The following is a 72089-nucleotide window of genomic DNA, read 5'->3' as shown; positions in this document are numbered from 1 at the left end:
CCAGCACTTAGCCAAATTTTCAGCGGCTAGTGTGTGGCACTATATGGAGAGCAGAGAGAGAGAGAGAGAGAGAGAGAGAGAGAGAGAGAGAGAGCTGGAGATTGAAAGAGATAGAGGTAGGAAGATAGATATATGGATAGTTAGATAGATAAATAGATAGATAGATAAATAGATAGATAGATAGAGAGATAAAGAGAGATAAAGAGAGATAAAGAGAGAGGGAGGGAGAGAGAGAGAGAGAGAGAGTAGGAAAATCCCTGATAAGCTGGACGCAATGGAAATCAATGTAGGTAGGTATAGGAGTCTCGAGCGGCCAACCAGCAATCCCTAGACGTTATATATTCATGTTGCGCACACGTACGCAGCAGTCGGGGCGCATTCGCTTATATCGCGGACATGTCATATCCGAGAGCCGAATGCCCGTACGATACCAACCCCGCACCATCAGCTCGAATTCGATGGTACGTGTGATAGTTGCCCCTCCATTAATTAGAATTCCGTACTCTTCCAAGTTGAGCGCCGCGCTTTCGCCACCGTGGATCTCCGCCCGACCTCACCCTCTGGGTCAGCCGTCTGCTCGTTAACCTCTCCGACGGCACACGTATAAGCCGGCTACAAAGCCCTGCAACGCCGCTCCGAGCCTTCGTTACGTTATTTAGTAGTAGGCGTAAAAGTCCTTGGGTTTAAGCAGGCATTGGTGGTACTAAAGAGCAAGCAGGATGCACTGGCGCCAATTGTACACTTTCACTCCTCGTTTCATTCGCGTGCAGTCTTAACATTTTTCGAGCAATCGTATTTAGTTAGATAGATAGGCTTCTTCTAAGTCTTGGTGGCAGATTTTATAAGAAATAATATCATACGAAAAAACTAAGTCGCATAACTACGTCCGATTACGACTCTTGCAAGAAAGTGACATTTCCCATTCTCTCTCAAAGTGATCTCTCTCTCTTCATCTCTCTCTCTCTCTTCATCTCTCTCTCTCTCTCTCTTCATCTCTCTCTCTCTTCATCTCTCCATCTCTCTTGCCTATCTATTTCTTTATCTCTCAGCACTTCGTCTTTTACCTTGTTATGCTCCAAGGATTTACTTTTTCTGATGGCTCTGAACTCTATACAGATTATCATCAGTTTCAACGATGTGAATAAAGTACGGAACACCGTGTTTTCCGTACTTGCAGAACATTACGTTAAAATAAGTTTCTTCGATGCTTATATTTGCATTTTCAGAGTCACGTTAATACATAAATTTCTCATAAGTATATATATTTTTAGAAAATTAATTTATTGCTTCGATAGTTTGGTATGATTGTTGTATTATAAACTATGAGTTCGAATACTGAATGTCGCATGAAAACTAAAACTAAACTCTGAATAAATATTATTTACATATTAGTATTGATTATAATATTGTCTTTCCACTATCAGAAATCTCATTCTACAGTGTATTAATGAATAATTAAAGGCATAACTCTATACTATTGATATTTTTATATTTTTTATTTATACTGTCCTTTCATCCATAACGGTATATCATTTTTACAAGAGAATAATATTGAAATAATAAGGAAAATAATATAGAAATTAAAAGTTTTGGAAAATTTAAATAAATATATTTTAAATACAACGATGAATATAAAACTAAATCAAAATTAATTTTAGTCTGTAATAAAAGAACATAGATAAAATAAAATAAGATAAAGTGATGTATAAATATTATGAGACTATTGAGATGAGAGTACGTGGTAAATTTATAAGTGAAAGGTCGTAATCAATCAGGATGACTATAAAAGACAGAATGTACTAATAATGAGGTAATAGTAATGTGATAACAAGTTTATTTGAATTATACATCCGTAATAGTATTATATATATATATATATATATACGTATGCTGTAAACTTGAAAAAATTAATGTCTTTTACCAAACAATCATTGCACATAAAAGATCCTCGAATAATACACGATAAGCCCTACCGTTTCAAATACTACAGTTCACAACATAGAAATAAAATAATATAAAAGCATTAATTTCTGATTTGATATGTAACTTTCGACATTAAGTCATTCGTTAATATTTTATAAAAATAGTAATTCCCAACGATACGTTGTCTAAATTTGTCAAAGTTTAAATGTTTATAATTGAAGGTAAATGTCATTCTTGCAACACGAAATTTTGTATGTAAATAACAAAAAAGAGCTTTAAAATATAGAATTTTAAAATTTCGGTAATGACGAAACCTTTTTTATTATTTGATACATATTAATACGAATTTTCACAAAACAAAGTAATTTCATATCGAAATATCATTTCATTATTATAGTACAAATTAAAAAATTTTATTTAATATAATAGATTGTATAAAATTTTTTTTATCCGAAATAGGATTGATAATTCATTAATAATAATGATGAACCTATGAAAAAGTAGTTTTATATATGCAATTTACATATTTGCTTGCTAATTAGATTTTATTGAAAATTTTCAATCCGAAACAAGATTGATAATTCATTAATAATAATATTGAATTTATAAAAAAAAAAGATTTTCTATGCGCTATTTATAAATTCTTTTTATTCGATATAAGCAAAACATAGTATAATAAATATAATAAAAAAAATTTGGGATTTCGTTGATCACACGAAATGGAGAAATACAGTTTTATTCTCAATAAAGTTTATTATAGTCCGATTAAATATTGCTTAATATTAAAAACCGTTAAAATCAAGGCATGGATATTTAGTTTGTTCTAAATTATCCATATTTTGAGGAAAACAAGAACGTAGAGTTTCATCTATGTCAATGCATTTAATCAATTGAAGTGCTAATTATTTCGGTATATGAATGTCCAATAGGAATTCATATCAATTAATTTAAATTAAAAAGTAAAATATATTGAAAATACATGAATAAATAAATGTGAGATAGAATTTGGCTGGCCTGATCTGGAAAAATAAGATATACATGAATTGAAAATGTCGTATATTATTTTGTCTATATAAATTCTCAACATGATACAAAATTACAAACATAATTCAAATCAAAAGAGAAATAAATACATACAAATGCACCCGTATGCGTCATATATATATATATATATATATATATATATATGTACATATGTATGTATGCACATATGTATGTATGTATGTACATATGTATGTATGTATGTACATATGTATGCATGTATGTATGTATGTATATAATTGGCGTGTGTGACTATGTGTGCGCGCGCGCGTTTGCGTGTGTGCGTGGGTATGGACAAATTTATATAAACGCGAGAAAGGCAATTAATATTGGGGTACTGTTAATTCAAACGGATAGCTTTAGTCTGTACAGCTAAAAGTGATACATAGTTCCCTCGTATCATCTATGCGAATAAATGTAATAACGTCAGTTTATTAGATTATATACCGTTTAAATTAGCAATAATTTGACCATATATATTAAATCTTTTATAATTAAATTAGTTTATTCTAAAACACATTTTAACGTGCGTATAATTATGTTTAATGTTTTATGTTTAATAGCTTTTTCACCCGAATGAATAAATAAACAATAAAAATCATCATTAATCATAGGAAGATATTTGTATTGAATGAAATGTATGCCAAAGATAATTTATAAAATGAAAAATTATTAATAGAAAGACTGAGTTTCTGACGATGATTATGATCAAAATAATTTAAAATAATTTAAGTATTGACAGTTTGCTTAGGATTATTTTTTAAATATGCCATTATTAATTTAATTTGTGAAAATAAATTTTTTACAAAAAAATTATAAAATCATTCGTACATCTTTTCAATAATTAACATCCCCATTTACGACACCCATACAGTTCCAGTTCGTCAAACATCATATTTTTTCCCTTCACATTATTTTCATAATTAATGTGTTAATTACCGTTTCACGTCATTTGAAGGAGCGACATTAATTTTCATCTAACGTGCAAAAATCTTTGTATACATTTTAATTAATTACATTTTATCTTTGTATTAATACCAGTACTAATAAATAATTCATTAAATATATCGAATTTTACAAAAAAATAGTCAAATTTTTATAAATAATAATTTATAGCTTTCCATAGGATAAAATTGATCTAATGCAAAAAAAAATATGTAGTTTCTTATATTATAAGAGCGACCAATTAAATAAAATATTGAAGTACGGCAGCTAAAGGTAATATAAATAGTGTCTTTTCCATCTTATTTATCCTAATAACTATAATTATTATATTGTAAAAATAATAGGAATAATTGACAATTATTTTTATAAACTGATCGGTTGCGCATGTTATTTAACAGTAAAACCATAGTTTGGATGATATGTATTTTAGGTTTTATGGTAATCATATGCCACTAATCCTTCTATTTTCCATTTGGAATGAAATATTTTGTAACGTCAAGTTAAATGATTGTCCACATAATTATAAATACAAGTGTAAATGAAATATTGAATGGAAGCCGAAAATCGGAATAATGTAAAATTTTATTGCATAAGTGCGTTAAGGATCCAGTATGCAGTAGGATGAAAGCTCGAGGCAACGGAATTATCTTACGGCACTCGAGAGAATCGTGAAATAATCGAGTATTGATTTGTCCGCTTCCGTGTGTCGATATGTATGTCCATCTTCTCTAGTCTCGGCGTTGGTCAGGTATCAGGTTCCCCAATACCAGTGCACGTGGTGGCTCGTCTCTGTTTTCGGTTTGAATACGCCTTCGGCATCTTCCCGACTCATCGCATTTTTCTTCCCCGGTCAAAAGTTTTCGCAGAGTTGGCGAAAAGCCCACTTCGACGTTCTCCCCCGGCACCAGCTGAGCTTGACCTTGTGTGTCCAACTCCATACGAGGCAAACCCCACGAAGTTCGTTTCTCTCGAATCTTCAGCTGCTGACGCTGCTTCATTGGTAATCTCGCGTTACGTGGAAATTCGAATTCAAACTCGGATCTCGTGGCAGTTTGGTGGAAACGAGGTCGCATGCGAATCGCGCGAGTCCGCATTTTGTGCTGTCACGCATTTTGTATTCCCTGTGACATATTACGTATAATGAAACGGCTATTTTATACGTGACAACATGATAACGGCATTATACGGTTTTATTAAGTCATTCGGTAAGTATTCTGGCACTTTGTGTATAACGCAAAGAGTAGCGAGATTTCCTTAATCGGAGGCATTAATTAATAATAACATTTTCGTATGGACTCTAGATAGAGTTTTAATTTAAAAATTATTAGTGAATAAAGTCACCGTATATTGAAATTTGTAGAATTTTATATCGCAGTTGTTAATAGTAATTAAGCAACTGATTTACTAATGACTCGCTACTAATGAGAAATTGACTTTTAAAATCAATTCTAGGACAATTAAAATATAATTTCGTCTTTCATCTTAAAATCTTAGAAAGTTCTCGGTTTTTAAATTAGGAAGCCCGGAATGTGAAAATTCGCGAGAACTTACTTTATTTGCAGATTCTTTGATTAAACAGATAAAGGAAAGAGATACATCTCCAAGATTTATATTCTGATTTTACATCTTTCTTTTCGTTAAGATTATTTTAAATGCCAGCTCGAGATATTACAATTCAAAAGATTATCGTGATAAGGAGTCCTAGTTTTCTTATCTATATACGTAAAGAAATCTATTCTCCAACCTCGTACAGTCTAATTGACATTCTACGAAGGATATCATTGGCGTAGTCTATTTTCATTAAGTCAGGGCAAATTTATGATCAACTATCATAAAATATGGGTAATTTTAAGAATTAAAAGATATTGAAATTATATAGTAAAAAAATATTTTAAAGACATAGACATAGGACAATATTTTACAGATTTTTTTTTTAATCGTACGTGTTGTTTATAAATTTCAAATAAAATGAAATTGAATGTTATTTTTATATCGGAAGAAGATGCAGTTTCCGAGATAAGCCTTTCCAACTTTTGAAATATGTCATCGATGAGATATGTATGTCAGATATTTACTTGGACTATTGTTCAAGAAGATGTTATAAAATTTCTATGAATAAATTATATGCCAACAGTACTCTCTCTAATATTGTTTTCGGAATATCAATATTAAGTAGATTAATGTATTTTTGTTAAATATCGATTTATGGAAATTTGATAATTCTATATGAGCTAATTAAATGCTATGTCCTGCTTTTAAGGCTCGCAATAAATTTGTAAAATATACAATTTTAATATAATATGAATATTTTTTATATAAAAATCTAAAATATATATTCTCTATTTTTCTGCAATTGATAGCCACACTTTTCCGAATAAAAGTGAATATTTGAATTGAATAGTCTACGTTGCGACAATTTACAAATTTCCGTTGTATAGAAATTTAGTGAAATATTTATTACATTATGTTGAATAAATAGAAGCAGCGCCATAAAAACATGGAAAACTATTTGCCTGTCTAAAACATATAAAAGAAAATAATAATATAATTCTTATTAAAGTAATAAATATGAATGTTAAAACAGCTCATTAGTTGAGAACGGAAGATTTAAGGGATCAAAGTATGAGCATTTTATTTCATCTTGATATATCAAAATACATTTCCCATAGTCTCATCAAAATTTGTAACTGGATGCCTCCAACTCATCCTTGTTTGCATGGAATTGAATTAACTCTAAATTATATCGAACAAGCTTCATCCAAGAAACTGCTAGTATGACTCATTTATGGTAATACAATAAGCTAAAAATTCCAATAGAATTACTATTTAAATTTAAATTAATAAATATGTAAATTTAAATAGTAATTTTCATTTAAATCAAATCATGTAATTATAGGGAATTAATTTATATACTTATTATTAATCATTTACCGTATACTTTCGATACAAATTAATTTATTCTAATATTGAGTACTGTAAGAATTTTATAATTTTTTGTACGATATTTTCAAACAATTTTTTTTTTTCACTTTAATTTAACGATACCGCAACGAATATAAATGAATATAATAGTTCATAATAGACTTGTGTTGAAATATATATAAGAGAATGTATAAAAAATTCTTATTAATATATACAAGATCAATCACAAATAACAAATATGAAATATTTTAATGTTAAAAATAAAATACATAATGTCACAATAATACTGATTTAATCTATTTATTTAAGATAATGACGAAATGTTAAAGTAAAAATAGTTCAAATGAAAATAGTTGTGCTAAAATTATTAAATGTTATAAAAGAAAAATATTATTTAACATAAATATTATAATATAAAAAAAACAATAATAATCTTTTGGAAATATTGAATTAAATTAATATTTTTAAGCATTAATTAAAATTGTAGTCAATATATCTTTTTTTTTTTTTCATAATTTTTTTTTTTTTAATTTTATTAATCATATTTTAAATCTTATTGAATGTCGAGTTTATTAATCTTATATCGATGTTTATGTCGACTAATGAGCCGCGCATCATTAGGAAATTCATTCGTTTTAACATTACATTATTTGTTGCTCATACTTGTCCCATAAGGCATGTTTTGCGTACTCTTAGAATAACTTGAAAGCTATATCCAGCTTCGAAGAATTTTAACTACATACGGGGGTATCTTTGTATGCCAATATTTTTTCTCGTAATAATACCTTAGACAATGTATTATATGGCATATTATATTTATTGACAAAATGTACTCATATTCAACGATTTCACGATCCAATGGTCCATTACGAATTCTCGATTGTAATACGCGAAAGGCATTTACATTCGCCCTGAATAAATTGAATTCGATTTATTCTAGTTTAGAAAAGAATGCTTTCTCATTTCCTGAAAAATCTTGCGAATTTGGCATTGCGCATTGCTCATGCCTGCTCCTCTCGCTCCTACTCCTAATTCGCAAATTGCAGTCTGCCACTTTTGAAATAACGATAAGCCCTATGAAATTGCGATCATCTTGCGGAGCATTATTCGCGCGATTGTGATTATCGACGAGGTCCGCGTGGTAATAAAGCAAGAAGGGAAAAATGAAGGAAATCAGGAACCAGCCATAAACTACTCGCTTTTCACGTATTCCCCTTTGAAAGCGGCGCTCCCCGGTGATTCCTTACTCCCGCTGCGTCGTGTGCGCCCGCAGCCATAATACAAGTTTTTACCGGTCGTGCATGAAGCCGGCAATACCATGGCGCTTGAGGGCAACGAAAAAATCCTCTCCACGACCCTCCGTATGAAAACGTGGCATATTTTCCATTCTCGCTCGACGTTTTGCAAAACATCCAGCTCCTTTCCTCTCTCCATTCCCCTCCCTCCTCACACACGCACACACACGCACACGCACGCCCACTCACACACACGCGCGCGCGCGCGGGCACACACACACACACACACGCGCGCACACACACACGCGCACACACACTAACTCAATCCAACTCCTCAACGCATAGTCACGCATAGACGATCCAAGGGCAGAATCGAGCTAGCTCTGCTTTTTGTGCCGTTCGCGGACAACTTTCTTGCTGGGAATCTGAAAAATCCGGTAAAAATGCTGGCTTCCTTAACCAGGGCACGTCGGTAGGAAGTCGGAGCATCAGCGGTCGCCTAGAGCCCGCCTCCTTCCGTCCTTCCTACACTTCGGACGGCTTCCTATGATTCACCACGGAGTCTCCATATCTCGATTCTCCCGTCGCTTCTCTATATATTTACGTGTAAGTATCGGTGAGTGTACTCCCTAGCACGCGCATACAACCAAATGGATAAGCTTCAGGACTCACATGTAAGTCGAGCGTGCAACTTTTTTCTATAGACGTATTTAACCTTTTCTCTCTCTCTCTCTCTCTCTCTCTCTCTCGACACATCAATCCTTCATATTTGATTATTGTTGTCATCTCGTAGTCACGTTTCTCGGCCTCTCTAGGATATCCAATGCGAAAAACTTGATTCGGATATCCTTAAATGCACGTCGCTCTTAGTTATTTCAGCGATTTGCAAGGTAATGGAAATATCAGGTGAAATATTATTCACTCTTAAGAAAAAATTGCATTAAATAGAGTTTAAAGATTCTCATAAATTTATGGAAAATATGGAACTTGGCTTTATCTATTTACAAAATAATCGATATTTATTACTAAATGATAAATGATTATATGAAAAACATTAAGAATTTTTTATCAGTCGAAGGAAAGAATTTAATATTTATTGCATTGCCCTTTTCTACATTATTTTTCCTCTCGCACAAGCGGATAGTATTCGTTTATTATTCCATCGGTATACTACTTTATTCAATCCAATAGCGAAGTGCAAACTAAACAAAATTTGTTATATATTTTATAATATGACATTGTTATGTATATGAAAAATATAATATAACATTAACTTTTATAATATATTAATTACAGATTTTTCAATAGAGTGCTAAATCTTTTATTGATTATTAATTATCACATATGAATTAATTTATCCTAATTACTATTGATAATACCAAATTATATGGTATCCAATAATAAGACAAACTAATTATCATAAGGAATATATATATATATATAATTTACATTTATTCATATACTGAATATAATAAATAAATGATGGGATAAATTATCATATTTTTCAGTAAATACTTTTAATATGATATCGAATATATTTCAAACGAAAGTGAACTGAAAGCATCATTATTAATTTTCCAGAGTATTTAAGAAAATGCCTTTGGAAATTAAATTAAAAAGCCTAATTATTAATTTATTCCATAAGTAAATGTAAATGATAAAATTCGAATTAAAAGTAAATGATTAACGCGAGTGTATACATTAATAAAGAAGTCAAAATTTTATCACATCCAATGAAAAAAATATATGTAATTATTTACATTTGCATACAAACACGCACACACGCGCGAACGCACACGCACAGAGAGAGAGAGAGAGAGAGTGAGAGAGTGAGAGAGAGAGAGGGAGGGGGGAGACAGAGAGCTATATATAGTAGATGGTATTATGTAAAAGCGTATTGGTTGGAACACGATCATTTATTTACAGCTTAATGGCAACATCCATTTAATATCGATCAAGAAAGTTAAGCAAATATGATTGTGGTTATAAGTTGGATGGGTATTTGCGTTCTACTCTTCGTCCATGAACTCATTATCTCAAAGAAAGATTGACGATCCCAATGCTACAAGATTTAACATGCAATAAAATTGAGTTATAATTGTTGTTTGGTATACATTGCATTTACATTTTATCATTCCTCCCTAAGTAATATGAAAAATATTGCCAAGATTTTATAGAAATGATATATAACTTGTACTCTGTTAAAGAAAATCAATCCCCTATAGGTTATTAACTATCATAATATTATCGAATGATAAAGAACGATAAATCTTAATTGAAGCTGAATCGACCAATTAAATAAGAACGTAATTGTCTTGGGGCACTTATGTTTAAAGAATTATAAATACGCATTTTAGGGTAATGAACTTGTTAAATTTTGGCGGATGATAGTTTTGAGTAATAGTATTATTGATTTTAATTGTTGATTTAGAGTGTTGCACCACCAAAAAAAAAAAAAAAAAAAAGAAATCGCAATTCGCCCTCCAGCCAATTACAATATCCGAAATAAATCGAAATGAGAGAATGAGGCTGAATGGACCCGACTTTGAATTTTTAAGAGTCTCGGTAGAAAAAAGTATTGCCACGATTCTACGAGAATCGAAAGCCTCGCAATGTTTTGAAGAGGAGAAAAAATTGCCGTAAGTTAGCTTGGGCGCGTATTACTATTCTCGGCGTCATTTCGCTCGAAACTTTGTTCGCCGAGCCTCGCCCACGAAGGCGAAAAAGCTTCTTCGTGAAGAAACTCTTTCTCTCGACTAAGTGAAATAGGTTTCTACAAAAATCGCACTTGCCGCCTCGCGACTCCGAGCGTAAGGCGAATGTTGCTGGGAGATATCCTCGATCGAGTTGGGACTTCCTCCGCGATACTCTCGAGTCCTGAAAATCTCGCGAGTCAAAATGGTAAGCAAGTACCGCTGAAAGACAGATGGAATATTTATAGTCATTATTAGTATGTCACCATCGTTGCTTTGCACTTTTGGCTTTTCGGCAGGTCGCACTTTTTTGGTTTTTCAACTGCTGTCTACCATTCGACGTCTTTTCTTTCATCCGATACGATTCGTTGGACAAAGAAATTTGAGAATCAACGAGGCGAAAACCATCACCAATTCCCAGATGATTCTCATTCTCTCTATTTCCCCGTCTCCGTATGTTCTCCCTTTGCTTTACCTTCTCCCTGATACCCTTTTTCATACTTCTTCTATCCTTTGTTATCTATGTGGTGGCGTTTTTCGATCTTTCTTCATTTTATCGATAACGCATGGAACGGTTCTATGCTACTACGGACTTATTCCTACGCTCACCCATACTACCATCTATTTTACATTTTATTTCAAATAAGGCATTTCCCTACTTTCATATATAATTTAATATTTAATATAATTATGTTTCGTACTACGAAATAATGTTAATATTTTGAATAGTTTAAAAGAATGTTTACAGCAGAGATTATCGAACTTTCGCATGTTGAGAATAAATTCTTTAATCATTTATTCGTCAATGTATATGAAATACATAATTAGAACTTAAGTATAACTATTAAAAAATGGTAATGTAGAGGAATCTATTGTAAATATATTCAATATATTTTTTTAATATTGTGAAAAATAGAATAAATCAACTAAATCCTATTTTATCTTTTGTAGAATTATATAATAAAAAATTAATATGAAGTAATATGTAGGATCTTTTTAATGAAGTCTTGAAGACTTATTCTGCAAATTGTAGCTTCGGAATTAATAATAATTTTTGTAGCTTACCATATTTCGATTTATTTTTATATTTTTATACCATTTTTATATCACAAAAGTGAAGTTTTCAAATACATTTTTCAAATTAACTGATACAAAATTGGTATAAGAATGTATTATTACATATATTCATACATTCATTATTTTTGATTATCGTTTAGTATTTCAAAGGAAATTTTGAAAATATTTCACAGAAATAGTAAACTAAAATTATTATATACTTATTCTACTTGAATTGTCAACAATTAATGTATCTAATCTCTAAAGTATACTATGCTATTATAAAAAGCCGAACATTTTAGAATATCATATATTATCGAATTTCAAGTATATATTAATTTTAATCACTTTTAATCACGAAAACTTCAGGTTCTATAATAAAATGTAATAATTCTAATATAAAAAAATATTTAAATAACTATGAATTAATAATTAATGCAAAGATGAATTAATTTTCCAAAGTATAGTTTTATCCCTTTAAAGTACTAATATATTATAACAATCGATTAAAATTTAATAACCTTCATTAGCCTTTAACATACCAACTACCATGTTTCTATACATTATAGATAATGTATATTACGATTATCGTCACTGTAGTTCGTATACAACCTCTTATATAACATATAACTAATCCGACAAGTAAAATAAGTTATTTGGCATTCAAACTTATTAACAATATACAGATTTAATGAGCATGTTAATAAAGTAAAATAACAATCTATGGTTATGTTCAATTTAAATGGCTATTGATTTGTTTTCTAAAAAAAATGTCACTAAAACATTAATTAATAAATAAAAATCTGAATATTTAAATTGAAAGGTATTTTAATCGAAAGAAGGCGATAAAATAAATTTAATACCATTTGAGTTATTATAAATACATTTTAAAACTATTTATGAATTTTTTCATCTGTGCCCATTACTCCATGCATATATAATTCTACATATAAATTTATATATATATATAATTAATTTAAAATTTTTAATCAATTATTTTCAATATTGAATATTTTTTTAATCTATTTTCTTGGTCACTTTTCCTGAATAGAAGCAAAAATTTTGTATTCGATCGTTTACAAAATAGTTCTTAAAATTTCATTAGTAAATGCTTTGATTGGATCAAATAAAAATTACTAAATTATATAATTCAATAAGCTAGTTGATAACATTATTCGTTAATGCTTAAAAGCCATTATATGAATTATTTTTATATATATGCACGATATACTTATATATTATGTAACTCATCTATACGTACATTCTTTACTAAATCTATTTTGTGTTTAGTTGACGATTGTATTAAATAAGGTATAAATGTTATTACAAATTGAATGATATCTTACACTCATTCAAATTGACCGATTAATATAATATTTTAATGGAAAATTAAAATACTGTAAGACAGTTTAAAAAATATAGTTTTTAACAAAAATATGAATTAATGTATTGGTAATGAGAAACATGTTCGGGTCTTTATAATGCGAAGTACGTCCAATGGATCCTTATTGAATTCGATCAAAGTTTCGGTAAAACAATCACTATATGGGGATACTCGCCCATAGGGTATTTGAAGTAATTCGGATATAAAAACCGTAATAATAAATAATGTAAATTCTTACGTTTATATAGTTATTGATATGTATATATATATATATATATATATATATATTCGTAAACACTTATAAGCAATTATCACTTACTTATTTTTATTCTTTCTTTTTCATCACGAAATTTTATATAGAATGAAAGTATTTTAAATTCTTTACAAAAATTGTTGGAAAAAAAATGCAAGGTAGGCCATATGTTCATACTGTGTTGGGTGTAGTCTGATCTATCCTTATGCTGCGCATAAAATCGTATATAAAGTGTTAACTATCGACATGTTGGAAAAATCGTAGGGCGACAAAATGGTTTATGCTGATGCGCTTAAGTCGTAGAAAACTGAAAAAAGGGTCGAAAAGAAGATAAGCGCAGCTTTCCCAATTTGTCAAGTGAAAGAGATTTGCAAGTCTTGTTAGATACTTTATCTAATCATATGAAAAAATGAGGTAGAATATTTTTGTAAATGTTTTATAAGAGAGAAACCATAGAAAATAGTTTATAATACTATAGCAAATATAAATATTTTATTTATATTTATATTAAGTTATGTGTATATTATAATTATAAGTATTAAGAGAAGTTAAATACTAAAATATCTTATTAATATTGGAGTGAAAGAATTATATTATATAAATATAATACAATTTATATTTAAAATAAAAAGGAAATCATATGTAAGAACATCTAAATTACGTTTAATCGAACATTTAAATAATACGCAGCGGAGTCTTATAAACGTCCAGAATGGAAAAAACGATTTAGAGATTTATGCAGACTGCATAAGCAATAATATAAAAAAAAACCAAAAGAAAATTAAAAAAAAAAATTAAACTATAAAATCAATTAAATAAGTAGTATTTTAAGAAAATTAACAGTTTCTAAAATGATGATGATTTATTATATGAATAATTTGCAATGCATGATATAAAACCCAAGACAAAATATAAAAATAATAGTCTTAAAGTATAAGTGATAAGAAATCCTTTAAAATTAAAAACTCAATATAATTAAACGTAAAATTCTCATGTATCTTAATTAAGAATTGACTTCCCATTAGAAAATTAATATAAAATTATACTTGATAAATAAAAATTATAAAATATAAACAAAATTAATCAATAGAATAGTTAATTGATGTAACGAAGTTATATGTTAATTTATCTGTAAATTTTGTGTAAATTTGCCGATTTTTAAGGTAAAGAATTTGCTTTTAAAGCTATTGAATAAAAGCATCTTATAGATTATGAAAATTTACAAGATAATAATATTCTAATAATATATTGATATCTCAAGTATACTGGTAAAAAATATTTTTCAATGAAATAGCACATAAAAATTATATATATATATATATTATAGAAATTATATAAAATTTTTGTTCAGTTAAAAAATATTTATGGAGATGACTATTAGCTAACTAACAAATAATAATAGTATATAAAATGTACATAAGACTTCAGCTTCTATAGGCAACTAAATAATGAAAGTAAACAGTACTACAACAAAAGTAACAACTAAATAATAAAATATAGAATGAATTTTCCATTATAATTATTAATAATGGCAAAATAATGTATTCAAATAAAATTTAAGATTGAAAACGTTTTTTTAATAAAATTGATCTATTCATATACTATGGTATTATTCTAATATAACAGTAAATGAGAAATATAAAAGTATCATTAGCTCAATAAAATAAATAAAATTTTATCATTTAAATTATACAACAGACAAATATATTAATAAAGTATAAAATAATATGATGATTTTATTATACAAATTTATCTTAAAATTTTGGAAATAGGCAATAATAATTACGTATGAAATATAAAAATGAAATTTTGAGAATTAATTTGGGATAAAGAAAAATAAAATATTTCATAAATAAAAAAGAAAATTTGTAAATAAATGCATTCCAAAATTCAAATTTAAATAGGACAATATAAATATACAATAGAATCAAAATACTAATGAAAATATTCTAATGAAGGAATGAAGAAAACTTAAGTCAACAAAAGTCCGAAAATAAAAGAAATAGTAATTAAAGGAGAAAAACTAAATGAAAATAAAGAGTTTTCTTAAGAATTGTAAGTTATTTTTCAAAGAATAATGAGCAGAACGTCAGAAAAAATATATACAAATATTAAATTACATTTTTAAGTGCTATGCGATCAAAATTAATCTTATATAAATTAATATGAAATTTGACAAAGAAGTTCTTAAAGTAAAAATCTAAAAGTAAATTGATAGTATAATATAATAAAGCTTTCGAAAAGAACAATATTACATCTTTCAAATCAACTTATTTTGAAAGATTAAATATTAAATTAGTTCAGGTTCTAAATAAAAATACTTGATTGACATATAATAAATCTGCATAATATCAAATGGGATTTAAAACTGGATAATACTAGAGATAACTTGAAAACAACAATTTTCTTTTATTATTAAAATTTTGAAGTAATAAAATTAATTATGTCTCCTCTAGTTTTCGATATCACGATACTTTTAACAACAAGTAATAATAATACGAAATATTAAATAAATTTGGGAAATTATAAATATAAATATTTTATTTATATATTACGAAGAATCTATTAGTTTATTATTGCATTATAATTATATAAAAAAATAACTTATATATCATACACAAGTGAATGTACTATCCAATTCAAAAATGACAAAGTGATTAATTAAATATTTTTGTGATGTTATATTCTATCAGTAATATTTACTTTAAACTTTATTAAATTTTTATATAACATTTTTGTCTTTGATAAGTAATAAAGTTTGCTAATAATCTTAATCCCTTGACTGTTTTATGATAATGCAAACTTTTAAAAACAGTCGATAATAACAATAAAAACATCCTTACACTAATTATTAATCATACTCATGTTGTATAAATAATTACAAATATATTTACTGAAAATAAAATTGTACTTGTGATATAAGAAGAGAGGAACAAATACAGTAAATTACAGAAAAACTTAAGAGATATAATTAATCATTAATTAATCATAATATTCTTTATATAATGCGTTCAAAAGTTTGTTGAACCTTTAGATTTTTAATACTTTATTGAAATTAAAATAATTGTAACATTTATACGAGGGATATAAATAATTTGTGATATAAATAATTTAGAAATTCACTTAAAAAAATATTTATATCAAATTCATAGATTAATGAATCGTTTAGAAGTGATTAAGATTTCTTGATGAACAAGTATTTAAAATATTTATAAAATTTATATGATCTTCACAGATATGAAAACATATTACATTCTAATAGTTTTTTATTGGATTTAGAAAATAAAAAGCTTGTAAATGATATTGATCCTATAACATTAACAATATTTTATTTTCATTAGGATTATTTTAATTGATAGTTATTCGAGCGTCAAATTCGGCAATTTCATCAGTTTTATTTACAGACATTTATTAAGTTGTTGAACGCATGATATACTACGCAAGCTCGACTTACTTACCACTTACAGTGCGACATGTGTTATTACATAACATGTGCGACATAACCTCAGAGCATCTAGATTTGTACGGACCATAGTCGAAAATTAATAGTGAAACTTCCAAGTAAAGTTTCAAGATTTACAATACTTGTATCCAAGAAGTTATAAAATGCGATTAAGTATATATATATATATGTAGGTTTATGTTGAGAATACTGAAACATAAATAAAATTAACATTAAATTAATTAATTCATATTCATATATACGGCATATGTAAGCACTTCTCTAAAATTAAATATATGATTTAATAAATGTGATTCGGTTAAAATTAATACTAATTTCAACTTTATAATTATAATTTCACTAGTTTTATAAATAATAAAGAATTGTCATTAAATTATCTTTTTAACACAACTTAATTTTGTATATATTTCTCGGGTTCACATTTTATTATTCTTTTAATTGCCAAATGAATAATACATCGAAGAATTTAAATTAAATGTTTGTATTACATACAAGAATTGTGTATAATAAATTATGTAATTATAATTCTAATATTAATAAATACATAAAAATATTGAAAGACAATAATTTCTTTCTAATTACGCAGCTTATTTTATACATATCTCACATGAAAATGAAGTATTTTACTGTTTTTGTTTATAGATCATTATTAAAAAAATTTTTAACAATAAAATAGGTTTTTGAAATAAATAACGCTATTACTCAACTGTTATTAAAAATTTCGTGATTCCAATTCTTTTTGATTGAATTTATATAATATGTCTTGATACGAAAAACATGGTTTATTTCATTTATAAGTACTCTAAAAAATTAATGTAATAAAAGTGATTCTTTCATTGAATTAACTTATATTTTGTCGAAGATTAGTTATTCTATGAGAGGTTTCATAATCCAGTAGTAAAATATTGAATTAGTCAGGCGAAGTAAGCATATATTACTTTCACCAACAAATATATACTTACCAATATATGCAAGAAAATATATAATGTATACATATATCTTATATTTCAAATTCTAAGATATAATTTGTTATAATGTAATTTTTAAGAAAAAGATACGAAATATTTAAAACATAGATTATTGTGTTTGATAACTGTTAAAGAATTGTCAAGTACGATTCTTAATATGACACAATAAATAATCTAAAACTGAAAAATTTTATTGTAATAATTAATTAGATATGACAAAATTAATCAAAATAAAGTCATGGTAATGAACAAATTTCGACACTTTACAATTGAAATAAATTTAATATTCTTTACGAATATCTTGTTAAGCGATTTGCTTTTTATTTGTCATGCTTTGCCTATAAAAATTATTTCAGTTGAAAATGAATTTTATTCTAATGAATGATATATTAATTGGCTATCCAAATCTGAAATTATATTAATAAGTTAAGAATGGTTCAAGTGAATTTACTAATATATATATATATATATATATATATATATATATATATATATATATATATATATGAATAGCAATAATTAAATATGCATGCTTTAGATAAAACAATTGTAGGTTTATATTTTGTAAAATTATATGTAGATTAAATAAACAAGTATTAAACAAGATTAGAAAGGAAAAGCTTTTCTACAATAAAACTTTTTGCAATCTAGTAAATATTATGTATGTTATATAATAAGAAATATTTTTCTGTGTAAGTATATATGCGCGAATTACTAGATTATAGAAACAGAGATCAAAGAAAAATTCGTTTAAAATTTAAGGCATTAAAAATTTGACTGACTATCTTATTATTTCAATTTAAAAGTTTTTTATTACTTTTTAAAAATTTTATTTATTTTTACAAACTATTTTTTAATAGAATTAAATAAGTATGTAACTTTAAATGTTTATGATACGGGGTATACAAAACTATGCATGAATCATAACATAAAATTAACATTTTTAAAAAATAACAATTTTCATTTTCATTTTATGAGAGCAAAGTTAATTGTACCTATTCATGTAACAATATACAGGGTTAATTAGTTTAAAATCTACTTTTGTAGAATTTCAATAATAAATAACTTGTCTTGATTTGTAATTATTAAGTTTCTTTTAACTACTATCATTCAATGTTCTAAATTTATTAATATTTTTATTTGAAATGGAATAGCTATATGATATTATTTTAGTAGAATAGATAATTAAAATGGAATAGTGCGTTATAAAGTAGATAAAAATGCAAAATGCATAGTTGAGAATATGAAAACCTTTAATATTCCTTTAAATTTAGTCATGTATAAGAGTTATTAGTTTAATATTTTATTCTCAAGGCAAACGTAAATTGTTAATCAGAATAAAAATATGAATTTATGTACACACGCATGTATATATATTTATGTATATGTATATATATATATATATATATATATATATATATAAAGTGTCTTATGTGAATGTACACACGTGCATTGTGTATAGGATATTTCATAATATTTTTGACGGTTTGATAATTTTGGCATATTGCTAATTTTCATAATAAGACAAATGCTTCAAATTATATTTCAAGATAATTAAACGGGATACGTATTTGTTTTAATTTTATTTCTCCATTAAATATTTTGATGCTTTGCATTTATCAAGGGATTGTACTAACGTTTAATCGAATAATAAACAATTTAGAATGTCGCTGGAATGCAGATTTTCAGATTAAAAAATATGTCTGTTCGAGGGAAGATTTTTACAACCGATGTTAAATTTTACAAAATTCTTTTTCATAGTGATTTTTTCTATAAGAGTACATGTTGTTTATGATGCCAAGCGTCACCTCATCTCGCATTAATAATTTTCATTGTAAGATAAATTATACATACGAGGAACTTTTCAAACAAATTCGCAAATCGAATTTGGACTATCATTTAGCTTCTGGAATGAAATTGTTGACGTTATGATCTCCTTACATTTCACTCTCGTAATTTACTCATTTTATTTATGAATTCGAACGCGATACTCGATCAAAGCGATGAGCGCTCATCAGAAATGATCGATACCATCCATAACTTTCAATCAATTTACCGCGTAACGTTCTTGCTCATTACTCATAAATTGTATGCACACCGAAAACATAATTTAAATCTTTGAACTACGTGGCATTTATAATCAGCCTGGAAAATATATTGTAATAGATCCACAGGGAAAGCTACGACTACGATTGATATAGTATAGTTGGTACAACGTGTAAATAAAACTTAATAGAAATGTATTTTTTTCGTATGAAAGTAAAATAATGTCGGGACAGAAGTTTTACATCCAGACATTTCTTCAACGACGATAAACGGGATTCCGCATCCCATCAAAGATCAATGCTCAAGCGGAGGATTCGTCAAGGCACTATAGAGTCACGCTACCACACCTAATTCCGTCGATTGGAAAGGAAAAATAGTGAAGTTAAAAGGATCGAGATCATGGGCTACTACTCTACGGATGCTGCGATTGTTCCTCCTGTACAACAGCTTTTAATTCAAATACTCATCTCACGAGTTTCCTCTACTCATCCATTCCCACCTACTCGTTGCCACACCACCCAATAATTAATTTATAGATCAATTCTTTTAATGAATGACAAACTAAAGTTTTTTTTTTCTTAAATCTTACTACCCCCGCGTCTATCTCAACCGACAATTGCCTGGTCATTCGAGCTTATATTAATTCGAAAAAAATTGCATTCGGCAATTGGCGTTTCATCGGCTTATCAAACAAATTCAATTTCGCAATCACACGAGCCTTCGAGTGCATGGGACGAAGGGTGGGAAGAAAGGAGTCACCCTTCCGTGTTTATTTCTTCTTCTTTTAGGGCAACTAAATAAGGACGACGGTGAAGGGACAGGAGAGCGGGAGCACCTCGACAAGTGCAACCCCACTGCCGCACTAACAAAAATTAAGCGCAAAGGCGACGGGCCGAAGCGAAGCGCCCACGGTGCTGGGATTGGTGTCCCCGCGCCTCCAAGTGCAATGCGTCGAGCGTCTCGATCCCGGGGGAACCACCTTCATGATCCTGGTAAGTCCCCTGCGCCGGGTTAGTATAAGCCTTATCGTGGCTGGCCTCGGCCTTTATTCTGCCGCCTTGGTCGCTTCGCTTGCGGGTTACGCGGGCCGCGCTACCCAGGGAACGTCCAAAACTCTGGGCGGAGCTGTGGTCGTTGGCGGAGAATAATAGAAAAGCGTCGACGTTACTCCCATCTCTCATCAATCAACCCAACGAACTTTTCCTACCCTCCCGCCCTTCTCACACTCTCTCTCTCTCTCTCTCTCTCTCTGTCACTCTGTCACTCGACTCTCACTCTCACTCTCCCTATCACTCTCCCTCTTTTTCTTGCTTTTTCACTTTTTACTTTTTATATAATCAAGCTTCGGCGGAACGAGGACTCGCGCGAGTCGGATGGAAGTTCGCCATCGAACCGGGAATCCCCAGGCGGAGCCAGCTAGCTGGAATTCTTTTTTGGCGACTGGGAGGAAAGGTAAGGAAAGAGCTGCTATGGGAGTCCCTATCGCCGAAGAATTGACGTCCAAAGAATTCTCACCAATCTCTATTTGCACTCTATCGAGTTTGATTAACGAAGCCACAGATCGATCCTGGCCCAGATGACGACTAATTGCCCAGACCAAGGCCATTATTTTTGGATTAGACCAAAGGGCATTTCAACTCCATTCCTCCTCTGCTTATGGACGTGCACACTGTGCGCGCACACGTACATGTAACCGAGCGTACGTATGTGTATGTATACCTTATGTGCGCGGGAGTGTGTGTGTCTATTATCTGGCATAGTCGATGAGGGCTAATTACGAAAAATCAGCGGTTACAAATTAAACGGATTACTCACACATTATTGGATAATTTTATCTTCGATATATAGATGGACAGCGGGAAAGCTTATTTGCTTTTCCGTTTTTATTTATTTGATTTCTTGCTTGTGCGTGGTTTCCATTCCTCCTCCTCCTCCTCCTCCTCCTCCTCCTCCTCCTCCTCACTCGCCAATCTCTATCACGTTTGGATCTTTCCTCTTATATTTTTTTTCTTTTTTTTTTCATTTGTTTCAATTTCTTCCTCAGTTTCATTTTATTTGCCATCCGGCCGCATTGACCACTGCAGCGTTAATTTAATTTACAACTGCAGCGACGGGGGCCGATTGCAGTCGCGTTGGTTTTACTTCAAATTGAAAAACAGATACATAGTTTGTGCGCAACTCGTTTTCGGCTACTCGTTAATCCACTAAACTTTGAAAACCACTAATACATCTGAATCTATACGATTAATGTATATAGAATTCATAGGAATCAGCGGCTACACAGTTTTAGAAATATAGGAAATGTCCTAACAACTTCTTGAGAATTAGGCAGTTTTAGACGAAATATATTATGTTATCGTTTATTAGGAACAATGAAAAAAAAAATCCTTAAGTCTCCGTGTTTTTCAAGAATGTATTGAGATAAATTTAGTTATTAATGTAAGAATTTATGCTATTTATACTTGCTCCTTAATTGTATTATTACAATTAATTGAGTTGAAAAAGTGTTTGTTGCATCAAATCTTTCCATCATTGTCCTCTCGATATGGAATTTGAAAAGTCGTTGTTCATAAAACTGCTGAATAATAAGAATGTATAATATAACTCAAATGATTTATTTATAAATTGTTTAAAGTAATGAAGTCATTATTAGTTTGTTCGCTAATTTTTAATGTATTTTTAATTAAACTGCACAAGCGATTGATAATCAATATTTTAATTAATAAATAATGGAGGAAGTTATATTATTTTATGGAATCACCTCGCTTAAATTGCGTACGAAATTTATTATTGCCGTATATAAACAAACTGAAGCAGTTCACGTACTTCATTACGCATACTGCGTTTCGTACTCAGATTATACAGTATCATACATTGGATCTGAATAATTGTCGATGATTTCATGTGTACATAAATAGGAGCATTTAGATGGATAAAAATTTCACTTATGCAAAATTAAATGCTTTTTGTTAAGGAAACAATTTTTCATTTAGTACACTCAACATTCAATAGGAAAATATTTTCATTGTTAAATGACATTCGAAAGAAGTTTTGTCTGTGAATTTATATTTTTTAATAAAATTTGTAATCTTAAAATAATGAAACGTAAATTGCTATTTTTTTTTTCAAATACATCGTATAGAAAATAGAATTTTCACATTTTGCTTCCTATTAAAACGACTGTAATCTACTATTATAATTCCATTAGGATATAAGAAATGTGCATTCAATTAATTGTATAAATAAAATGGCTTAGGTAAACTTGAATGGCAAAAGTACATCTACGAGCTCGTATATTGTGTGAAAAAATCGCGATTACAACAAAAAAACAATAGAAGAGAATTTACAAAAAAAATCGCGTGCACGAAGATCAATGAGACAGATGTAATACAAGTGAAACAAAGTCTCTAGAGATATAGCGAGTGAGCGGGGAGGGAATAGAGAGTGAGAGAGTGAGAGACAGTGAGTGAGTGAGTGTGTGTGTGAGAGAGAGAGAGAGAGAAAGAGAGAGAGAGAGAGAGAGAGAGAGAGATAGAGAGAAATGAAGAACAGGCAAGAGGAAGCGAAATAAATTCCAATTGGATTGTATTCTCAAACTTTAGATCGTGGCGAAAAAGAGAAATAAAAACGAATAGATGAAGAAAATACATAGTGAGAGAGATAGAGAGAGAGAGAGAGAGAGAGAGAGAGAGAGAGAGAGAGAGAGAGAGAGAGAAAGAGGGTGGGAAGTAGGTAGGGAGGGAGGGAGGTGGGCGAGAAAAGGGAAATGCGGACGTCCAACGAAGTTTCAATCATGTTAATTTAACGGATAATGTCGTATAGTAGCCTCAGACTCCTGTCCCTCTATAGCCTTGTCAATTTGCTTGCGAGATCGCCGACTTTTTCCTTCAGTCAATTAACTACAAGTAAGTCGATAATATTCCATATCAATTAAAATTATCCCTCAGTTATTAGATTTATTTTTGAGAATATATGGAAAAAGACAGTGGTTATTTGAAAGTCATTGTCTTTTGGAACGCGAACAATTCAGTCGCATTCATAATGCCATAGGGGAAGAATGTAAGGAGAAACACGTTTATCGTAATGTTGTATATCTCCATTTGTAGGCGAAGAAAGCCATAGCCTAAAGCATAAAGAGAGTGGGCGGATGCCGAGACTTTCTCCGAGTCAGGACCCGAATTGTTGAGAAAATGTCTGTGTGTGAGACGGCATGACTCGTGCATCGCAAAACTCCCGCGGCGATCGGCCAGTCGCTAATCGAGCGCGTCAGAACCAAATCTGCCTGCTCCTCGGATCCTCGGATCAATTAAAATTCCGAATGATCCTCCAGAGTCCCGTTTCTTAGCGAGCCTTGGACTCAAGGAGCCTAGGTGTCAGCGTGGGTGCGGCACGGGAGAAGAAAAAAAGGAAAAACATCCGAGATTCCTACCATTTGCGCGAAAACGCACAAGCGTAAAACTACGTTTCGGCGAGGCTCTCTATCTTTCTCTCTGTCTTTCTGTCTCTTCGAATCCGCTTAGTTTTATCCTAAAAGCATTTTCGTTCTGAAGCTAGTTGCACTCCAAAAAGGAGCTTGAGCTCTATCCTCGGATTTCTTTTTTTTCTCTTAGTCAATCTCCTTGTCATACGCTCTCACTCCACTCTGGCTCTCTCTCTCTCTCTCTCTCTCTCTCTCTCTCTCTCTTTCTCTCTCTTTCTCTCGTTCGCCATTTCTCCCACTTGTTAACTCTTTCTGCGTCCCTTTTTTTATAGCTCACATTCGTTTCGCTTTGCCTTTTCGTTCGATAATAGGTCTCGTATGCACTGTCGTACATACACGCGCGCGCACGCAAATACACGTTAAGCGCGGTCGTCATGACAACGATAAACAGACGCATGCCAGGAATCTCTACTTTTACTTCTACTCTACTCTCTATTCCTCATCTCTCTCTCTCTCTCTCTCTCTCTGTCTATCTCTCTCCTATCTCTCTTCGTCTCCTTTTAGTTGAAAGAGGTAGTTTCGTCGAGTGCTCGCGCGTGTATACACTTATATACTCTTTCCTTCCTCGATCTATTCATCTATCGCTCTCTCCAATCCCTTTGTTTTTCATCTTTTCGCTTTCCTTCCGAACACACAACGACGCCGTTGCTGTCGCCGTCGCCATTCTCGACTTCATCTTCGTCATCGTCCTCGTCGCGGCAGAAGAATTAGGTGCATCAGCTCGTGCCTAAGATTTGCTTCGACCAATAAAAGGTTATACTCCTGATATGGCGCCTCCAACTTTCTATGTACAATCTCTCTCTCTCTCTCTCTCTCTCTCTCTCTCTCTCACTCTCTCTCTCTCTCACACACACACTCTCTCGGCCTCCCATCCTAACACCTCCCCCCTCCCACCCCCACACTCATTCTGTCTCCTTTATTTGCACTTTTTTGCATTTTTTCGTTTTTTTTTCTACGCGTATAGATTACTTTTTACATTATCTGCATGGCTCCCCGTGTTATTTCGTTATTTCCATTTTGCTTGCATTATTATATTTTTGCTCGATTTTCAAATAATAATACTGAGATTCTCTGTTGATTTTTTACCCGCGAGTCATCATATTCAAGGGTTATAACAGAAAACGTAACACCTTCTAAATGAAGAAGTCTGTAAATGAGAGAGAGAGAGGGCTAGACAGAGTTGCAGGGCGCACCAGTCTGGTTTCTAAAGCGCCATCTCAGGTCTCCAGATTATTCAAGGTTATGCACTCTTGTTTATTTAATAATATTTATTTTACACGTAAATTTAATATTTTACAAAATTATTTAGCTTTCGCCAGTGCAATGTAATTATAAAAGAAATTAATGGCAACAATACACGTCGATAAGTCAATAAACATTTAAATATTCCTGCAGGTAATTAATTATTCATAATAAATACTTGTAAAATTTTATTATCCGTTTTAATAACCTTATGTAGATTATTGCAATTTATGAAAAATATGCATTATAATTGGATAATTCGATATCTATAATGTAATTTATTCAAGCAATAAAGATAAAAGAGTTTGATATCTTACGTAACTAATTGAGAGCTGAATTGTTCGGAAATGGAAATTATTTAAATTTGTACAAAGTGCCTAGGAAATATATCTTAAATTTATTGATAAATTTTAAAAGTTTATTTAACATTTGCGGCACACAGATTCATGAATTTATAATGCCATTATCACAAGTTGCTAGATTCTATCTCTGTGCAATGTATCGATTAATCAACTCAATTATAAAATAAATCATTATTAAATTTATAAAGAACAATAGGAACAGCATAAAATATAAAAACTAACGATAATAAAAAATAATTGTGTGTATCATAAAAATGCAATTACATTAATCACTAAAGAAATTTTAATTAGAAGAAACAGTGAGCATTAACATAAGAAACATTTTCCTTCGTAGGTTATTAGAGTATAAAGTTTTAGCAATATAATTAATTATACGGAGCGAAAGTTTTTGTAATTAATTTTTAATGCCATTAAATATCGAAAAAATATCGTCTAAACGTTTTCATTTTAAATTGTCGTCGTTTTTATTAGATAATACTGCTCTGCGGATTAAGAAAATAGATGCTGCGATCACAACTAGAAGCGCTCCTTCTAACAATGCCTTGACGAAGACTTTTATTTGAAAATGCAGCTTTGTAAAAATGACTTCTTCAACATACTTGTTACCGGCTTCTCAACATAATAGTTTCATTTTAGAATCCAGCGAGCGCGGCTTTTCCAGATTCTCATCTTCCGATGCGAATCAAATTTCCGAGAAGTCTGGCGTCTCGAATTTCGTCTACAAATTACTGCATTCGCTTATGATCTCACGCTTGCCGAGTTTCGCGGCACACGTGGCCTCTTCGCCTTCCTACGCTCAAATCACGCAAAACTTTCTTCTCTATTTGATGACAAAACCTTTGAGAAACGAGGTCGATCGCCCGTCCGAATCTCTTGTCCTGGCCGAATCCTGACCGGTTTTTATTTTTTATTATTTGTGCTCAGGATGTTATATTGTATGGGTTCTATTCAGGCCGTCGTCCACGCGCCGATTTGCCTGTATATAATTTGAGATTTTTTTTTTCTTTATCGTCTTGATCCATCCCGCACCTTTCTCGTCGCCTTTTTTGTTGTGATATGCCCTTTTCATAATATTTTTATCTCCCTCGATTTTTTTTTATCGCTCCAAAAACGTACATTCTTGATGTATGACTAGGTCTCTCTCCATCTACAAATATACGCATCATTTCCTCCTTTTATTCCTTTTATCGTCGATTTATGCATTTATATACACATGCATATATATATATACATATATTCTTAATTCGAATAGAATGACGCAACATTGCGCTCCATGTTTTTGCCAGTACGATATCTTTTTCTTTTTGCCAATAATACAATTAATTTTCCAGCGCTTGATATTCCTTTTCTTTTGCGTTAATTTTCGCTTTTTGTTATTCTTTGGCTTGAAGAATAAAAAGAGCTATACGGAGGGGGGGGGTGGCTTGAACGTATTTAGAATGAATCTCACTAACTCATAGAATGCCTCATTAGAACTTAATTGTCTAAATTTATACAAAAATCCAGCTGGTTTCTGCTCATTTACTTTTTTTAATTTATTCGAGAAAAAAGTTTGAAGAATTTTAATGAAGAATTATCTCTTACTTTATATAAATGATAAGAATATAACATCCGCGTTTCGTATTACAAATACCAATTTTGAGCTTAAATCAATAGGCAGTCAAATAAAAATGATTGTGATATTAGAAATATTCAATTCGTACACTATTCATAATAATTATACAACAAACTAAATACAAATTGTTAATATAAATTATTAATAATTATATTATATAAGATAAGTTATATTATAATATTACAAATTTATTGTATCTAATAATAAGATTTTTTTTTATTTTCAACATTACACTCATAGAGCACATCCAACATAATAAATGGATATTAAAATATAACTCTAAGTGAAAATATTATTTGAAAATATTATCAATTATACAATAGTTATACTAATGAATAAGAATAAAAATTATAATAAATAATAAAATAATAATAATAATATATATGGCAAAAAAAAAATTATAAAAGCAAAAATCCATTTCTATTTAGAACAATTAATTCTAAATATTGAATTTTTTTCGAAAAATGATATAGTACATTGTTAGATTATTGAAATATAAAAATTTTATAATAACATGTTTAATTATTTTTATTTCCCGAGCGATGCGTATTAAATGTTTATATAATACTTTAATCATAATTCATTAAAAAGTATTGGATGTTTATCTTTAGATTTATGCTTTTTCAAAGTTTTGCAAATGAAACAAATTATTAATATTACGAATAAATCAATTGGATGAACATTCAATTTCATATATTAGAACAGAATACCTCACCTACACACTTTTTTCTGTTCTGTCGAAATGGACATCAACATATATAATACGTTTAACACATAAATTGCACCATCCCTGTTTCGTGACACACGACGATTCATTGTTTGAAAATTCTCATTTAAAACGGTACATAGTATATCGTTCTCTAGTGGCCAAAGGTTATGTCAGGTGAAAACAAATGAACAGGCAGAGATTATTTCGTGCGCGCAAAACTATTGGATACATTTGAAATTAGCAAACTTTGCTGTACGAAATACTATATAAATCAAATAATATTCCGATAAAAGAAAATTATATCTGAATTTTTTTTTTTTTTTTTTTTTTTTTTTTCAATACTAAATGAAGCAACAATCAGCTTTTGGTGAATTGAATCGTGCAACAATTAACGGTAGCAGCGTTTATACTTGAAAAATTTAGGAATTAATTTCCATTTTGATAGGTTTATGCGAAAATTTATGGAAAGTACTTCAAATAAATAGTTTATTTGTTTTCTAATTATCAGGATATTGTCAAGAAAATAGAGAATGAAAATAATTACTTTGAATACAGCTAAAGGATACTTATATTGCAATTATAATCTATATATACAATACGTATGACTATGTAATGTTTAATAATTAAATAAGTTTTCTTGGAATTTACATCTGAGCCATTAATTTAGTAGAATGGGAAAATATGAAAATCGATTTTATCCCTATGAAGAGATAGATCAAGGAAGATATAAGATGCATAACCGCATCCCTATATTGATTAATATAATTCACAGGTGCTCGAAATATTGCTATTCCTTAATATTCCTTACTTTAGTATATTATAATGGATGCTCAGCAATACACTATAATCATATAATCACCACGTAATATACAATGTAATGGTAATGCGCGTGTGCAAGTGCTTCATAAATTTATGTAAAACGCGAAGGCAGTGCAATTTGCAATAAGAAACTTGCAAAGTTATATAAGTCTTGTAAAATATCGCGTGTATCGCGATACGCTAAGCAGTAGCAAATGATTAATATTTGCTGGGCGATGCGGAACGGCGAAAATCCGAACATTACAAGGTTTTGTATAAGCCTTCTTATAACAAAGAGAACTTCCTGGGAATAAGAATATATAGAATTTCAAAAATTTAGCTATAATAGAGAATATAGTAAGTCTCTAATTATTGTAAACGTTTTTAATTTCAATTTTATAAAGTATCGATAATCGGTGGAACGTCTTATTAAAAGACCTATAAATTATAAAATTTAATTATTCACAAAAATTAATTTGAAATATAAACTAACGTATTATCAAATTAAGACGCATGAATATTCATACATACGCATCACATCTTCAATTATATGTGTATCATAAAATACACGCATATATTTTCCAAACAGTTATTTTAAAGCAAGATAGAGCAGTGCAGTATCAACAAATAAACACGTACTATGTAATACCTGCATCATGTAAAAATTGACACTAAAAGTACAACATCCAGTACGTAAATAACTATCCTTACAATGTTTTCATAACAGACACACCATTGTCTGCCTTATATTATATCAGTATTACGAGAAAAGGAACTCGCAGTGTCGGTCGGCTGGGAGCATTTTACTTCAACTTACCCTGCGTTTCTTTATAAATAAAACAAAAGTGAAGGAACCATTGGCTCTATTTGACAATTCAAGCTCTGAATTTAGAGCCGAGCCTGCGTCGTTTTCTCGAACATTCTTACGGCATCTTTAGTAAATGGCAAGTTAACTCTTGCTGCTATTCTTCTACGAAAACAAATTCTAATAAATAAAGGAAGAAAATGCTAGAGAGAGAGAGAGAGAGAGAGAGAGAGAGAGAGAATGAAAGGAAGGAAAAATCGAGAATAGGCGGTAGCAGCGCTCTTTGGAAAATCCAACGCGCTTTCGCGTAAATAATAAAGGAACTCGTGAAAATAGCTTTATACAGCAAGGAATGAGCGGAGGTCCTATTACGCGTCATCCCTCTTCGTCGTTCCTCTTATTGCAGCGTATCTATTTAAATTAGGCCAACCAACAACGTGGCGGGATCAGAAACTCTCCTCTTAAGCTTTTAAGTATACCGACTTCCGGATGGTTATAAGGAGGGAAGAGGCCTAAGGGGTACATGTACCCGATACCTTTCATCCTGGATTAGTGTGAGGGAGAAGATTAATTTCATCGGTCATTTCTATCCCCCTTCCTCCTATTCTCGCTCCCTTTTATCATCATACTCACTGTCGCTTTATTTCTTTTTATCTCTCTCGCGCTATTCTAATTATTTAATAAAGCCGAAATATTTGTTTATTAAGCATCCGCATTCCTAAATCACTATAATTTATAGAGAATTATTATTAATGCATTTTATTTTCTTGAGCTAATAATTTACTAGTCATTCGGAAGTATCACCTTAAACACGATACATTTATTCGTATGAAAAAAATCATTCCCATTAGCCATAACTTTTGTTTATTCATCACTCGTTAGCTTAACTTCATTCTTTACGATTATTGATGAAACTTTATGGCTTACTTCATTAATTTCCTTTCTTCGCAAATCAATCCAGACGAACAATCTTCGAAACTTAAAATACCTAAAACGAATTTTTTTTAATTAACTGAAAATTACGTTATTCGCCTGTTAGCTCGCAGAATCATAATTTACACTTCAGTCTAATATTAGCTGTATAAAATTCTTGGAAAAAAGAAAGCCAAAACTTATTAAGATATTCTAATAATGAAAATTTAAGTAATGGGCACAAATATAATTTAATTAATAATATTTCAAGCATAAGGATTTATACATTATAACAAGTTTATTAGTTCAATTTTTATAATTAAATCTAGCTCATTCACTTTTCAGGAGAACTTGGAGATGATTCTTTTTTTTTTTTTTTTTTTTTTTTTTTTGTGACGACATATTTTTTTAAGCTATTATGAACTATTTGCAGACCATATAGATTGTCGTCTAATTTATTTAGCACAATCATTTCGGCAAACATCATTATTTATCGAAATCGACGAAAACAATAATGTATGGATCAACATTTTTAATCACAATTTTTTAAAATGATCTGCATCATTAATTTAATAACGGACATTTACTAATGTCGATCGTTATATTTAACAGCTAAATTCAATATCGACCTTCACTTTACTCTATTTCATGTAAAAGTAAAAAAAAAAAAAATGCTAATTCTTTCGAATAAATAGTAATTATTTATCAGCAATATTCACTTTGTCTTTGCTTCTTGAAAGAATTCTCTTCAATTTAAAAGAAAGAAGTGTTTTAGATGCTGGAATAAAACATTTGATCCTAAAAGATTTAATGCGCGTTAACTAACGTACACTTTAAATTTTTTTGTTTTTATTTTTGTTTTTATTCTTGTATCTCTACATCTGCTTCTCTTTTTTTTTCGCTCGCACATTGTGATACTGCATTTCTTATATCATCAAAGCTCGTTGTCATCCCCACTCCCTACAACCGTCTAATGGAGTTTATATAACTTCCAAACGATTTCACTATTATAATACAACGATGGAATACCAATAAACTACATTGATTCATCGATTCGTTTCTTTATCCACTTAAGGCTAATATCGTTCCTTGAAATCTTATAAAAACACTTTAAGTAGTGACAAATGTGTATTTAAATTTATGTAATTTAATGTCTCGAAAAGTGGCCGAGTGTAGGAAAGGGAGGCATTCGCCGTCCGTGTATCCACCGACGAGGTAAATAAATTATTCACCTTTTAACAGGATCTCGCAATTTGTTCCCTTTACGTTTTATTTTTATAGGGCACTGCCGCGAGTAATATAGGGCCCCATCTCCACCTCCACCCTGCGCCCCACAAAACCCTAATTCGGCCCCTTAACCACCCCGTTATCTGCTCCACCGCTACTCACTCATGTCCCTATCAATTTTCCCATATACAGGAAGTTCGTAAAGCCGGATCGATGCGCGGAATGGACGGCGACGTCGCGACGGCCAGGACTCGGGCGGCTGTCTCCTCGCCGAGACTCGTGAACGTCAGCGGCACCGCCAACGCACCATTGGCTTACAGACTGCGCAATGTCGCCCGACGCAGCAAGAAGAAGCCGAAGATGCCTCCGGATAATCGGTACGAGGCAATCGTCGAGGCGATCGAGGACGACAAAAGATTTGCCCTGCTAACGCAGGACGAGCGCCGTCATAAGAGGAAGTTAATCAGTATCAATGTACAGAAGATAGTCGATCAAGGTAATTACTTAGGCTTATTCCATTTGTCATCCATGAAACAGCCTTTTTCATTTAAGGGAAATCAACCTGAAAAGTAATGCAAGGAAATTCTTCCTCGATTTATAAATCAGGCTGTTCATCTCGAATTAAATAGGCCAGCCATTCATGGTTACATTTGAGGATGAGAGTCACACAGAGAGAGAGAGAGAGAGAGAGAGAGAGAGAGAGAGAGAGAGAGAAAATTTGATATTCAAAGTATTTCTACTGTTCGAGACTTTGCTCGAATTTAAGGTATTATTTCTTTATCGAGGGATTTTTCGTGTACGCAGGAAAGTAATACCAGTTCTTTTAAGAAGGATTAAATTAACGAAGAGATCAAGAAAGAACTCCTTTCAAATTAGAAGTATTTCTCTTAGTAGAGAAAACAATTTTCAACTAAAATGATTACATTTTCATGCGAACTTATTTGTGTATGATAATTTTCTTATTAAGGGAATATTATTTTAATTCAACGGGATCATACCCTTTATATACAAATTTTTGTTTGAAATGAAATTTCCTTTTAAAATCTTCGTTTCCATTAGGGATATATAATTATCAAGTTAGAAGTAGTTTATAATATATTTTTATATATATAGAATAATATAATAGAATTTGGGACAAAAATGTGATAATATACTTGGCAAAAAAATTATAGATTCCACAAAATGTAAACTAATTTTAGAATTGATTACTTTTTAAACAATATATTTCCATTCTTCAATTAATTTATTCATATAAAATGGAATTTTTATTACGTGTATAGTAGAACATGATATACTATGAAACAGAATATTTTTGCTCCGATAAGAATATATTAATTATTGATTGTTACTCATACTTTCAAACTGATGGTTTCAGCTTGCTTTTAATTTTTTTGCTACATTCATCTTAACAATTTAAATATAAATTTAAAATAATCAGTACAATACATGTAAATATATATATGGTAAAATTTTTATATTATTATTATTATATACAAGTGTTCCATTTTATTCATATTTTTAAATTTGCTTTAAATTGATTATTGGTTATTATTAATTATAAATATTAATATTAACATCGGTATATTATAAGGGTTTATAAACTTTTATCATTATCATAAAATTACACAAGAAGAGCTAATTATTTTTATAAAATTCATAGCATTTATGCAAACAATAATCTTCCTAATTCTTAACCTTAACAATTGTGTTTTCTGTTTTACTTAATATATGTTTGAACTAATAATACTGAAAATTATAGTTTAAGTATTTTTTAGAAATAAAATTTACGCGCTCATTGTACTTTCGGACGAAGTAGTGAAAAAATTGCTTTTTCTTCTGTATTACATGTACTTTTTAAACTGCATTTTGAAAATTTAAATATTGATATTATTTATTTATTTATGAGATATTTTATATTTATCTTACCAAATTGAATTTTTTATCTTCCTTCTTTATGCTTATTCTTGGAATATATGAATGCGTATTCCATTTGTATAATGTGCGAAAAATGGATACTCTTACTATTATCGTTATCATTGTGATAACGAGTAAGCACGAAAACCTTCTTGTTATGTATTCTTACTTCTTATTATTGGAGTATATTGAGAAAGCAGAAAGCTTCATATTGTGCCGTTTATTTGATTTACCTCCTGTGTCTCCTCCCCCCCCCCCCCCCCCCCCCCCCCCCCCCCCCCCGTCCCTCCCCGACATATATATATATATCTTGGGAACGATTATGTAATCCGATAAACAGACAAATATTCTTATTCAAGTTAGGTTATAATATTTTTTCCATTTGTCCATTATTATAATGAATATACTGAATATAATTAATAACAATATTAGTAGAAAATAAGATTAATTTTTAAAATATATAATGAAATATTTATTTTAACATTATTTTATAATATAAACCAAACATTTTGAATATTCGCGTTTAATTTACGGAATTTTCTCTCCACTATTGCTCAACTGCTTAAATTTAATTCTTACCAATTGAAATTATATTTCAAATAATTTTATTATCGTTTCAGTAGATCTAAAAAAAAATATATTTATTACTCGTTAGTTCAAATTTGACTTCATTTTTTGTTATACGTATGAACTCCACCTGCTGTATTACGAATTTTGTTCCTTATGATTGCGTTACCTCTGATAGTAGGTATCTCAAGTATTGCAGATAGAATTTATGAAATTGTGAGCTGCAACTGAAATAGATTATATAAATTCAGTATATAATTAGTAGTTTACGTGCTAAACGAATGCTAAACGAGAAGGAATGTGGCAAAAATGTTACTCACGAAGCCGGTGTATTGTGCGTAACCGGTTGTGGCGCATTTTGCGAATTCAATGGCTTGGATCTCACTTGGGTACTGATACTAGTGTCGATACCTGTGGACTCGCCTCTCACGTGTGTCTGGTTACAGGTGAATTTGCTTCCGCATCTTTCTCTTATATTCCTTATAGATTAGTGATTTACCTGAAGTTACATTCCGATGTTCTTTTCGCATTAGTCGTCGTTGAGGCTCCCGTTGGGTAATCGATCCACGCATATTCAACTATCGACTTCGGGTACTCGTAATTCTCTTTCATTATCTGTTCATGCATCATAATTTAGAAATCAAATGCATTATTGCTCTAACCGAATGGTGTATATTTATTCCATAATATCTATATCCATAATTCATATCTGACACTGTACTGTTAATCAATAGAATAATATTTTTAATTTGTCCAGATGCGCTTTATAATATGCGGATATTAAATATAAAGATATCTATCTTTTATACAAGAATTTCCCTTGTAATACAATTATCACATGTGTATAAAATAGATCGTAATAATTTAAATAAATAAGCTATTCTAATAATTCTAGTAATTGTTGAAAATAATTACCTCGGGCGTTTAATTTAGAAAATAAATAAAAGTATATTATTAAATTAATGTTAACTGTAACGTATGCCTTGTGCAGTATCTAAAAAACAGGCGCGCGCGCGCGCGCACACACGCACACACACACACACACACACACACAAATGTATTCAGTCATGTAATAAATTACGATATTTGGAATGTTATAGTTTTTTCATAAAGCTTCTAGCTTTATCACATTTTAAGTTTTTGTGAGAAAAGCCGAAGATGCTTTAAAATCCTATTATAACGTAAGAAATAGGAATTAAGACGGAAGATTTATACTTAAAATAAAAGATTAATTTTATTACTTTATACATAATGTATGGATAAATTAATGATACTATTATTAAATGTTTCAGAGTTTTATCTTTATTAATATTATAAAAATGTTATGGAATATGTACGTATGTTGTGAAACTTACATTTTTATAATATTTATGCATATTTCTATATATTTAATATAGTTTTACTCTAAGGAAAAACGAATTTTAATTTGTTTTTATGAGGCTGCATTAAACGTTACAAAATAATTCACAACTATATTGTTCTTTTAAATATTAATTATTTTAAATGCAACTCTTTAAGAAAAATTCTTTTAAATTTATAATACTTCATGACAAAGACATTGTTTTATCAAAATCGTAAGTTTTTATAATAAAAGCCGTTTATATTAAACCTTATTACGACTTTAAAAAGATACAAATTAACAAGCAAGATTGTTGATACGACATAATACGAGATTGACGTAATTTCAATAAAATAAAGTAATAATTTCATTTGAAAGTTAATATTAACAGTTGTAGTACTAAAATTACTGTAAGAAACATCTATCATTCATACTTTAATTCGTTATAATATTATTGAATTTGAGGCTTTATTTATTCATCTCAATTATTTGTTTTTATTAAAAAATTGTGCCCTCTAAAATATAGTAAAAAATATTGTATGGTTAAATAATTAATAATATGAATATGTGTTGCGATAAATGGTAATGAAAACTATGAAAGATTTACGGGAAAATCTAGTGATAGTGATAGTATTAATTATTAATTAAATAATAGATTATTTGACAATTTTGATCGCTCGTTTAATACGTATTTCTAAACTTATAACCACTTAGCACATGTTCTATAATTCATTTTATATGGAAGGTCCTTCAATTTTAATGGTCCTTTAAAGCATTGCTCTTTTAAAAAATCATAACTTATCACAAGCTTTCTCCCTAACTTACTTTTTCTCCCTGGCTATTATAATTTATGAAGCCTCGGTATATCCAAGGTGGTGAAATCGTTATTTCAATGAAATAATGTCAAATTGTCCGCAATCTGAACGGAAACAACATTTAATAGAGCTATATAAAGTTGAGGGCTCTCGCGTATCTGAATGCGCGAATTGCGTGCGAATTACTGTTGGACCGCAGTGGTAGCGGCTCAACTTTGGCCAACAATCGGATAACTGCCGTTGCCGATTTTCCGACAATAAACGGGCATCGCTAACTTAAGTGATTGTTGCTACGAACTATTGCCTTTCATTGTTGGGGCAGGAGGAGGAGGAGGAGGAGGAGGAGGAGGAGGGGGTGGCTGAAATATCGTAAACAAATGAAACTCTTGTTATGAAAAACTTATATTAATTTATGATTATCAACATTGGCAAGTTACATGGTGATTTTTTAAGGTAAAAAAATGTAATAAAAACGATTATAAAAAAAGATAACGATTTCCGCAAGTATTTCCGGCGTGAATAATGTATGTTATGTAGAATGATAAATTTAACGATTTAGTTTAATTATGAAATTTGTAATTTGATTTACATCAATCGTTTTAAGAATTCAATAAGAAAAGAATTATAGATTGTACGTAATTATGAGTATTATTGGCTGACTGTGGACAAACAAAAAATTTAATGATTAATTCCTAAAACTTTCATGTTCGAATGATGAAAATGCTTCTTCATCTTCTTCATATATTAATCTTACAGCCTAATTACTTTGTATTAGCAATTTTGTCAAATTAAGAAATTATTCCCATTCACTCTATTGAATGTGCTCTGAAATTTACTTTATTTCATCGTTTTATGAAACGAATTTACGTAAAAAGTTGGATAAAGCGGTCTTTCTTGAATTTACTTAATCACTGAAGTAACATTCGTGCAAATGATTTTTATTTACAAAAATGGATTGGGGCCAATAATTAATTGCCGAATAAAATTCTGTATTTATAGATAATGGTATTCAACTTTTGGCACACCGTTACTTTATCATATAAAAAATGCATTGTTTTAGTTTTTTTGGTTGAAATTCATTTTTCACGCACGACAGCGTTTCATTGTAATTATTTTTACATTTATCTAATTTTTCTTTCCTAATACTTACAACTTACAAGTAAATATTATTCGGCAAGGAAGTAATAAAAAACTAGGAGAATTTTCATGTTTGCTGTAGTTGAAACGTTAAAAGATTTTTGGCACTGTTTATATATACTATTATTATACTATATCGAAATTACTTTCAAATTGTTTTCGATAAACAATAAATGTTTAAAAATAAGAAAATGTGCTAATTATGTAGACATATATATATATATATACACCTGTGAGCATGAACACGCGCACATTATAAATGTATATTATTAGTCGACGTCGACGTTATTATATCTCCACGATATTATCACACATGCATGCACAAACATATACACATGCATTAATAAGCGTGAATACACACATGCATGCATGCACGCCTATATATCCTCAAAAATAGGTACGTAAAATTATGCATACGCACATTTTCAAACTTACATAGATGCTAAAGTAGAAATACGTGCATAATAGTAAAACATTCCTTTAAAAATATTTTCATCGACATAATATACAATAACCTAGATTTATCCATAGTATTATTAATTTTTCAATCATTCTTTTCACAGTCTTTCTGACAAATCCGTGAACACGTCCGCACACACGCACATATTGAAGCGTGCACGCTCTCTTACCCACCAACCCATCAGCGCGCACGCGTAAATACGCATATGCACACATGCATTAAAGCCTTAAGATATTCTAAAAGTTGTGGGGAAGGGTATAATGTTCGTGCATGAACAGTAGTTATAAATATATGCACAATCAATCACATCCACTCAATGAGAATCGTGGGATAGAACTGATAAGTATACACTAATAATCTTGCATATATTTAGAAATTCAGAATTAGTTTGACCATGTATTTCTCTAGGGTAAAATATCCATTCATTTTGATCCCTCAGAAGGAACGTCTCGGTAGAAATCATGGACGAGTAAAAACAACGATCTCAACGTAACTGCTTGGAATATTTGTAGTCTCTTTAGAATACATGCGCTTAGAGACTTTATAAATTGCCGAGATAAAAATAATTTTGTTGCATTAGCAATTCAAGAAACGTACTTTTCTTCTTATAATGGTCTTCTTAATATATCAGATTTGGTTGGATCAGTACATTAGTATAGATATATTAAATTATAGATTTTACGGATTATTTATGTTATGAAATTTTAAATTAAACGACAATTAAAACGCAAAAGTTTTTCAGACTTGTAATAATATTGTAAATGTTGAAATGAAATTGGTAACGATTATGATGTCTGTAAGGATCGCAATATATAGGAAATTAATTATGAACTATTCATATTATAATTATAATATGCGTAAATAAAATATGATTATATATCAATTTATAATAACTTTTATAACTATAATAATAATAAAATATATTATATCTTATATTTATGTTTGGAGAATATAATTTTTCTAATTTCTTGCAACATGGAATCTCGTAATTTCAAATCATTTATATCGTATACATTTGAAATACGTAAACTGATCATCAATGCTCTAAAAATTTAATAGAAACTACATTGTTAATGTTTACTAATATTTTTATTGACAAAATTTCTGATTTTTATTATGTTTGTTCTTTTTTTTTCTTCTTCTTCTTCTTTAGTAATACATAGTTTTATACATCTTATAAGCTTATGATTATTCAGTTCTCACGATTATAGAAAAGTATAAAAAAAAAAAAAAAAAAAAATTAATCGATTATCGAACCAAAAAATGCTACAGTAATAGACCTAAATAAATCATGTTTAATTTAATTAAGAGTATCAAATATTAAATTAAATCAATATAGCTATATTTTAAAGTCAATTATAACAGAGTAGGAGTAGAAAATAATTTATCACAACTGCTCGAGATCTGTAATAACTTGAACCAGAGAGACACTCTATCACTTTTCTCATCTAATTAGTTCTAAAATATGTTATCAGATTCCTACAAGAGAAGAAAGAAAGCTCTTTGAGTTTATTGATTGAAGAAAAATTAATTATACAATTACTGGTTAAGTTTTCGAAATGAAATTCAGTTAATGGTTAGCCTATGCGTGTAGGAAAAACTTTTTATACATTTGGAGGGATGAAAAATAAAAGTTTTAGCAAATCGTTGGAGCAGCAAAAGGCAGGAAAGAAGACATCAAAATTGAAAATAATCTAATCATCGGATAAAAGAATCTCTGAACATTGATTTATCGTACTAGGATAATTAAATTGCAATGATTATTCAGTCCTTTAAACAGATGAAAATGAAAATGTATGAGAATAATGCTGAATTAGTTGTAAGAAATTTGAGCAATTTTATAACTTAAAATATTTTCGTGATATTCATTAATGAAAAATATTCCAACTTACATTTATAATTTTTATCACGTAGAAGCTGTTTAGCAATTAATTTAATGGTAAAAGTGCATAAAACTTTGAAAGAATTTTGTTATTTACCAATTATAACTTAATGTATGTAATGACAAATTACTTATATAAATATCTAAAGATCTTTCTAATTATGTTTTTTGTATATAATGTAAAATTTAATATTAATGTACAATTTAATAGTATTTTATAGAATGTTTTTCATTATCCTGAATTTTATGCAGCTAATATATGGTGTTAAATAAAAACGCATCTTTTATAATGAGCTAAATAAAAATTTCAATTAACTAATTTATCGTCTCTTAAAGGTTCCATAAAAACTATCAACCTATTTAACATTTAATTAAAATTAATAAATTCTTGGTTAATAATTTTTAACTGTCAATTTATTGCTATTATGGTTATTTTTCAGAAATAAATTTATTGTAACTTTATATTAATCATATTATTAATATTCAAATTTGTAACTAGTAGATTAATCACTATATTAATATAAATTATTTAGTTACAATATACATTAAAACATATAGCAGTCAAATATAAAATTGACATCGTGTAACAGCATAAAAAATCTTTAGGATATTGAAATTTAAAAAACTTTATTACTTAAAAGAAGAAAAAAAAAGAAATAAAAGTAAAATTAAATAAGGATATTTACTACGGATTCATTATTTTCATAAAGTTTGCGTATGTAAATGAACTCGATTCAATTGCTTGAGTTACTTATGAAATCAAGATTTCGATAAATGAATAAAGATAATGTAAAATAGTTTTCGCATCAAGCACAACCAATTTCATTATAATAACAATCAATTTCAATGTGTATTGAAATTTTAAATAGCCCTGCCCGTATCATGTTATCCGATGCTGGAAACTTGCCATTTTTCAATTCTAAATATCATAGTGTGGGAAAAGTCGAAAAATACAAGTATTCGGTATTCCAATGACAGTATGACCTTGTCAATTTCGATGTTGGAACCCCTAGATGTCCATAATGTCGGAATGTAGCGACATCGACTCCTTGCTCATTTATCTCTCTCTCTCTCTCTCTCTCTCTCTCTCTCTCTCTCTCTCTCTTTTACTGACTTTTTAAACAATGTATTTCCATTTTTTAAACGAAAAAATGCAATTGATTGTGACAATAAATTAAAAATACACATACGGATAGAGATATATCAGATATTAATCATTAAATAAAAACATGGAACTTTCTTATTGTAAAAGTTGTGTGTGTGTGTTTTTTTTTTTTTTTTTGGTGCCTTTGTACGGAGTGAAGTGTAGGTAAAAAATATGTGTACTTGGAAATTTTAAGCATCTTTAAAATTTAATAATCCGGGCGAATAATTGGCGAATGCAGTAACAAATGTTGAATTGTAATGGTCGACCTCGTAGGTATGGAGGCATACGAAGAGGACCTCGAAGTGCGTCGCGATAACCTTCGGAGGCTCCTGCTGATCGAGGAGGCGGATTTGACTCGCGAACTCATTCAAATGGTGAAGGACCTGGAGGAGAAACGCGAGATGAAACTTGCAGCTAAGGCGGCCGAGGCCGAAAAGGAGCGTGAATTTGCGCGCCAAGAGCTCCTGCATGAGAAACAGCTCCAGCAGTTTGTGCTAATGAACCCGAAATTGCGAGAAGTGCGGAACCGCATGCGGACGGAGGACACGAAGCGGGCGAATGTCGCGCAGATGGCGGATAACGAGGAGCGACGCAGGTGTGTAATGGTTCCTTGGCCGATGACGGCGAGGGTGCTTTTATTTTTTATGATAATGGGGCGGCAACGGAGTTGGCGATTTGTCGAAAGTTACGACGTTCAATTTAAAATTTTCACGGTCGTTGGAGTAATTCTTTCGCGCCAGCATCAAGTGAGGATGATTAAGGTGGCAACTCGTAGCTTATGCTAAATTACCTGCATTGTCTCCGCTTTGAATTTCCTTCCACGCTTAACTTAGTATCTCCTAAATCTTTTTATCGAAATGTAGAAATTTAGTTTTTATTTACTTATGATCGTCATATATTTAAGTTTAATTAATAAAAGCAAACGGTTTAATTAATGAAACAATTTTTAGGTTTTCATTTAAAACACTTTGCACCTTTGCACCTTGAAATTTTAATAATTTTTTAAGAATTTTAAGAATTTTAAGAATTTTAATAAATTCAATCGATATTCGTCAACTTCAGTAAACAAATAAATTTTAATATACATAGATATATATGTATATGGTTAAATTTAATGATTCTACGTGTATGAACTTTTATTAATTTTAGTAAAGACAAGTATTTCTGGGTTGCTTGTATGTCTATTACTTTAAGCAGTTTAGGGTTCATAGCAATTAATCATTAATAAATAAATCTAATTTAAAGAAAACAAAGTAATTTTATTATAAAACAATTTTTAATAATGAGTATTGAATTTATTAAAATCACTTTCTTTATTCTAAACAGAAGTATTAATTAGCCGACTATAATTAAATTTATAATTTATTAATATTCTATACAAATGCTAATGAATACTTTCGTTTTTACCACTTACGTAATACCATTTATTATAGTATTAAACTATTATATAATTAGTTTTATAGTATTTATATATATTATATATCATCGTATTATATAACTAATTCCTATAATTAAATTTTCATTTCAATATATGAATAGGAAAAAAAAAGAAAATCTCTGCAAAAGAATTGTCATTGTATTTTACAATTTATATTATGATCAAGAATACTTTTTTTTGAATCTTAATAAATCAACAACAAATAAAATTCTGATAATTTCTATCATTTATCAATAACTTTCTAGATTTAATATAATTAAATCATACAACTGTTTGATTTGTATGAAAATAAGGCTTTTTTTTTTTGTTAGTAATATTGAGAAGAATAGACTATATTAATTATGAAACTCTTTACATTACTGTAATTAGAATTATTTTAATTATTTCAAATATCTTAAAAATGATAAAATCTCATTCGTAAAAACAGATTAATATTGTTAAGTTTATCTAAATATTCTAATATGAGTAAAATGATCAAGATATGTATTCTATAATATATATTAATTAATATATGTATAATATTTAAATATAACTTTATCAAATATCCAATTATTAAAATGAATTTAAATTTATTTATATTTAAACGTATATATAAAATAAATAATAAATCTTATAAGTATAAGTAACCATATAAGTTTAACAAAAATTGAAAAATTGTATTTTATTTTTTATTATAATTTTTAAGAAAGACGTCATATGTTTTCTCGATAGAGGACTCTAGAGAATCAGCAAATAAAAAGTTTACTATTTATAAAAGTCCCTAGTGATACATTATTATAATTTGGAACTATACTAATGCATATAAATAGTATGTGTTCAAGTTATAAGGCTATAAATATATTTTTCAAATGTTCAAATACTTTGAATGCGCCAATTACGCCTTTAACTTATGTTTCTTATAATCGTCACTATATATAAATATATGTCAATATAAAACATTTATAACATTCTAAAACAGCAATTAGTATTATATATATATACATATATATATATATATATATATATATATATATATATATATATATATATTGTAAATATAGTTTGTTAATACTCTTAGTAAGAAATTATTCCGATGATACTATTAAAGATATATAAATAAAAATTAATTAAATATGTATACTTACTATATTATTGCAAGAAATATCAATTTTCATAGATCTGTAATATCATTAATTAAAATACAATCAATATAAATAACAACGTCTTGTTAAAAGGCGATTAAAATAATGATAAAATTATATTTCTATCCTTAAAATAATCTCAATAAGATAAGCTGATTATAAATAAAAGCATATTGTCGAGATTATTGAACGAACTAATATCGCAGAAAAGCTTTTTAAATTAAAGCTTGTAATTTTAATACTCTACGTTCTTATTATTATCTGACGAAATGTTTGAAGTTTCATTTTTTGACTCTTGCCACTCTGAACAACTGGGATATTGTATGGTTCAAGTAGATGAAGTTGAGATATGGGAGACACTCCCTTTGGGCCTGGTCACATCCAATGACGCAAGCAGAATAAGAAGATTCCGCTTGATGAAAAAGATACTTGCAAGAGTATGTATTGCCGGACAACCTACTGGGAGCATTTTATTTAAAAAATGTTACTTGAATGTTACCTGTAATATAATCTTTATGTTCGATGTCAAACACGCCCTCTATTGCTGGAATCATCTTTTCTTTTTCATGATCATTAAATGTAAGTGTTAGGAATTGAGTAAGTATACAAAAAATCAACGTCTGTGTTATTGACAAAGATGCAACGACATTTTTAATAATGGCAAGCTATTTCCGCATGGAATGTTAATGATTATAAACCGAGTCATACAATGAAGTTATGCAAATTAGCTCGTTTCATTAATGGACTTTTATTATTATTGTGCAAAATATCTTTTGAATCGCTTAATTAAATTATTCTTATAAATTTAAGAATCGTATTACATTCAGCATTGAATTAATAACATATATGTGATCAGATTAAAATAAATATAATATACTATAGTAGATATAGTTTAAAAAGTCGTACAGCATAATTAATTAAATTAATATGAATATTAATTTATAAATTTAGACTGCAATTATTTACTGCAATTATTTACATATATTAAGACAATAACAAATATAAAACAATTACGAAATTTCTGTTTTTGTATTATTTAAAATTGAATATTAAATTGTATTTCATACAATTGTGTAAAAAATGTATGTAGTAAATTAATAATTATTATGGAATATTTATTTATATTTAATGTTTAAATGACAATTATAATTATAAATGTATAAATATTTTTACAAAACATTCTTCTAAAGCATATTTATTCACACATACGCGTGCGCACGCACGCGCATACAAACACGCACACGCACACGCATACATACATATACGTATATCAAGAGTGTAAAAAATATGCGAAATATAAATCATTCGTTTGGAAAATACTAATCAGTCATTTGTGCATTCATTGAGCCCCGAAAGAGAAAACATTAATTGTTCGATTCCGTTTAATATCTCATTACATAGCGTCGTTACAATATAAAAAAAAAAAAAATGGATATGAACCAATGGAATAATGGTATGATGGAATAAGATGAGAATATTAATAGTATCAATCAAGATAATTGTGGAAAATTTGGTCAATAAAAAGAAATTATGCCGATAGTTATATAATTACTTTTATTTAAAATATTCTTTAGAAGTAGACACATATATATGTTATAGAAATATTATTTTTTAACTATTAAAGTATATACATGATTTTTCTAAAAAAAATATTAAAATCTCTTTTATTTAAAGTATTAATTTATAATTTTGATCGTATGAAACTTTATTTTAATATGTTTGATAGATAACTATTTTCTATTGAATATTTCTTAAACTTTTTCATTTTCTAGTCAGATTATTAATATTCAGATTAATTAATATTAATTCAGATTATTAATAACGAATGATATCTTTACAGAACACTCATTCTTATAAAAGTTAATATTTAATTTTACATTAAATTTTATTCTTTTTAATTTATTTAATTCGTTTAATTTAAATTTTTATAATTTGCTATTTTATTCACCAAAATTGTGCATTCATTTTCAGTTCAAATATTATACTTCAAACAGAATTTTGTTACAACCAAGGTAATGTGTTCAAATTTAAAAATTGAATATCGCGTTATTTTCATTTCTGTAAGCTTTAAAAAATTTTGTTTGCTAACGCTATTTAACAAAGTTTAATAATAAAAATATATAGACATTAAATTCAATTTAAAGTATCGAGTATTAATTGGTATTTGCTAAATATTAGTGCTGATAACTCAAATAAAAGTAAAATATTTTGTTTTGTTTTTTAATAAATTTATTTTTTTTTTTAAATTGTTGCATTCAATTGGTAAAATTACATTAATACAGCGACTGGCAGCAAAGATATGTGCAACATACTCAGCCTTTCAACAAATTTCAAATAAGTGATCGTTTAGCACTTTAAATTCACGCCAAGCCAATAAAATTAATCCATTTTCAACAATTAACAAAAGCAATATTATCATTGTTATTAAAAGTGAAATACCATTAATTTTTAATATACGTAGTAATTTTCATTCGTGCGAATATAATATATTTTGAACAATGAATTTTACAATATTCAAGGAATTTTTGTATAATGCCGAATATTTTTATAAATACGAAATATGCAAGACTATTAGTTTAATGAAATTTCGTATTAAGAATCTATGGGCATTAAAATTATATAATTTAATAAACATGTGCAATTATATATAACAAATGGATAATTTTACACTTTGATATATAATTATGTGACAAATTCATTATTTCAATATGCATAGAAATGTAAAAAATTTTGTGTATTATTGATAATTATTTAAGAAACTATTACAAATCTCAGAATTTTATACAATATATTTTATACACATTTGTTTATAACGATTGTCCTTAAATTATAATCACAGACGAAACCTGAACACCTCCACTCGGTCACGTATGTTATAATAAATAGCATTTAATTATTTGATAAAAATCTCAACATTTTACAAACATTTACCCGAATGTAGCTTAGTCATGAAATTGAAGTTTCACTTTAATGCTAAATATAAGTTTACATTTGATTTCTAATTACGGTACTTCAAAACTGTTCGATAAGTATTTTTTCACCTTAAATAGGTATCAATTTATTAATCAATTCAGTCTTTTAGCGAAAATAATGTAATAAAAGTAATCATTGAATAATGAAAATTATATGGTTTATAATAATTATAGGATATATTACGTATCAAGTAGCCCATTAGTCAAGATGTTTCATATTTTAAGTCTATACAGGTGGTATTAAAGGCACATAAATAACAAGTTTGTAGAAGTATAAAATAACTACTTACATTAATCCACAATGTGGAATAATATCGATTAGTATCCGGATTACAAACATTATCTTAACATTATCTTAGTATATATTCTTATATTCTATAATTTATTATCTATTCTTGTATATATATATTTATATATATATATATATATATATATATATATATATATATATATTTATAAGAATTACTTGACGGGAGTTATTATGTTTGTAAAGAAACGAAAGGTATTTTCTTATATAATATGAAATATTATTACAAATAGAGTTAAATTTTACTTTCGCAGTTTCCTTAAAAATTTTATCTTTATCATTATGAAGATATATAAAAGTATTCACAATGTTATTATCGAATTAATCATTATTTTTCTCGATTAATTTACTTACAACGTACAAATATCCTGAAAGCTAGAAACAATAAAGAAAAATAAAGCTAGAAGAAATAATTTCACCCATTCGGATATGTGATTATTAACTTATTAATTTGAAATATCATCAATGATTAAGTGTCAACTAATAAAGAAAAAATATGCCCCGACAGTGAGCTTGAAGTTTGAATTGGTGTCCAGATCGAGGATTATGACATTTATCTTTCATGAAGGAGCGTGATAAGGCAAGGTAGTCGATGACCTCTGTAACGTCTCTTCTCGGTTAGTTTTCTTATATGCAGTCGAGAAGTGTAATAGCCCTCGGGATACCGAAGCACTTATCCTGAAAGAATCACTATGAAATTAAAATAATACTTTCCATTTGACGAATTGATTTTTATAATTTTTTCTGATTACATGACAATGTGTACGTCGATTGCATGGGTATAATATTCGCTACAAGGGAGCGGCAATTACGAAAAACCATAACTATGAAATTCAGCAACTTTACTGTACGAAACGAGTAAACCACGTGTTCTTCGAATTTTCAATTTTAGCAGTCAAGTTTCCATGAAATTGAAGATAAATCACCCCGGCGTTACCCAAGCTTGGCAGACAATTGGCCAATATAATAGTACGACAGTGGATTCGACAATGCAGAAATCTCGAAATCGATATGGTAATACAATACTCTGACACACGGTGCGACAAAAATTCCGAAGCGAATGAGCTCGCGCACTTTTTCACACTCGTGCTTCGGTTCAAAGGACTAAAATTATGTCAGCACGTTCGACTGATTTATTATATAAAAGCATAGGTTATTCGGCTGTTTTATTACGAAATTGTGAAGATGCGATTTAAGAACTCCGTGCCTCGATTACTTAATGAACAAACCCCACTGAAATTGGATAACTATAAAGTATGATTAAACGTAGCTCTCGTTCAATCGATTATAAAACTCGGCGATTTGAAAGTGCGCATTGGGAAACTCATTTTAACCGACTATTATCAGTCATTGACCAAGGCTAAACATTCGACCCTTAGATATTTATCAAATTCCAATATAAAATAATAATTATATTCGAATCGAACAAATAATTTAATGAAAATAAATACTACAATTAGCACTCTTGATCGTTTCAATCATATTATTGTTTAATATATGTTATTTCCGCTTGAATAAATTACGATATTTAAGATTTGAAATAGATTTCTTCTATAATCAAATTAATTGTCATTGCAGCTGTTAAAAATTACAAATTATTCGGAAAATTATTGCGCCAAATTAAGAAATAGAATTTTTTGTTGATTCGATTAAGTGTATAAATTTAAATTACAATAGAAATTTAATTTAAGTAAAATAAATACTTGATAATTATTTATAAATATCATTATGATCTATGTGAAGTAGATTTGTGTGAAAATTAATTACTTGATTTGAATATTTTCATTTAAATGAAGCAAATATTTACATTCGATGTATGCAAATACCAATGGTAGCGGTATTATTTCTCATTATAAATATTATATTTAATAAAATTAATATATATAGTCGATTTATTTTTATTAATTGTCACTTAAAAAAAAAATAAATAAGGATTTCATATCGTTTGATTATGTTATTTGACAAAATTTTTTTTATAATGATTGGTATACTATTGTAGCATTATATAAATGCATTATTATATCGTTTTAATAAAGACATTTTATTTCCTAAATACACGATTTAACTTATAAATTTTGCACAATTTTCACGTTTTAAAAGAACGCAACTTCAAATATATTATATGAAAGTACATATTTATAGATATCGAAACTTGTTATTAAAAATTTCATGACATTAAAATAGACATTTAAGTAATATGTATTGTCTTGTAATACAAAAAAAAAAAAAAAAAAAAAACTTACATTTTTTTTTTAAAAAAAAAAAAAAAAAAAAAAAAAAACTTACATTATTTTATTAAAAAAAATAAATAATAATAATATATTATTAACTGATTGTCACGAAGATAATTACGATAAATATAATTCGCATGATAAATAGTTGCCGGTAAACATGAATTTACACGAAATAATAGAAATGAAATTACAAAAAACATATAATTCTCTAATGGAAGAACTTTGTGTTTATTGAAGGACATTATTATTATTAAATTTATGTAAGTAAATGTGATATCAAATATCAAATGTCGCTCCAAGAGTTCATGTAGGTTATTTTAAAGTGTCTCTCTAAATATTTCTCAGAAAATTATTCTATAGTATATTAATCGAAAAATGTCTCTAATCATCAGCTATTCTCATCAATTTTCATAGACTCGAGTGTGAAAGAATTGCCTACTGGGACCAATTGATGTTGGATCGAAATAACGCCGAGTTGACCGCCGATGCAAAAAGCGCAAAAATGCGAGCAAACCACAAGCGCAATTTGGTAAAGGAACTGCGGGAACAAATGGAGGCAAAGTCACGCTATCGTCCACCAGAGGACCTGATTGATGAGAATGTTAGGATCCTACCGATGCGCGATCCACTGGTTGAGCAGCAAATCAAGCGAGAAAAGAATCGAAAACTACGCGAAGACTTGGAAAAGCAGATCCTCGAGTCAAAGCGTGCCTTGGAAATGAGGGAAAACGAGGAAAAGTCTCTAAATGAAATGACCAGTGCACTCAGCATTCGTCCTGACATATCGGATATCGAACAACAACAGAATCGAGAAATCAGGCGCAGGGAAATCTTTGCTTACATGGAGAATCTAAGGGTAAAATTATCTTATTCAAGCATATATTCATTATTAGAGTCTACATGAGGAATAATCTATATATATATATATATATATATATATATATATATATAATCTAATCTATAATCTAAAACATGCTCATCGCGTATAAATCATATAAAGTGGGCAACTAACACTTTAGTATTTTTATTATTGTTTGACCGTTATTTATCTTATTGCTGCATATACAGTTGAAATAAGGGTTATTGATAAAAATTTTTAACTACTAAAGAGTTTCGTAGAAATTTCTATCAGTAGTTATAGTATTTGTAGAAATAGGCTTAATCTAGAAAATTATCGGAAAGATAGAAAAGTGTAATATTAAAAGTATTAAGAAATTATACGTCATATGTTGAATACGTAGAACAATATTTTTGCAAGAAAATATAAATATGTAAGATAGTAATTGTCACAATAATTATAATTTTGATACAATTTTCAAATTATAATTATATAATTACATAATTATAGAATTACAAAATGCTAGAATGATAGAAAATTTTTACAATTATTTTCGACAAAGTGAGAAGTAACATGTTTATATTTATATAATTATTAAAATATAATTTTTCTAAATTAAAATTACATAAAGCAAGGTTGGCATAAGTGAATTTCATTTAGCAAGTAATGTATGTAATAATCATTGTAACGGAAGTTTTATCTAAAAAAGTTTGAATTTACAACGAAATGAATATGGTTGTAGTATCATTTTATAAGTTGAAAGTGTCACATTCGTGTTTTTATTGCTTCCATCATCGGATCTCACTAAAGAGAAATAAAGATTTAGTCGAAAGCAAAATCAACTGATGTCGACCGACGAGAACTCAACGAGAGTTGCTTTGAAGCTCAGTGACGCGGAACGTTTAGATTTCACCTCTTTACACATATACTCGTATTATTGCTGGCACTCACTCATCCTCTTCCTCTCTCTCTCTCTCTCTCTCTCTCTCTCTCTCTCTCTGTCACTCGCATTCTCATCCATACTCTACTCTCATTGTCTATCTTTTTCTTTCATTCCCAAACACACGCACCCACGCGCACACACGGACCCACATAAAAAAATACACTTTCGTCTAGTAGATACTTGTCTCTTTAGACGTCCGGATATTTCGCGAGTGTCGTTGACGTCACCAAAGTATCGTGTACACATCGTGTACTACTCGAATTTTCCATGGATAATGCTTTTAGGAAAGGAATTTTATGTATTCATATATGTTATCTAGAAGCTTTTTGAATACCCACATTCTAGTCGTTTGAAAAATATTGATTTTTATATCATTATTATATCAAACGATATCGTATGTTAAAGTAGTTGATATAATTTAAAATATTTAAGTGAATATTAAAAATGATGTATATATATATATATATATATATATATATATATAATGTATGTATTTATTAATAGGTATATATTTATTTATTTATTCTTCAAAGCAGAAATAAATCCATGCATTATTACTTTTACGAAATTTCATTATATCTAAAAATATATTTTTAATTTGCATATATCGAATGAATTTTAATATAGAAAATATTTTATCTATAATTTAAAGCTGTGTAAATAAACAGTATTGATTATATTCCAATACTTTTCCACATTCAAAACTTTTTCTAAATACATTGAAAACTAAGAGTAAGTTTATCATGTAAATTAAATGTACGAATGTATCATTAAAAAACTGAGTAAAAATTATAATTTCGTTTTCATTAAATTATTTCACTTTATTATTAAAATGTATATTGAAATATTTCAAAACATATTTCTGTATATATCTATATTTATGTATATTCTTTAAGATAATTGCACTATATGAAAATATTAAATATATATAGTTTAATATAGAATTAAAAAATTTAATAGAATTATAAACATATTGTAATTAAAGTATAAATAAGAAAATAATAATATGCTATTTGCATACATAACAATGTAAATAATAATAGTATATGTTAAATACATGTAAGAACAATTTATTGAATTCTAAAGTTTACAATTTAAATAAAAAAAGTATGCAGCTTAAATTTTAAAGGAATAAAAATAAAATTTCTTATAACAATACTGTGTACTCAAATAAAAGAAAAAAAAAATTATTTGCCGAGTCATTAAATATTACGGTAAAGTTCCAATAGCATACTTTATTTATGATTCTCGTTGCTTACAAATATACAACAATATCTATATATTTTGAGTTATCGGTTACAAGTTGCTTTTTCGTGATGTTTTTCAGCCGAGATATCTCGTTGAGAACGAAGTAGCAATAAAATTAGATGTTTTTATAACATTAGCTTTTAAAGTTATGAAATAATTTAGATAAAAATAGTCTGTTTTACATTTTAAGCTTGAAATATATCAGACTACCCTCGTTTTTTACAACATAATACTTTTAGTGAAATATTTATTAACTAAAAATATGCTTAATTTTTTCAACCTATATCTCAATTATTTAATTACTAAATTGTAATAAAGCCATTTTCAAAATCAAACAAGGATGCTTATTCATTGGAAACTATTACATTTTCAAATAAAATACAATTTTACCTTAAAGCCTTATTGAGGTAAGCTCACTTCTGATTCAATTAATCGACTTTTCTAACAAGATTTATCGAAATCAATATTATATATATTAAATAATGAAGACAATAAACAAATTTTTTATCAAGGAACAACTTATAATTTATTTCACATTTCCGTATTCTATTGCCTTATTTCACTATTCTCTTCACTACTCTTTTCCAAATAGATATTGAAGAAAATTTAATTATCTTATCGGTAAGAGTATTACACAATAGTAACTTTTTATACTAAAGTAATTCATAATCATGAACAAAACCCCATTTGCTACTCTAAATCCTTATGCCCTCGTAACTATTCCTACATAGAAATCAGACCAATACCATGAAAATATTTTAAACAATTTAAAAAAAGAAATAGTGTTTATAAATAAATTTAATACGATGTTTTCTCTCTCTCTCTCTCTCTCTCTCTCTCTCTCTCTCTCTCTCACATTTGTTCATTCGCTCTGCCAGTTGTCATGTAGCACATAACGCAAGGCCGACATCTTGCAATCAGCGCTCGCGATCTCCTTAACGGCTGCTCGCCGACATTGGGTTTCGAAGCTAATCCGGGCGCAAATGCACGAAAGAGATGCAGAGCTTTGGCTCACCGCGTGCATTGTTCTCCTGGGGTATGTAGTGTACGCCACGACGTGCATATCTTTCTACTCCTTACCCCCAGCCTCCCCTTCATCCCCGCCATCAATCCACCCAACCGCGCTCCGACCGGGAAACGTTTCCTTTGGGACAATTCAGTGAGTGAGCGGCATCTGAACGTCGCACTTGATATTATCACGTGACTTTTAGGGAAAATAAGGATGCACCGAGTTGATGCGTTGGATTGACAATACTTCCGATATACAATTTCTACTCCAATTTCTTCAAGGACAGTCAATTTACCCATTTAAAAGTTTTAATCATATTGGACATAAAATACTGTTCTCCATTAACTTAGAAATTTACATGCATCAATATTGCCATACTAAATCATTTTAATATTGTATTTCATCTATATTTTACAGTCGCTTGTAATTAACAATTTCGCCAATATATAAGGCAGCAATATGTGCAATTAGTGAAATGGGGCGGTTTGAACATAGCAAATATTTCACGTTCTTTTATTCCAGTAGACGAAATTATGATTAAAACATTCATGAATATTTTTCTAAAATTTTTGATTCAATGCAAAACACTTTATGAGATGGTGAATCGAAGACTACGTGATGTTTAAAATGCTTTTTAATAATATTAAATTTTGCGAATATCCAAAAATTGCAATGGTGTATTAATAGAAATCAGAAATATTAGAAATTCAAATATATTTTCTTCACTCGTGAAATAAAATGATTAAAAACATTTATTTTCCAAAGCAATTAAAATTCAAAAAACTATTTCAAAAAATATATTTTAATTCTATCGAAATTTTTAAACAAAAATATTGCGTATTAATTAATAACTATTCTAATTATAATTGCAACATGAAATTAATTGCGAAATGTAATCAACATTATTTTCTCTTTACTATTAATGTATGAAAAAATTTTAATAATTCATATTTACCAATCTTGTTTATAGAAATATAATAAAATGTTATTAAAATTCATTTACACAGTAGCTTTGACAAGAACCGGAGTAAGAGATAAAAAAATTTACCCTTCCCTTATTAAGTATTACATTTAAAATAAAACTCAATCTCATACGTATAGCGATATTTAATATTTATATTATTTTAAGTAAAATGATTCGAATTAAGATAATAATTAATGTAGTTCAACTTATTTCTTATAAGTATAACTAAAATTTAGTTATGTAATCATGAATTATTTAAATTCCTGATAATTGCAATATATGATAATATTTTTAAAAATAGTACCATTTCATCTAACTCAACTTAAAACGCTGACACTCATAATCCCATATTTAATTGACTTATAAAGTATTCTGATATATTTAAATAATAGCCGTATTTATTTTTTCATCAAGTATAAATCGTAATAATTCCCATTTCTACATATGCATTCGTATGTGAATAGGTCTATCTAATAATTGGATACATAATTTCCTTTTAGTTTGTTAACAATATAAATTAATAATTACCGTATTACTGACTTTTAAAAATACAAAGTAAAATAACGCGAATATAATTAAACAAATAAATATTTATGATGTTCGCATTTATTCTTAAATATATATTTATTATTTATCAAAAATTAATCAGACCTTCTACTATCAAAATAGTAAATATATAATATTTACATAAATGTATATTAACAAAGGAATGAGTAAGTTACTTCTTTTTTTTTCCAACAAATATTGTCAAACAAATGAAATTAGACTGTTAAACAATGTAAAATTATTTTATAATTATATGGAACGTATATAAAATAATACTTTCACAACTTCAGATTACACGATGATTTAAAAAATATTTTAAGTTTAGCAGTTCAATATTAATGTTATATATCTTAGATTTTTAATTGAGAGATTAGAAAATCTTTTTTGGACTAATATTGTCAACTAATCTTAACTAATACTTGACGAAAATTTGAGCTAATATTCAAGAAATATTTTCAATTTATCAAGACCATAATTTTATTGTATAATTTTAATATTATGAAATTAGGAATATTAAACATTCATGATTTGTAAAACTTTAAATTAATCGAAATTTTTAATTTAAATTAAAAATTAATAATAAATTGATGATTTATATTGAGTATAGATTGGAATAATGAAATAATCTAATTAAGATAAGTAGAAATAATTTTACTGGAATTGTCTGATTATATCAATTATATTAGATAAAATAAAGTGCTATATAATGGAATTATAAAATTCAACTCACATAAGATAATATCTGATTTTAATAATTTTAATTACATACATATAATTTATTACAATGCTAATTATGCCTATTATTTACATTAATTAGTAGGTGCAGATATTAATAAATATCAATATAAAATAATAGAAGTATTACTTTAATTATTGTACATAATATTATATTGTATTCATTATCAGCGAATAAATAATTAATTTTCAAAATTAAAATAGGAAAAAGTTAAAAGAAAAGATGCTGATATATTAATACAATTTATTTTACACTTTATGTAATGTACTTTTATTTTTTTGTACATGAATAATGATTATTTATTATTATTATTATTATTATTATTATTATTATTATTATTATTATTATTATTATTATTATTATTATTATTATTATTATTATTATTATTATTATATATATTTATATATGTAATTCGTACATTATTATTTTGTATACAATATCTTGTAGATAATTTACATGAAGCGATTATTTTATTGAAGAGTGAATGATATGTTGATATGTTGATATGTGAGTACAGTAAAATAAAACTAACTTATTTTACGCTTCATATTAATGTTAAGACAAATTACAAATGTTAATAATTTTACTATATTTATTGCTTTATTTTGAAAAATAATAATCGTAAATAAAATAGGAAATATAGTATTATAAATTTATTATTCTTTTGTGCAGGCAAATGATGTATTTCATAAATGATAAAATTCTCATGGTTTATATTTAAAAAATATTGCACATTTATGTATTTTGTTATATCGATATATAATTAATCAATAAAAGTCATAAATACTAATAACAAAAATTGTGAAAGTGTCGATTCGAATGCTGATATACCCACCCTTAGACGCAATTCTTATAAACATGATGATATATTTTACACACACACATACACACACACAGAGAGAGAGAGAGAGAGAGAGAGACATATATATATATATATATATTTAAAAATACATAATATATATTTTATTTCTTTTATTTATTAATTCATTATGTCAATACAAATTTATTAATTATACATTTAAAATTGATATGATTATACTAAAAATCATATTTAATTACTTGTAGCTTTGATATCTGCCATTTGTACGCTTATAATTAATTTATTAATTTTTCAACCGTTCGTCTTCGTTCAAGTGATTTCAATATTACGCGAGGCTCTGTTTTTTGGTTATTCAGCGCTTTAATTTGTATGAGGAAATCTAATATCTACATTGATAATTTCACTCTAATCACCTTGCGAGCGATGGAAATAAGAAATATAAAGCGCGTTGTCGCTACTATTTTTATAGCATTTACAATTCCATAGCCACCGCTGCGTGGTAAATTACAAATCCCAATCCCAAACTTGAGATAGCGTCACTGAATTTTGCAGGGATTCCGCGAGGTCTTGGCGGAACGCGAGGCGAAAGCCGACGAATATGCGCACCGCTGGGTCAAGGAGATGAACGAGAAGAAGTCGGAGGCGCAACGCTTAGCCAAGGAGAAGAAGAGAAGAGCAGACCACGAGCTCAAGCACGCCTGGGACCAGCAACTCGAGAATAAGCGCAGCCTCCAACAATCGGAGCTCGATCCAGGTAACCGCGGACATCCGCAACTCCATCTCTTATGTTAGTTTTGTAAGAGTAATGTTTGAGGACACACTTTCGGGTAAGTATGTTGATGTAGTTTAATACGAGAATAGAAATGCTCCTATATATGGGTAAAGAAAGTTTGGCGGTTCAATAAATTATTGCTACAATTTACTCTGACCTTCCACCACTTTTCCGACATCTTTAGCGACGATAATTGATTTTCTCGTATATATATATATATAATATGATTATTTCGAGTGAAAGTCAAGCTTAATTTCAAGCTATTTTGTTGAAGTTGAAATTTTCAACGATTCAAATTATGTGGAAATATGTGGAATGATTTTACTTGCACTTGCACATGTATTACATAAATAAACTGAAGTTGAATATACAGTCCGATTTATACATTATTATGAAAAATATACATTATGAATTCGATATATATTAATAATTGTTAGATATATTTAGTAAGGGCAAAATATTTTAATATTATTATGCAGTTATTTAAACAAAAGAAACAAAAAATTTTGAGAATATCTTTATTAAATCCATTAAAAAATTTTTTCAAATATAGAAATTATAATATTTTCATCAGCCAAGAATAGATATAGTAAATGGTATAATTTTATATTTAATTGCCTAAATTATAAATTAGTCTCTTCTTTTGATATAATGAAGTGGAAGGACCATTTTATATAACATTAATTGGCTTTAAAAATTTAGAATTTCAAATATGTTCGATTAAATATGTTAGTACCGAGTGAATATTTTCGGAGTAATATTTTCGGAATATTTAATAAGCAGACATTACTCATGATTAAAAATCATTATTGAATATAGAAATTAAAAAAAAATTATGTGTTTGAATAAAATTGTGCACACGATACCCTATATAAGTAATTGCTAATTAAATTGATTTCATAATTATATCATTAAGATACAAACATGATAGTCAATGCGAAATAATATTTAATTTTTATTTATATTACAACAATAGTTCATTTATATTTAACAGTATATTTTAATCACAGGATTTGAATGGAAAATTAACAATTTGTAGTGCAATAATTATTAAAAAGAATGAAATACCATAGTATTTATATAAAATATACTTTGCGGAATGAATTATTGTAGCGATGCTTAAATGTTATAAACATAATGCTTTGATATTAAAATTTGAAGTAATACACAACTAGTGCTGCAGAAAAAGTGTTGACACCGCCATCTTCAAAGGCTAAATTATTCCACAGTGAGCACCAAGAATATTCGAATGTTCAGGTATAAACGTCGTTGATGTGCAGGCTTACCTTGTTTATCGAATGTATATATACTCAAGTGTTATCAATGTATATCTGCCTAAGCTTGCGGTATGCATGTATGCATACGGTTCTGTTTATACCGGGTCAAGTTAATTATTTTAGAGGTTTGGCACTCATGTGATAAGCTTATGCATTCGTATATTAACGCATTGACAATTGAATATTGAATTTTTCTGGTTATGTGCATTAATGATGTGAGAAATTGTCTGACTTTCACTGAGAATTTAATTATAGTAGTGAAAAAGGAATAATCGAAATAATTGTAGGGAAATATTTTTTGCAATTGTATATTAATTTAGAAAATGAATAAGACTACTATATATATACATATGTAGGTTAGTACCTATTAATTCACGTCATAAGTATATACAACAAATATGCAGAATATATATCTCTTGATATTGCATACACAACAATTAAATGAGAGAAACTGTTACATTTTCAAAGAAAGAAATCAATATATATATATATATATATATATATATATATATATATATATTCATTTGATTGAATTCATTGTCTATAAAATATTGGGCGCTTATGAATGATAGTTATAAACGAGTTAGATTACTTTTTATAATTTTATCACGTATAAATTTAGTGAAATATAAATTAAAAAAGTCCTTGATAAGCCTAGTTCATGAAAATGTGAAACTCATGCGATTGCTAATGTATCAGCGGTAAAAGAAAGTAAGCGCCGCTCACATTCAAGGAATATCTTATATCGCAACCAAATTTCACAGCAATTACATTTAAATCTTTTTCATTTTACGCCCCCCTCCCCCATTAAATTGCCTCAATTCAAATTTAATCCATCTGTCCGGCCAGTGTACGACCCCAACCTTACCGCTGCGAACGAAGCCTTGAGAAAGGAAGAGCGGTTACGACGTCGTCGGGCGACCCAGGAATACGGCCGGGAGCTACAGTTGCAGCATCGGCAATACGAGGATAGACGAATGCGGGAGGAGCGCATTCTGAACGAGGAGTACGAGCGCCTAATAGCCGAGCAGGAACTCCAGGAGCTCGAATTCGCTAAGGAAGTCGCTGAGCTCGGACCGCGACTCCGGATGTCCAGTATTCCCTGAGCTCCGCCGTTCTCCGGGGTTTCTAGATCGAAGGTACGTGCACGTCTGGACACTGGCTTAGCGCACAACTTTAAGACAAAGAGTCGAAATCGTAGATTGAGCCTGGAAGTCCTGGTAGGTTAACGATACTGGCTAAAGTTTCGGCCTTTAAACTCAGCCGGTTTATAGGCTTGAGGTAGTAAATTTTACGGTAATTAGAAGAGCCGTCCTATCCTTCTCGAACTTTTACTTTTAGTATAATGAGAAATTCGGATGAATGAGATACACGATTTTTATTACCCATGAGCAAGCAATATGCATCAATATTTAATTGATAATAAGATAAGATTGATAATGGCGTTATTGTGTTCTCATTTGTTGGCAGGCATGGCTGACGATACGATACAATGTAGAACGTCACGAGTTTAAGAACTTTCACTCGTCGAAATGGCCAATTTTCAGTATTTTTTTTCGGTTAATTGCGTAAATTTCCATAAAAATAGCCCGCGGCATCAAATTTAATTATACATAAGGCTCTCAAGTGTATAATATCCCTGTCTCCGTGAAAATTAAGTGCGAATGAGCGTAGCTGAAAGTTAAGAGAACCTAAATTCTTTGGTTACAAGATGGATTTTATCCATTAGGGCTTGCGAACCACTGGCATGGGTATAAATTCAATGTTATTGTATCGAAGATATTTAATAAAGATAAAATTACTTATAAGAATAAATATTAAATAGATTTAACAATGTCAATGAAAAGTTTATGCACGATAAAATAAAATCCGGTGAAAATTACATTAATAACAAGTAATGAATTTAAAATATTTATGTTAAAAATTTTACCCCTTGTAATTTAATTTAATTTTTCAATATATAATTTTCAAAAATGTTCGAGATAAGATTTAAAAATGATCATAATTACCAAATTACTTAACTATAAATTACTTAACTTAATTATTATGTAAACATTTAATATAATATGTATGGAGAACGATATGTAAGGAAAATAAGAACAAAAAATTCTAATCTTTTTCCTATTTTAAAATTAGTCACGTAAAATATACAAAAAAAAGCTCTGGGTTTTATTAAAACATCAAGTTTTAAGTAATCTTAATTTCATTTACATTAATAATTAGTTCATTTGACAATCATGATTAATAAATCAATCAGTGATCGAATGTGACTTTACATATCGGGTGATGGTTACGTGATTCAAACTCAAGTGAATAAAGTACAACGTGCTTCAACTTACATATTCTAATTCTAAAATTAACATTATCACATTGACAGATAAATAATAAAAATGAGCTTTACCAATAAAATTAAGTTTATTCCTATATTGTTAATCTAATTCATTAATGTACTTCAAAAGTTAATAAATTTTAAAGAATATCTTAGCTAATGAACAATATATACATACACATACTTTATATATATATATTAAAATTTCCAAAGGAATAAGTAATTGAATACAATATTAATGGAAATTATTTAATAGATTCTTAAGTAAATTAAAACTTCTTGCTAAATTCTGAATTAGAAATAGAGCAAACTAGTGAATCGGATTTCGAACGTTTCGTCCCAGGACTACGTGACTTTGACTCGTCAGTAAGACTTCTGATAGTTTCTACCTTATTATTCGAAAGTAAGTTTGGCTATTAGAGAGTTTATCTCCAGCACTATTTGTTACCTATGATGTAACGTACATATACATTCACTCGCATATATGTATAGAACGTGTACAGAAATCTTTAATATAATCTGGAATTTTCTTTCACTCGCTGGATTAGCAGCGGGGTTAAAGCAAAAATCATTCTATAAAAATAAAAATATATGTAGAAAAAAATTCAGCATTTATTTAGATAATGTGAGATTTAGAATAATGTGACAAGTTGATGAGACTACAACTGAGAATATCATTAAAATAAAAACCTCTCCATCATTTGATTAATAAATGGCTTTCACAGTAGCAGTTTTAGTTGAAGAATCCAATTGTTTCGGCAATTCAAGTAACAAGTCGACTAAATTCAACGCTACTATTCGGTTGTCGTCATTCGTATTTTTTCTCGACATAGAAACACTCAAGAAGCAAATTTCATTTTCCCAAAGCATCAAATATTAAAGGCCCTTATGCATGAAAAAATCCATCAACAATGCTTTGTTTATCACAGTCCGTCTGTTACGTGCAAATAACTGCGCATTTTTGAAAGGATGAATACAAGTTCAGTGCTCATTCGTGCGAAGGTTCTTTTTTTGTTGTATATCACGAGTAGTTACATGGCCGCTTTGATAATCGTACCATGTAGCTGTTGATTGATCATTTCAAAATTTCTCTCACTTTTTTTTTTGTTTTTTTTTGTTTTTTTTTATCATTACTGACTGTCAAAGGCGCAGGTATAGATATATAAAGCGCATCTTCTGCAAAAGAAATACTCATTTTTATAAAAGTAATTGGATTCTACACATGAATATCCACTGTATAGTCATAGAAAATGTATTTAAAGGATTAATAATCAACGTAACGAATTTATATTTTTATTTGAAGGAATTTTTCATTAGTCTTCTCTCATTATAAATTCGTTATATTTTCCAATGTTTATCATCGGGAGAGCTATTCAGCCATTAAATATCATGTTCATCATATTTCCGTATTGACATTTAAATTCGTTGCAATGAAAGTATGCTTATAGCAATTAATGCACTTTATAATTACAATGTATGAGATTATTTAATAAATGGTTACATCATTAGATGAGGAAATATTAAATATATAAATTGTATTAATATCTCAATTTCGCAGAATAATCAATTTAAATTTATAATTTTTTTCTTTTTATTGCTTAGAAGTAATATTGATTTACTTCTATAATAATTCACTATAATATAAATATTTTGTTTAAAATAACATATTAATTTATTACTAAAGGCTCATTGCAAATAGTTAGTTAATTAATTTGTTAATTTAAAAAATGTAAATTTAAAAGTAAATAAAAGTATAATGGCTATAAAACTTGTAATAACTAAATAAAAATAAAAAATTTATTTATATAACTACAATTTAGTGAAAATTATTTTATAAATTATGGTATAACTTTTTATTATAGATCACTTGTTACTTAAAAATTATTTATAAATACTTATTTCTTATTATATATCAAATTATATTCGAGACTAGAATAAATAAACTTATATCTTGAAAATAGAACCAACTACAATAAAACTAAAACTTGACTCAAATATTTTGATGGTTTTTTATGTAATTATATGTCAATTACATACATGATGATTCAACAATTCATTATCAATAATTTTCTTTAAGTATATTTGATATTGAAATTCTATGGCTCTTGTCGATTAATAAAACTTCAATTGTATTCTGAATTTAAAATAAATATATCGAAATGTTAAATTACAAATTCTTTTTTGTGTCCATTATATGTCAATAATATGTTAGTATAAGTAATATAAATTCGATTGACATAATTTTAATAATTAAAAGCTCCGTAAATAATATAGTACCATAATTTTAGTGATATAACACTTTCATCACTACGACTTATCATTAATTAAGTCCCGGACTACGCTTTTCACATAATAAAAATATTACTTTTCATATATATATATATATATATATATATATATTTATAATTAAATAAATATAATTTAATTGAATTACTTTAGGTTAAAATATGTTCAAATTATATATCACACAAATTACACATATATTAGCAATAATAGCTATACACGATTGTACAGAACAATGATCTTGAAATTTCGTATAAGCATTATATGTGATAATTTTTTTTTTATTTTGAAATTAATGTTACTTTTGATTTTTGGCATTTTCAAAAACTCGATTGAGTGTATAATACTTGTAAAATTCGAATAAAAAATATTTCACCTGGTAATTATGATAATAGGATAAGAAAGGGTCGTGAAAATAACCTTTATTTCGTAGAAATCAAGTATGTTTTAGAAGAAAATAATAAAACGTTAAAAGAGCTTTACTACAATGTGAATTCAGGCAATAAGCGATATTTAATCACTTACAAAAGCTTGAAAAGGTGGAAAGAATTTCCAACGACAGGTTGTTGGCTTTCATGATTCTCCTATACAACAATACATTGCGATATAAAGCAAAAGCAACTAAGACCGTCATAAATTCCTTCGACCAGAAAGTTTCCTTTTATACAATTTATTTACAGCTTTAAAGCTTTTCTAGTCACATCAACATCTTCTAACAGATTTATATTGTAAAAATTTAGATTTTCCATAAATGTTATGAGATAAGTTTGTAGATTTCCTTAAAAAAAATCATCATAGTTAATTGCCAATGATTCAGTTTTCAATAATTGCATAATAAATTATTTAAACTTCATAAGAAAACATTGGTAAACTGAATTATACATTCAACGAAATATGTTGATCTTCAAAGTTACACTCGTTATAGAATTAATTAGACAATCTCATAATGATCAATTGAATTTCATGTCACAATCGTCTGATACGCGTTTTGTTGAATGTCCAATTACATTACAAAACTTTGAATCAGTAAAAAAATGTCTCTCGAAGATGCCGATCATTTATTATTAATAATTAGAAATATCAATATTTTATTCAAGATCCAAACAACTTCTAGGCTTTAATTTATAACAATTTTCATTCTTGTTTTATGATTGGAGTCATAATGAATGGAGTATTAATTTTCATTTTTATACGTTAAGTAATTAAAAGACGGAAATTAATTTATAATTGCTAACCCTATTTTAAAATTATTATCAAGTATTTTTGGAATATTTCTTAACCGTAATAAACATCGATTAAATAAATAACATATAATAGATAAAGAAAATATTTATTTTCTAAACTTAAATCGGCACATTTAAATCTATAAGCAAAAATGTATTGTTAACTAAACATAATGTATCTTCGATCAATTGCAACTTTGAAAACAGCAATGAAAAGAAAATAGGACAATAATTTTTAATTTTCAATTCAATAAATTAATTTTCTCTTCTATAAAATCTGTTATTATATTATTATATATTATTATTACATTAATTTATTTGTTTCATTGACAAAAATTACTATTTTGTATTTCACTGTTGCTCCATTTCTTAGAATTTTTTTTAATTTAAGCATTTTCATGCAATAGATATATTTTTTTTCAAATAGATTTCTCTTTATTTGGGTGGAAAAATACAAATTTAAATAATAGAAAGGCAGCCATTTTCATTTTATAACAGCATGCATTTATCATTCATCATTCGCAATTTTTTCTCAAACTTTTAATACTTGATTCTAATATTTTATTATAATCTTTAATTAAAAATTTTATGAAAATTGTTTTATTTATTTATTAGTTTGAAGAAAAAAAATATAATTTTCAGCGTTTTTTTTTACCAATATAAATTAATTTTCACCTTATTTTAAGGAATTTAAATTCATATAAATTCTATTGTTTTACTAATATGCTTAGAATTTTTGTAGAATTATAATGAAATAAAAATGATAGGATTCAAGTAAATTCTTTATATAATTTTCAGAATATAAGAAAATTCCTATCAAATTTTAATGGATATAATGTCATAATTATATTTATCTCTCAGTCTTACATTAAAAGATAAAGATATAATGTTGCTGTCGCATAATGTAACTGTTAAACTTCATTCCTTACCACTTTTTTTCAAGGATTAAGAAGATCGTCTGCTTTTCTTCTTAGTGCAACTATATTTGACAATTCATTTTTATTCATGAGTATTTCAGAAAAAAAAACAAATGAAAATATTAAGAATGGTAAGTATGAAAAGTGTCTAAACAACATTCACATTCAATTATTATTCAATGAAATTTCTATAATGTAATGTAATTACATGCAAAGTTAAAAAATATTTCTTTCGAATTATTCTACTATTATAGTTATTGGATTAACGGATTATTCTACTATTAACTACTATATTGTTAATTATTATTAAATAAAGTACTTAAGAAAATATAATTTATTACAGTATTTGGTATAATCTCATTAAATTATATTAACTTTTAAATAAACAAATGAAATATTTACTCAATACGAAATTATAATTATAAATACGGGACAAATTTTAATTTATCTGCAGAGTTAATGATTGATTTTCAAAATCTATAACTGTCTTGTGAAAATACCTTTCTTTAGAGTAAAATAATCAATTTGTCTATTTAATTGAAATTTACGGACTCATGTCAGCCATTACATTTAGAATCCGCGTGACAAAAAATATGTTGACTATTATTTTCATATTTGATACTAGAAATATGTGGTTTTGTGAATCAGAATATAAGTATAAATATAATGGTATGTGTTGAATCAATGAAATGAAAAAAAATGAGACGATATTTTGAATAAAAATGTTTTATTAATTTTAAAAATACGATTATTTCTTTCCGTGTTTGGAAATCCTATCATCAAGAAAATAATAATTAAATATATAAAAATGTAAAAGATATATAAGATAAAATTTGAGTTCAATCAAATCAATATATTTAGTACGTAACTTCTCATGACCAAAATTGAATAACTAAGAAAATATGATATTATATATATTATAATTTAATAATCTAAAAATAATAATCAGGCATTTCAAGCAGATAAATATTTCATATTATCAGGCCACTTTGTAAAGAGAAAAAAATAATCAATCAAAGCTATTTCCTCAGCATCTGCGAATCCCGCTTGAATTTACATCATTTTAAAAGGACGAATATTTCACTATAGGAATTGCGATAAGGTTACAGAGTCTACGAAATTTTCATCAATCCCTAACACACACTTTTAATGTTTCAATTTTAAGTGAGTGAAATTGAACTACACAATTTATATGTGAACCCAATTTTCCAGTATAAAGTTATTAATATGTGCTATAAATTTTATAAATAAGACCAGACAAAGTAGGGTTTCCGAAAAAACAGCAAACAAAATATAATTTATTTTTACTATCCTACTTAAATGTGTAACCGTAATACACACACTAATATTTTTCATACACGGAGGAGTAAGGAACGCTAGTGGATTTTTGCAAAGCAGAAGGTTTCCAAGTCTTTGTCGTAAAACTTTGAACATTCGGTGGCAAGGCAACACGTGGACTCGCTTTGTAATTAATTTCGGATTTCTTGAATATCGGGGTCGTGTTCTGCCCTCTCCTTGCCCGCGCAGTGCCGTCATTCCAAGAGTCTGCTACCATGAGAGAATGAAAGGGGGAAAGAGAGAGAGAGAGAGAGAGAGTAAGAGGAAGGGAAAGCCGAAGAAAAGGGAACGCGTGCCCCGTTCACGATATGGGGTTTTCGCCAAGGGTGGATAGACTCTTGCCTGTACTAAGTAGAACGGAAACAAGAAAGCTGGCCAGAGTGAGAGAGAGAGAGAGAGAGAGAGAGAGTTAGAGAAAGCGAGACAGACAGAGTGAACACAAGAGAGAATAGGCAGAGGGGAAGAATGGACGATCGCCAGAAGCAATGCCGGAGGTACAGTCTCTGAATAATGCAAAATTAATTTCCTCCCCTTTACCTACCTTTTGTAATCTCTTTCTCTCTTGCTCTCGCCTTTGCTCTATTGCGGATTTACATACTTCTAGAGAAACGTTCTCTTGGCAGTTGTGTTTCCATTCTCACTCTTGCTCCTGTACCGGTCTGTTTATACACACGAGCACGCGCCCGGACACAGCCACAGGCACACAAACACGACAATACCCACATGCACTCACATCCCACACTGATGCTTTTGTCTTATTCTATGCGTTATATTCGAGTATTATATATTATTTGCTTTATTTGGATTTTTTTCAAAAAGAGAATATTGTATAGCACTTTGGTACACTCAATTGTAAAAGTGCATTTGTCGATAATCATTTTTAATAAAAAGATTACTTTTTATTTTGAGTCGCCGTTAAATATATTAAGATCAAACAGTTATTGTAACGGTATGCTTTACAATTTTTAGTATTCGAGAGCTGTTCAATGAAAAAAAAAAAGAAAAAAAAAAGAAATACGTATAATTTATAATATTTTTATTCTGATTGATATATTGAATATAACGCTAATTAATACTTTTTATGAATCAATATTATAATTATTATTATTTGTACGGTTCTCTCATACGGTAATTCTCATAAAATATTATTATTACATGAATGAATAACGAAGAGAAAGAATTATTAGATCATTTTATGGTTGTTAAAATAAACAATAATGAATTATAATTATAATAAGCAATAAACAAAGTCTTTCATTAGAAATTTTCTTAATTATCATTTTAAAGTTCGATATAGAAATTTTGTATTATATTTAAATTATTAATAAAAGTCCTTTCAAAATTCTTACAATTTAATTAAAGCTATAATCTGGAAAAAAAGAGTCTTTTTTTAATCATTTGAAATGGAAAAGATATTTTTCTTGAGGGTAAATGAGAAATGAAAAAGTTAGTTTTGTAAAATTGAAAAATCACTTTAAGTAACATAACTTAAATAACTTTGTGGTTAAAATTAAAATTAAATAATTATCCATATAAAGCCAGATGAAGAAACAAAAATTAAAAAATCCCTATTCCTATTCTTATTAATTACAGAAGAAAAAAAAATTACTTTCTAAAAATAATGGAAACTTGATAAGAAACGTTAACTATAGATGTACAGCAAAGAGAAAGTCAAGGGTCTCACGTCACCCCAAGCTCAAATTGGATATATAATTACGAGGGTATTAATCTACGACCATGAACAAGTATCAATATTAATTTTATATATACCCACCTAAAATATGAGATCATACATATATTTATATATATATATATATATATATATATATATATATATATATATATATATATATATATATAGATTTAAGCTATTCGAACCAATTAGATATAAATATTGTTAATTCTCAGTTAATTATTTTTTATCGATAAAAGTAGAAATTTAACATTGCATAATATTCTATGAATTTATTTATTTTTATAAGAAAAAGTAAAAAATTCCAGTATCTTATAATATTTAAATTTGTAGAATAAATTAATTGTCACAAATATAATCCATTTCCAAATGAAAATAATACAAAAATTTCTATTTCTTATTCTACCATGTATATTAATAATTTATAAAATGCAGAATAAAAGTGCATATGTTTAGTCATGCCAAATAAGAAAATAAAATGAAACTCTCGAATCTTGGTTTAGTAAAAAATCAGTTTAATAAAAATAAATTTTATTTTTAAATTTTATTTTTTTTTTTTTTTTTTTTTTTTTTTTTTTTGTATTTTATACTTTTATAACAAGCTAGAAACTTATTTTACTGATCAATGAAGAGTTTTTGTGCTCCTGAATAACTCAAGGAAATTTGAAGCAATCCATCTAAGACTTCATAAAAATCTGGAATTTTTAAATACATTGCCTAATTTCTTCACGTAGCTCAATTAATTTGAAAGTTTTCAAGACATTTGATTATTCAGAGACAGGTAAATGTACTTAGTTGAAACTTAATTAGTTTGTAATTATTATCAAATAAAATATTTCATTATAGCTTAAATACAGTCATAATTAATTTTCTTGAAATCTGTTTTAGGTCTTATATCGTTGAAGGTTAAAAAATATTTCATATAAATTTGAATAATTTTAAGAAAATATTCTTTCATTTTTAAATCGTATAAAAACTGCTTTAATAATCATTAGCGCTGTTATTTTAAGCAACGAATTATTTAAAAACTTTTTCATTAAAATTCGATATATCCGTGCATTTCGCATGAACAGTAGTTACGTCAGATATTTGATATCATCTGTTATTATACAATTTTAGAATTCGTTATTATCTAAAAACATTTAGAGAGATATTGATTCGAAACTTGATGAGCTATTGCTTTTTTATATTGGAAATACCAAAACCAATATTAATAAATTTAGTCTTATGACGTTTAAAATATTCAAATCTAGATTCTTTCTTAATTTTTGTATTGGAATATTAATGTAGATGCTTTAATGGAAAAAGTGAAATGAAATACCGTTAATATTAACAATATAAATATACGTAGTGAAGTTCATAATATGAAATTTTACTATATACGCGTGCAACGGTAAGTAGATATTTTAATAATAACTTTATTATATGTAAATTAGTTTATATTCTTTAGCTCTCATTTTTTATCATTAACGTATTGTAATTATTCTCAAGATATAATAGTCAAAAGTTACGTATTAATTAGAAGTTTATATCAGTATAAAATGATAAAGTAAGCTCGACGAAGTAATTTTCGCACAACACCTGTACTCTAATTATTTACTTATTTCATAGTACGTAAACAGGATATTAAGAAGTTTGTGTTAAAAAATATACTAATAGGAATCTGTAGAATTAAGTATAGTTCAGGAGTACGGAAAATGGTTTCAATTTTTTTATAAAAACATATTCTCCTATATATTTAAGACATTATTAAACTGATTAAATTTTTTATAAATTACTTGTATTGGGATTCATTTTTCATTATTAAAATATTTTTAAAATTTTAGGAAGATAATCAATGATAAATGGTAGTTTATGAAGTGCATAACAATTTGTAAAATAATAAATTAACTAGTAGAAGCGATGGTATTGCTTTATTAGTTGTATCGTATAATCTCTAAAAGAAAGACACTCGAAAATGCTAATAATTAAAACTACGTAAATCTTTTTATTCAAATGTAGGTAATAAAAAATTAAATAAGATCGTTAAAATGAAAAGATTGTTGTAACATTAAAATTGCGGAATCATGATATTGATTATCATTAAAATTATGAGGAAAAATCAGTTATTTTATTGACTATTTCTTTCCTATTAAGTTAAATTTAAAACGTTATATCATTGTTTTTTCTTTTCGTGCCTTGAATTCAATTATATAGAATCAATGCTCCAAAACGAATACAATGCACATGCACTTAACAATCGCCTGTTGTTTCAGTGACTCTGTGTGGCTTGTATTTCAGTAGTGCCAGTTCTACGAACAGAATGAAATAAAACTATATCGAATGTATTCCATTCCACAAACAGTAAACCACGATATTGATAAAATTTCATAAATTCGCACTAGATTCGCACTGTCTCTTTAGAGTTTTATTGTTATTTTTACTCTATTGGCTTCGACGCGTATCCATACTTGCGCGCATCCACGTGCCTTGTGGATCATTTCACCCGCATCAATTTATCCCGCAGACAAGCTGGCGCACGCGACCAACACCTCGGCTCCGTAGATTTTCGACTGCCTAGCCTCACAAGGTGTGCTATGAAGCTTGTAATAGTATAGGCGTCGAGGTGGCAAACGCAGATAAAGAGAACGAAGTGTAAGTGAGATGAGGGAGTGAGAGAGTGAGTGAGAGAGAGAGAGAGAGAGACAGAGACAGAGTGAGTGATAGGGCTGGGGGTAGGGGGGAGCTGCTGATGATTGAAAGACTGGTTTTTCAACGCCACTTGTCACGCTTTAAGAAATGAAGATTGATGTTCTACCAAAGATTTTTATTTTCACTTCGTTGATCATTATAGTCCCGCGTAAGTCGATGCTGCTTAAGCCATTCTCTTCGTGGCAGTAAAAACAGAGATGAAATAAACAATGGAAATAATGTCAGACACATATGTTTCCAAGGACTTCTGAACGATGATTCAAACTATTCTCGAACCTGTACATCGGCTGTCCATGCTTCATTTTGGCTTTAAAAGCATCCGTAAGAAAATAAAGGTATAAATTGAAGTTCCTTTACTTATTCATTTATCACCTTAAGATTACTCATCCTGACACTAGAATTTATGCGAATAGTTGAAACATATATTCTTAAAATATACTGAAAAACCTGCACAAGCTGCTCTCTTGCTAGGCTAAAATATATTTACCGCACTAGTTTTCGCATCTAGAATATAATTTAAATAAACGCATTCGTTCGTTAAGATACTCTTATGGACGATTTATGGACAAAATACTAAACGTTCATTCGAACGTAATGAATTACTCTTTCTGAATATTCATTTCTTTTATCATTTAGTATTCTGATAGTAAACATAGACTCGATAGACGGATAAAATAACAAAAACAAAAAGCAAACAAGCGAATAATACTTAAAGGTTACTACAATTAATGATCATAAAGTGGTGTATAAATAACAAATAAATCTGCCTTGATTTCTTTTTTTAATAAGCGTATTTAGAGAAAGTTAAATTTATCTTTTGTCGTACATTTTCAAGAAGTAAGTAATATCATTCTCTTTTCCTTTTTATATAATGCAGTATTTTAGCTTTAACATCAAAATCTAATTTTTTTTAATTTGCCACTTTTATAAAACTATTGTATTTGGCAACAGAAACTAAAAAAACATCATATGTGGCTAAATAAAATCTGTACAAATAAGACTTACAAAAATATTCAAATGAGTTATAATAGTAATTGACAAATATTTATA

The 72089-nt window shown here is 28.4% G+C and overlaps 1 protein-coding gene across 1 annotated transcript; it reads left to right on the top strand.

The window, feature by feature from the left end:
• The first annotated feature begins 32301 nt into the window (after positions 1–32301).
• Positions 32302–57308, top strand: LOC105362065 (arginine and glutamate-rich protein 1). Its single transcript, XM_011499391.1, has 4 exons — positions 32302–32575; positions 41614–41935; positions 49827–50268; positions 57069–57308. Exons 1-4 carry the CDS (start codon positions 32302–32304, stop codon positions 57306–57308), a joined length of 1278 nt encoding a protein of 425 aa, XP_011497693.1.
• The last annotated feature ends 14781 nt before the right edge of the window (positions 57309–72089 follow it).

Source organism: Ceratosolen solmsi, unplaced genomic scaffold (genome assembly GCF_000503995.2).
Source record: "Ceratosolen solmsi marchali unplaced genomic scaffold, CerSol_1.0 scaffold2, whole genome shotgun sequence".
NCBI classification, from domain to species: Eukaryota; Metazoa; Arthropoda; class Insecta; order Hymenoptera; family Agaonidae; genus Ceratosolen; species Ceratosolen solmsi.
Note: the sequence above shows the minus strand (reverse complement) of the source record. Positions and strands in the feature narration are given on the sequence as shown.

Coding starts and splice junctions, on each gene's coding strand:
- LOC105362065 (XM_011499391.1), top strand. CDS start 32,302: ATGGACGGCGACGTCGCGACGGCCAGGACTCGGGCGGCTGTCTCCTCG. Junction 32,576..41,613: donor ACAGAAGATAGTCGATCAAG/GTAATTACTTAG, acceptor TCGACCTCGTAG/GTATGGAGGCATACGAAGAG. Junction 50,269..57,068: donor CTTACATGGAGAATCTAAGG/GTAAAATTATCT, acceptor TGAATTTTGCAG/GGATTCCGCGAGGTCTTGGC.